The sequence below is a fragment of the Lytechinus variegatus genome, chromosome 2, assembly GCF_018143015.1.
Source record: "Lytechinus variegatus isolate NC3 chromosome 2, Lvar_3.0, whole genome shotgun sequence".
In the NCBI taxonomy this organism is placed as follows: domain Eukaryota; kingdom Metazoa; phylum Echinodermata; class Echinoidea; order Temnopleuroida; family Toxopneustidae; genus Lytechinus; species Lytechinus variegatus.
Window position 1 is genome coordinate 20,149,586 of NC_054741.1, and position 71,895 is coordinate 20,221,480.

The following is a 71,895-nucleotide window of genomic DNA, read 5'->3' on the forward strand; positions in this document are numbered from 1 at the left end:
AATTCGAATAATATTAAAAGTTAATTATCTCAGATTCACGCAAGAACACGCATAAATTACTGTACAAATTATGTTCATCATTATTTACATCTTTCATATTGAGTGAGCACTAAAATGGCGCAAATTGTCAGAAGATGCTGATATTAGTCAATTCTATAAGTATAGTTTTTAAGGCTTATGGGATATCAAACCAACGTGGAGTGCTTTGTCAGTGATTAGAATGCCTTTGTATTCCGATATATTTTCAAATGCATTGTGTCTGAGTTTCCTATCCTTTTTAACACACTGTCAGATCTTGGGACTGAAATTCCCAGTCTGGTAATAGATTTGGTTCTGCTTGAAACGAAAGTAGTTACCATTTGCAATAATCACACAATCATTCAATATCTATATGTAACATAAATTTAATTCAGAGCGACCAGCTCTATAAATGTACATATAGTTAAAGAAATTGAATAATCAGAATTAAATCATGAATCACATGCATATCAACATAACATCAAACTGTATTCAGCAGTTAACATCAGCATGAATTAACCTATACTGAATATGTTGCATTATTATTCATACAGACAATTTTAGAGCCCAAATACAAGTGTTATTTTGTTGGTGCACTCGACCCACTTAAAAAGTTTGTTGAACTCGCCTAATATTTTTTCCGAGGTGACACAATATTGAAAATATTGGACGACTAGAAGGGGAATTCCCGAAGTGTACGCACCACTCATCGCGCGCGCATGCAGTTTTCAATGGCAATGAGCACTGTGTGTGGAACTGTGACTGCAGAGTGATGAACAATTCCTATTAAATTTTTTCTACAGAGGCTGCAGTAAATCTCTAAATGCAGAGAAAACCAACAACTGTTAGGAAGTTTGGAGTTATATTCGCTTTAATTTCATTTTATCCTATAATAATTTGAATATATTTTAGAAATTGAGGCACAGGAAATACTATTTTTTTGCATGATAAATCGAGTGCGTAGCTTTAGGACCCCTTCTACATCGGGCGGCGAAATTAAGAGGTTTTCGAAAAACACGACGGGATTTTCGTATTAGTGAGTTTTGTGATATTTTCTACTTGGTTAATGATCTTTAGAATGTTTGCCACAAATTAGTGAAATATAATTTGTTGAAATATTAAAATTGGGACAGTTTTTTATTGTTTGAAAACAAAGTGCGTAGCTTTAGGTCCCCCCATCATACAGCAGAGTCAGAGTCTCAGGGCGGGAGGGTAAGTTAAAAATTATTTGCTAAAATTCTCTGTATGAATAATAATCATAATACTGGATGTCCCATTTTTCGGTCAATACAAGGAAATATAGGACTCGCTTTGCAAAATATTGGACTCGTCTTCGACTCGTCCAATATTTATGCAAAGCTCGTCCAATATTTCCTTGTATTAACCTCAAGGCCATCCAATATTATATAAATATGTATCTAATGAGAGTGATTTATTTATATTTATTAATCAAGGCCTAATAATTTGGCATCCAAACGTGACAATATTTTTGGTTATTAATTCCACCAATTAAGTTTCATCAAAAGAGGGTTTATACTTGGATGAATACCTACACTGGACCGTAGTATATCTAATCTGGTTATAATTTAAATAGTTCAGAATAAGGACCCCTTCGACATCATCAATGACTATCGTTGGTCCGATGAATATAGTCGTCTAAGAGCGAACTGCGGTGGCTTCGACGACGCGAAGTAAAGCGAGCGAACTCTCGACGAAAAGCCAGTCCAGATTCGCGGACGAAATGATGGGGGCTGAGAGCCACAAGATTGCTACGATGAATCACAAGTCACGAACTCTGAGTTCGAGGATGAAGTACGAGCCCAGCTCGTCCCTAAAGAGAGTAAATAAATAACCATCTCCTAATAGACAAGGTCCAGTAATAACACTATAACTCTTCACAAGTCAGTTACGATATACTAGCTTGAATTCACTGAGCTACTTACGGAAAATAATGTAAAAACAAACTACGGTATCTTTTATCCCTAAATAGCAAAAGGAAATCTCTCTTCTCATAGAAGTATACTTCTCAGTTCAATGAATATTTACATCAACTATATCATATACAACATCAATAAACTGATCCTGGCTATTACTCTTGTTCAGTTCACAAGCCATATATCACATAACTATCAGTTTAAAATATATGGGAATCGTCATTGTCATTGAGCGTATAAACCAACAATTCTTCCATAATAAAATGTCTCATTTAGTAACATTTAATTACTTCATCTTTATATCATTACTTCATGTTTAGTTGGTTTCACAAAGTTTTCATTTATGAAATATGATTTACTATACAATACAACAAAGCATTTAATATTCTTTGCACTTTAGTGTTCAATACTCCAACATTAATCATAAGCAAAATAATTACTGAATTTCTGTTTTCTTTGAAAACACTAAGTTTTGCTTTTAATTACAATAATTAATTATACCAATAAAATAGTGAACTTACAGTTCTTTGGAACAGTCGTGCCTGGTGAGATGAGGGCAGATGTGGTGGCTTTACCTGGCCTGTGCTGCCTGGATCCAGCCTGCCAACGATGGGGATTAAGACTCCGCTGTGCCTGCACTACACAGCCTGCAACATACACCCAAAGTAATGGCCTACGAGAACCACACCCTCACACTCCAAGTTAAGACCAAATGTGGAAGGGTCTTCCTCTCCCGAGAATCAAACGATTTCTGATTTGCTTTTACTCAAACACCACTCCATCTTGACTCTCACAAAGACAAAGTCATTAACATTCTCAATATTCCTCTGCTTTACTCTTCCACGCTGAACATATCCAATTAAAACTACTTAACTATCCAAGCTTTAATTTCACCTATTCAAAACTCCCATCTCAAACATTCTCAACAGTCTTTTCCTCTCATACATAAAAAACAAACATCTATAGAATTTTAGAGCCCCATTGAACTTAACTAAATATATCAAGTTAAATGACCCAATGCTCATGACCTAAGATTGTCAAGAAGTCAAAGTAAAATTCTAATCCTTACACCCCAGCGGGTTTGATCACTTACTTAAAGATACAGTTGATTGACTCTGGGACTATGACAAGAGTCAACCACCCAAATTCCTTTTATTATATACAAGCTGAATGGTTACTAGGGGTTAACACTAAATAGACTTACAGTCGCATTGTGACACACACCCCTGCATAAACTAAGAAACCAAATGCAAGGAGAGAATCAATCTTATCAGAAGGAATGCAATGAGAGGAGCAATATAATACTCGTTTCACCAAAATCGGTTCATAGAATAATTAATGAAAGTTTGAAAAGTCCCGTTGTGCTTTCTATGGGGATCCTCGATTAGGCAAATATGCTTTGAAATGGGCTTATTTTGTGGACAACTCTCCATTTGTTTTGTACACATATTTTCAGATTTCCCCCTTTATTTTACATATTTCACATTATATCCTCCTGACTTTGACATTATCTGTGAATTATAATACGTTATGGTCAGGAGGAGGCATGCTGCAATTTGAAAGATAACGGTGAAAATCTGAAAATTTGTGTACAAAACAAATTGAGAGTTGTCCACCAAATCTGCCATTCTGAAGCATGTTGGCCAGTTTGAGCAAGGCGATATCACCTTTGGTATCTCCTTAATTTGAGGATCCCCATAGCCGGGACCCACAGATAGTACAAGACTTTTTAAACGTCAATAACTTGCTTATTTCATACCCGAATTGATGAAACTTGTTTTAAATTGTTCCTCTCATTTTACTCTTTCAAATAGGATTTCTTCTTTTCTTAAGTTGTGGTTTCCTTTAACACCTAACCACATTTTAAAGACCCATGTTCGAGGAAGGAAAAATACATCAAGACAACCCGGATCCTTTCACACCGGGGGAGCTTTTCATGGGGTGTCTGGTCTGTGGTGCTCAATTACGAATTTACTCCCAGCCAATCAGAAGCGAGCATTCTAGTAACTTGTGAAAGTTGTCGATGAACAGGCACTGGCAAGGAATGCTCCTTGTCCTTCTACACGCAGGATGTATTTTACAGACGTGGGAATTTTATACCATTGAGCATACACGTTGCGTGGATGGTGCATGTGTGCATGAACGAGTGTAAAGTTACTTTTTATAATAATTGGATCAAGAAAATAAATATGGTCAAGGGTGAATATATCAATAAGGTAAGACTGCTTATCTTGTAATTATCCATTTGTTGTTTGGTATATCATTTTAGCTTAAACTGATAACAGTCATGAATCTTGCCATGTGAAAATAACATCACGCGGCATCAACGCGGCCGAGGCTCTACGGTATTGTTTTGAACTGTATAATAATAATTTTAGATAAATACGTATTCCTTTTCATTATCTGGTCGCATAGGTATCTTAAAATCCTCTGCTAATCTAACGACTGCATAATGGTGCATGTATATTATATTCCTTCGTAGTTAATTGTATAGGGCCAAGCATCGACATCCTTAACCTCAGATTTTTTATCAATATTACCACATGGATTGATCTGGAATCTAATTTACTTTTAGGCCTATACAATCTATACATAGGCTTAATATCATGTATATGATTAAGTATAATATTCACTGTATATTTCCCGCTTCAGAAAACAACATGCTTCCAATATTACAGCAAACATGATTATCCATTTCCCAAAGTCCATGGCAATTGTTTCCCTCGTCATTTTTTTTCAGAACTCATTACACCCCCCTCTCTCTCTCTCTCTCACACACACACACACACACACCCACGAAAAAAAGTAATGAACATCGCATTTATATACATGCGACTTTTTATAAATAGGAAAGGATGGAAGTGCAAACCATGGAGAAATAAGATTGACCATTCTCCATTTTGCTGGTATTGTGTATTCGAGAAATAAAACTATGACGTTGTTGTTGAGCTTGACCCCTGACCCGCACACGGTCTACAGAAATCAGCCATTTATTGTTAATCGGAACTTCATTCTTATTTTGACCACACACGCACTCTCACTAATTCGACTCGATTCTCATTTTGTTTTTCTTCTGTAATACATTTTCATTTACTTATTGATATTGTTTGCTCTGTATACTGTTGACAGGAGTGTAATTTGCTGCCTATTTGCACTGTTTTTCGGGAGGTTTTTTTTTTTAAATCATATTGAGGTTTGAACGCGTAAGCCTAAACTTGGCTTTGCGCCAGTTCATTCAGCGATCGCACAAATGTCATCCAATCAGGTGTGAGTATTTCATACACACCCCCAGGCGAGCCCACATACAACACACACACATTCCGGGAGTGCAGTGGTTTTAAAGGACATTTTCACGTTATAATAATACGCAATATAATATAAACGTAATGATAATAACTGAGCTTCAGTGCACTTTGATAGAATGGAACCTTTGATACTCATTATCCCATAAATGCAGTTGATGGCATAAATTCATTTTGATTAAAGATATACTTTGGAGTGTTTGTGACAGCGCTTACAATGAACTTTGAATAGTAATTGTCATAATGATATAAAAATAATCATTTTATTAATGATTGATTTCACCAGTTAACTGCAAGGCAGACTGTATACCTTGTAGAGTAAATTTACCACTTGACTGATAATGGGGTAGCCGGGGTTTAACTTAGGGAAGTTGCCCCCTGAAACCCTTTAAAATAATTTCTTCATTAAAAGTGATCAATACGCCTATAACAAATTGGAAATAAGCCATCTCGGCTTTCATGGGCAATCCTGTCAAGGTATACACTTCTGTTCATACTTTCTTGTACTTGTTCATAGTTACCAGACAAATAAAATCAATCAATCAATCAATACTCCCAAGTCAAAAGGGGTAGAAGGAAGTTAAAACGTTCTCAACCAACTACTTTTAAACATTATCGTCAATATCCGCATTCCATTCTTTTAAAACAAATTTATTGTCAATTGTTTGTCAAGTATTATACTCAAATACTAATATACCAAATTTATCCCCCCCCCCCCCCTTTCAATAGTTTTGCTCATACCACAAGGATTTTTCAAGAGCGTTTGGTTAGCGTCGCTCTCACTGCACAGAGTCCATAAAAATTTTGTTTCGGTGAGCCAAATAATGCGGCGCCCTTTTTCTTTTCGATCAATAAAATACTAATTGTTCCTCGCATCGCAAGGATGAATGCATTGAACAAACTCGCGACATCGGTCTTCTATTGTTAAAACCCTCTCCCGGTTTTTTTCATAAACCCTATGCTGTATATATTGCACCGGGCCACCGAGATATGTGCGAGTTGGAATAATGTTTTCAGCATCAACTTCTGAATTTTTAAACAGTCTGACAGGATTTCATAGTTTACTTGTGTGACAGCGGACCCGACAATAAGTGGTATTATTAGGAAGATTTTTAAGGATGGTCGATCTGTTCATTCATCAGTAGGAACATAAGCTGACGAATTGAGAACCTTAATTTGTGTGTTTTAGATAAGCGAAAGTTTTGTGCAATGGCAACTGCAGAAACGAGTTCCTTTACAGCGGTAAGATACGCCTAACTGCAAAAGCAAGATTGTTTTTTAAAAGGCCCTTGTATGAGCTATATACACTTTTATATGCTTATTTATGTTTGTTATGTTTGCAGGTATATTCAATGTTTTCTGTAATTATGAAGTATATATGTTTTCTTAATATTAAATAGTGTATGGATCTCGATCTGTTCATCCCAATTGTTGTTTTTTTTTCATACCGATAATTATCCTATTACTGTGACCTGCGGATCGAAGCCTTTTCCGATTTCATTTTTAACTGTGATTCTATTCCATGCCATAAACTCATATGAACCTCGTATCCTCTCTACCCCGCCCCCTGAGCCTCGCACCTTATGATCTTGTGATTATGCCTACTACAATTAAGAACCAGGGGCCGATTGCACGAAAGGGTCTTTCCAAGGACCGTCTTTCGTGTCGCCCATCTTTTATGATACGCTATAAGTGGGGTGTTTCTGAAATTTATGATAAAGAATAAAATTCGTTAGCTTGCTTTTAAATCAAATTTTATACAATTTCATGATATATCACATCATTTTATAAACAAATATTTTGTTAATTTTAACGGACGAATGAAATATGTTTGCAGGTGATTTATTTAAAATGCGTTTCACATGGCGCATCATAAAAGATGGGCGACACGAAAGACGGTCCTTGCAAAGACCCTTTCGTGCAATCGGCCCCATGAATCTACAAAGGCCTCACCCCCACACAAAATAGATCTATACAAAATACAATAAAGTATGCTTCGGTGCCCTAAACCCCTATAAAAAAATTCGTATTGGTACTACAATATAACGAATATAAAATATACCTGAGAAATGTCCAGGCGTATCAAAAATCAAATTATCGGTGAACAATTCTACCGCCCTTTCACACGGTATATAAAATCGTAATTTGAATGATGATTCCAGTGAAAATAAGGCTAATTACGAATATTTAGCATGTGTCAAACCAAACTTGAACATGATTGGAATCACGAACGCTAATCACAGTCACGATTACAATCGCAGTCATTATTACGATGATTCAAGATTCACGTGTGAATAGGCCCTTAGACATAATTGGATCCCTTTTGCCACCGTCTATAGGAATCGTTAATTAATCAAATTATGTAAATATTTGTCATTTTATTCTGACCCCTTACAGTCTGGTCCAAACAACAATAACGTTGATGATATCACTCAGTTTTCAATGAAGGAGGTGGCTCTACATTCAGATCGTGGTTCGTGTTGGCTTGTCATTAAAGATTTTGTCTATGATGTGACGTCATTTATTTCAGAGGTGGGTTTCACATTACAATAGCCCATTTAACACTTGTGATAATATGTCATTGCCTTTCACAAAATATTTTTAATAACTTTTTTTCAGGCAATATTCCCCTGCACCTTGGTAAGCAAAACTTGAAAATCCATTAACTTTATCAGATTCTGATGAAATTTTCAGCATTTCGTGTGGTGAATTCTATTACATCTATTTAGATGAAATTATTTTCAGCCCGGAGTACCCCTCATGTTAAAAATTAATATTTTGTACAGCAGATTATTTCATGACAATTTACATACGTAGCTGACCTTTCTTCTTGGCTATTCTGTTTTATTTTTCAGCATCCTGGCGGATGGGAAATCATTATGGAGAGGGCAGGTAGGCTATATAGGTTTTATTTTTTATATCACCCACCCCCGTGCACTTTCTGCTTCTGTTAGGTTGCGTGGGTGTCTCTGCCCCCCCCCACCCTCCCTCCCTCCATCTTACTCTCCCCACTTCACTTTCCATCAATATTGGTAAAATTCCCTCTTCTACAAAGAATTCTTCCATTGCTACCTATTATCGTATTTACCATAAATTTTGATGCAAATGTTATATCAGTCACGACTATAATATGGTTTATAAAATAGTTTGTCCATGGGATCAAAATGCCCATAAATCTATTACCTGCAAGTTTGTTATGAAGTTATTCGGCTATCAAGAATCGATCTGATATATATACATAGTATATCCTTTGCGAATGCAACTCTCTTTATCAAAAGGTACTGACGCAACTTATGCCTTCGAGGGGAAGGGTCATTCAGATGACGCAAAGAAGCTGCTAGCTGGCTTTATGATCGGTCAATTGAATACGGTAAGATTTTTTTTTACCTATTGATTCACAGAAATTATTTTGAAGAGAGAGAGAGGCAAACAAAACGGTCCGCATCCAAAGACACGTTGATTCACTACAAGGTACAGTACTACTTCCCTGTGTAACAAAAAAAAAGGAAACTAATTTGAAATATCGGTTGTGGATCCAGGGGGGGCATGAAAATGGAAAAAAGACATTTGGAAAATTGTTTACAAGAATAAATGTCCCAACCCCCACACCTCCTCTGCTGGCGTCATGGGACGTGAGTGGTTGAAATTAATGACTTTATTTAAATCATATAATTTTTGCTTGTCCCTTGTAAAAAATAAATAACGGGGAAGATGCAAATATCTTTGAGCTCTATATCTTCTCTCTTTTGCTTTTCAGAAAATGTTTGAAGAAAAGGTGACCCTTTTGGGGGACACATCCATGATATTTTATTCGTCCACTTCGTTCGCTTGTAATAATAATTTCTGCCTCTTTCCCTTAAAATGGTAGGCTCATTACTCCAGGCTGAACATGGAAAAATTAATTTAAATATGAAATACCATTGTAGGTCAAGCATGTACAACTCCATAATGTTAAAAAACAAATGTGACAGGATTTATATCGACGTGATTTATGCGTCTCCATCTCAGTGTTGGTGCGCCCCCCCCCCCCCCTCCCCATTACAATAATTTCAATTGATTCAAACAATGTGGTTAAGAGGCTGTAAATATACGCATGGTTTTGGTAATATTTTTAGTAGACTTTTTAATGTTTACCTATTTTCTGCACCCCCTCTTCTCCTGCTCTAATTCCTCCTTCCTCTTCTCATTCCTCCTCTTCTTCCTCTTTTCTTCTTTTTCATCTTCCTCTTCTTCTTCTCCCCCTCCTTCATCTCCCCCTCCTTCTTCATCTCCTCCTCCTTCTTCTCCTCCTCCTTCTTTTTCTTCTTCACCTCCTTTTTTTTCTTCTTCCTCTTCTTCTTCTTCTCCTCCTCCTTTTTTTTCCTCCTTCTCCTCCTTCCACATCCCTCCCTCCTCTCATTGCCTACCGTTTCTCTGTATATTCCTTCCAAATGTTTTATCTGTATACAGAACGAGCGTCTGGAGAAAGGTTGACGACTTCTATATAGTCCTTGCTTTTATAATAAGTTAAATGGTAAATCTAACATAAATATGCAATATCACGGTGTCTTCTTGTCTTAAGAGAAAAGAACTGAGAAATATGGAGTCCATTTTTTAAATAAAGTGTATAGTATATACATGTATGTGTAATTCGTGATTTGGAGGCAGCTTTGCTATTATATGAGTCACTTTTATTCAATTAAAATTTGTAGCAGTTGAATTTTAATCGCAATTTTTTTTTTCTGATATATATTCTAATGTGCAGATATGAATCAAGAATATGAATCCTTGATTTTATTTTGCACCTGGGTTTGTGTGGTTGCGATTGCTTATAGAAGAAATAAGGTATTTATTATAGTTTTTGTGAATAATACTGGTATATTCTTCTATACTGTCTTTCACTTTTATATATCTTGTCATGATAATGCTGCAACAAGTAAATATAGACCATATGGCAAAATATATATTTTATAGATTTTAATGAATTGTTTATTGTAGCCTGCGCCAGCTGTATGCAAACTACAAGATAGTCCTAGGGGCTTCCTGGGCCTTTATGAGAATACTAGGAAACTGGTACATAATGAAAACATATGATTTATGTTATCAGGCATAGATCATAAGTATTATAGTGATAACAACATATCACAAGGGTAATTCTTGATTGATTTTTATCATATTTATTACATAAACTTAGTATGTATTCATTTGCTTGTATACTATGTATTTGTTTACCTTTATAATATAAGATTATGCTAAAGTACTGGAGTGGATCATAGATTTCATTAAAGTGGGGACATGTTATGCACATTTAGGTAAATTGTACATTTTGGTAAATTACCAAACGGCACATATTGGTAAATTTGCACATTTGGGTAATTTACCCAAAACGTGCAATTTACCAAAATGTGCCGTAACAGGGTGCACTATTCTTTATAAAAAAATGTTCTGAGATTCAAATATTACTATGAATCCTCCAACAAGCAAACATCACCCCCCCCCAAAAAAAAAAAGAAATGTGTATTTTAGCAGTATTTTCTTTAAATTAATACGAGCGTTATCACTTCAGATAAGTCCCCCACCCCCCCCAAAAAAAAAAAAAAATCGATAGCGCTGCAGCCAGTTAGCTCCTATCGATCCTAGAGGTCACTCTCTACATCTTCTGCTGCTAAGCACAGGCGTCCAGAAAAGAAAAAAACAAACATTAAACAGGGTCTCATGGCGGTATGGTTGCCTTTCCCGCACCATTCGTAGGTACATGCATCAAATTACGGATTTCCATAACTTTTCACTTGTTCTGCCATTTAGGGCTGCAAATTTACTATTGCGCCAGTTAGGATGCACTTTTGAGGTTTGTTGGACATGGGTGGGGATAGCAGGCCATAAGGAGAGTGACCCATGGGTTACAGATTTATTATATACCTCTTTATATACCTCAGTACTTCTGAATGGGCCCCGTCTAACAAAGAGTTACGATTGATCCGATCAATCACAGCTATGGACAGCCAGCAACGTCAACATCTATTATGCATGTTTGTTCAAAATATCTTCTAGGTTTGATGTATATTCATGCATCCATTGTTTTCTTGAAAATTAACTGCGCTTCTCTTTGCATACCAAGGACACTGCAAATATTTCGTAGAAAACAAATATGACACTGATGGATTTCCACAGAGTTACAATTGATCGGATCAATCATAAATCTTTGTTAGACTGGGGCCCTGTACTTTGATAATGCTGAAATTAATTAAAACTATGGTGATATGAGAGCAAAGTCTGTCTCCCTGTTGTGTTTTTCTTGGCGGTTCAAGTTGAGGAAGACAGAGTCGATGCCTTGGTATATTCTGATATATCTATAGGCCCTGGTCTCCATTTATCTTGTCCAGGGTCCGTGACACAAAGGTTAGCAATTAACTGTACACTAAATTTTCACGACTGATTGCACATTGTAGTCGATGGAATCAGTCGTAGACAAATGTTCTACGATCATTGCTAAGCTTTGTGTTACGGGCTTCAGGTACTACATCAGAGATTGCAAAAAAAAATGTTCTACGATGAATAATAAGGGGTGGATTTGGAGACTTAAAAATAAAGAATATAAAGGCAACTTTGTGAGGATTGTTAATCACTATTTGAGATAAATCACTAGTGTTAAAAAATCAGTCAACTGAAAAATACATAAACACATCCTCTATATGCAAATCATATATATATATATATATATGTATATATTTGTTTGAAAGACATTCAAGAAATTATCTTAGAAAATTACTATAGCAATGCAAATTAATATTCCAGGCCTGCATATTTACATAGTATACATTCATAGAAGTAAAATAAAACTAAAATACCCTTCTCTTATTTACAGACATTCTTAGCAGGGTACACGGAAATTCACAGTATACAACCAAATTTCAGTAAAGAGACCCATGTTAAACCGGTGTGTTGGCTCAGTTGGTAAGAGTGTCCATCTCACAACCGGGAGGTCAGGAGTTCAAAGCCCCGGCCACGTGAGACCAAAAGATATTAAAGATGGTAACTCCTGCTACCCTGTTTGGCGTTCAACAGTTAAAGGGATGGAGCTATGTCGATCTGGCACTGCACGGTGGCTGCCAGGCCCACGATCAATTGGGCAAAAAAAATTGAGTATTTCTATTTTCATATTGCATTTAAAACAATAAAAATGAATAAAATATTAATTTTAATTTTTTTTTCATGTTGACATACAATGGAATTACAATATCATTAAATTGTATACATTATATGGAAAAGAATTGAGGTAGCTAGAGGCTGACAAATGTGAACAAGAAATAAAACTTGACTAGGAACAAATAATCTTTCAATGAAATGATTAAGAAAGCTCCTTAACATATAGAGCTTATGCAAATATAATGAAGCTAGAAAAAAAGGAATGTACTATGTTATCAAGAATGTAACAAATCCTCTTTTCCTGTATATTTTTCTTCAAATTCATTATTTTTAGACTTTTAGATTTTTTAGACTCAAATAATTATGATTAACTTCACACCAATAAAAGCAATCTTGTGAAATTGACAAACTCTATTCAAATTTCTTATATTTTCACTATCATTTAGGCAAACACAACATTTCATCAAGTGGGTTCAATATGGACTGTACAACACACACCCAAAATAATGCCTTGAAGTATTGAAAAAGGCTTAGCCAGTGTGCCAAGCATTGTATTTTTATTGTGATCTTTTCACATGTGATAATATAAAATAGCTCACTTATATAAAACCAAATAAAAATAATCAGTTATTTATCATTACTACCTACTGAAATGGACTTTTACGAGGAAGTCTGGCTATATCTGATATGACCCCTTTCACATCCATCTCAACATTTTGGCTGGCTAAAAGATCATAATTAGCCACTCCAAATCTACTCGACACAAGCCGTTCACACTACTGATGAGTTTAGAGTACCAGGTACTAACATGACAAGTCCCACCTGTGATATAGTACACAAATAATTAATGTTATGAGTGCAATGAACAGAATAACTTCATGAGGTGAAAGATGAAATGATCCATTCAACGAGGCGTAGCCGAGTTAAATGGATCATTCATTTTATCTTTCACAGAATTAAGTATTCTGTCCACTGCACGAATGATAACATTCCTTATTTGGTTTATATGAGTATGACACTGACGAATAGATTCTTTTTCATGTGAAATTCATGAATTTTGATGCAAAATATGCTCGGTCTGTAATTGTGCGTACCTACAACATGTGCGCATGCAATGGACAAAATCGTATGGATCCAAAATTACACGGTTGATGACGTCATTGTAAAATGGGCTGAATGATCGATATCAAACAACCAATCAAATGACAAGGATCTATCAAGGTGTCATATAACAGTAAATGTTTGCACAGTGCATAATGAACATGATGGGGATTTAGAGGAAAGGGGAGCAATGGTGGGAGTGATGTGAAGTTGATGGACAGGAAGAAGACTGAGGAGTGGATGCAAACGTTGGGTTTGAAAGAAGAAGCAGTGGACCAGTCTAGTGTTGTAGGTTTCACGGTTCACCATGTATCTTTCTTGGGCAAGCGTTGGTCCTGAAAAGGACAAGTGTGTTCTTTTCATCCTCATTCTCCTATGGACAAAAAGAACACACTTGTCGAAACGTCAAGATTGGGTGGTCCTTTTAAGGACCAACACTTGCCCAAGGAAGATACATGGTGTACCGTGAAACCTACTACACTATTCTTCACCATGGAAACCGTCAGAATTTACATCAGTGGACCAGTCGATGAAGGTGAATGGGGTACATTGGTATGGGCCTAGCTGAGGAGGGATGACAGGCATGTTTTTAGAAGGGCTTTTGAGTTCGGGTTGGGTGGGTCAAGGAGAGGACGGTCAAAGAAGACATGGATGAGGCAAGTGGAGGAAGGTAGGAGGGTTGGGTTGAGGGTGGAGGATTGGGTTGAGGGTGGAGGATGCACTGCATTGGGCGAGGTGGAGGGAGCAGGTAAGGGGGGTAATACTGGGAGTTTGAGGTTAAACTGGCCTGTCACCCCCGTTCATGGGGACAAACTGGATTTAAAACTTTGGATTGATGATAATGAAAATAAGCCAATAGGATTGAAGCCCATCGCAGATAGAGTTGCAATCAAATAGAATTTGATTAGCGACTACCGGTAATGGAATGCCCATGTTAGGGATCTGCACTCCATTTGTTCTGCAATCGGCCCTGATCAGATATTCAAAATCCTCTTGGTACAGATTAATGACTAACTGTTATGGAGATAGCATCAATAAAGGTCTGGAGGTTTCACAATCCACAACTAACACTGAATCTTAATTTTCCTATTCATAATGACCTCTACTGTATATGTGTTTGGCAAGGCCCAGGTTTGTAAAGTAAAACTAGGCTTTAGACACAAAGCAATGATGATTGATAAAATTCCAAATATACATGTGCTGCATATAAAATAAATTCACAAAATAAACAAATTCAATTTCAGATTAATGTTTTTAAAGACCCAGACCGGACCCAAAAATGAAATTGACAAATTATATACCAATCGAAAGCTTAGAAGCTACTAAATACAGCATTGTGAGCTTTATTCATTTTCACCCTTCCCAGCTGAGTATTTTGCTTAAGAATATTCCAATTATCGGGCTTCGAACCCGGCTTAGAAAATAGGCTTTATTGTGCTTTTCAAATGCCTCGAGACCGTGACGTCACGTTGTGTAAGAAGCGTCGCGATTCCATAGGTTTGTACACAGAAAAACTGGGTTATTTTTTTGCTTTCCAGATTACGCATTTCATTTTCTTCACTTCCATCACAGAGTGATATCACATATATTTTTTCCTATATGCTTAAATTATGAAATCTACAGTTTTGAACTAGTTTTTGCCATATTTTATTTCCTGCTTATTTGGCGTGGATTTCAAATCTATCTGCATTCAGATTATGTATCACAACTTTTCCTGACATAGCAATTTAGGCCCAATAAGAGCCAAACAAAGAAGTCACAAAAAAGGCAGTTAATAGTTGTAGGTTTCCATCAATTTCAACAGTGAATAATTGTGAGTGCCATTTTCATCTGAAAACAGAAAAAAAATTGGATTCATAATATAGAAATGGAAGAAAATACCCAATGCTTTTGTACACAAACCTATGGATTCGCAACCCTCCAGACACAACATGACGTCATCCTTTCCAGGCGACGTGGGGTGCTCAATCGAAGCGTACTTTGGAGGAGCAGTTTCTCTTATTTTTATCTAATATTTCTAAAAAATGGAAGGAGATGTATAGAATATTTTTGGTATATTTGTATTGTATGAATCATTGCCTTTCTTTTAATATATGATTGTTTTTACACCGGTCAGGGTCTTTAATGAATGGCTTTCTGTCAAATGATATTGCATTTATGACAATATTTCAAAATCAACTTAGTCAACTCTTCCATTGAATGTCCTTTTATATTCTCTTCTCTCTGTATTCTAGTCAATCAATATTTCTTAAAATCAAAATTGTTTTACAATCCCAGAAAATTTGACGAGCAAAAAGTTTAATTTATTTTCAGTGACATGATAGCTCTTCCTTGTAAGAGTAGAGTATAGAATAAACTGTGTCATTAGCAACTCAACATATTCTATGATTTCTACAAAGCTACAAAGTATAGTATAACTGAAATATATTCATATTGCACCATCAAATTTAAGACATTTTCATGGACGTGACATGGATTAATAATTGTGACATAGCATCATAGTACTTTCACATGTCTCCTCCATCGATGCTTGAATAGGATACAGACCAAATAATAAAGAAAGTATGTTACCATGACAACACCAGATACAGCGTAAAGTGTGATGATGAGAGATTCTTCTGGGAGGAAGCACTTGTTGATTGCGATGGAAGTAGGAGATATTGAAGCCTGGGAAGTAAAAAGATGGAGGATAAACAATGGTATTCTATTCCCCTAAAATGTGTTGGAATGTATTCATCCTGGTGCAATTTTGCTCTCAGTCTTAATACAAAAACATAGTCCATGCATTGGACTGAGAATTCTTTCCACAACCCATTGGGGTGGGGAAGGGGGAGGGGGGATGAGCTTACCGACAGCAGTAACCTGGGAGCGTTTCACAAAGATTTGAGTATGACTTGGAGTCGCACTTACATGCCTCGTTGCATGCAATATAAAAGGCATGATCGCCATTGGTCAGATCATGCGAAGTGGACGCGCCCTACTGCGTATTGATCAATAAGATTGCACGTAGCATATCTTGTACGCGTCGGTATTAAAGTGATTGGTTAACATCGGTTTGACTTTTAAAAAATCTGAGCTAGAAGGTCACACTTGTCACCTGTGTCTGTGATATGTTCCAAAAATGAAGCCCAGAAAAAATTGCGTTCGAAAATGATTATTTAGTGCTTCAAAAATTGAAATATAAAGTGACCGGAAACACCATCTTAATTTCATCCCATACACTTATGTGTACTATTTAGGTGTCTATAAGACGCCTATTTACAAAATAGGGGTTTGCCTTGTAGTTTTAGCTTTTCATTCTCAATAATGGTTGTTTTCAGGGTTTATTAGTTCTAATACATGCACTTGTACACATGTTTCATCTTGGTTTCAGAATTTTTTAAATCGGCTGCTCACAAAGTTAAACAATACCTTTAAGTGCGACCTAAGTCATACTTAAATCTTTGTGAAACACCCCCTGGATAGGATTGTGATGTCACATCCAAAATGCAATATGGAGGGCACACAGACAATAACAGAAAATGTGTTTTTTTTAACAATGAAACTCAGAATTAGTTTTACCTTTAGAAATACAATGGGAAGTTGCTGCACATTTGGGTGTGATGGAGCGTACACACTTGTGGACCTGTCACCTCTATATACGTGAATTAACATGAGCTGAAAATGGACCTGCTCTGATGTACTGGACAATTAACAGAGTATTTGTGAAGCTAGCAACCAAGGGGAGCTCACAGAACAAAAGAAGCCCTGCCCCAGCCACCCCCCCCCCAAAAAAAAAGGCGAATCAGAATAGAAGACTTGAAAATACCCTAGGGGAGCATTTCAAGAAAGTCTCATTTTATCTGACATTTACCATAGTTACAGTGCTTCTCAGCCAATCAGAATAAAGGAAAGATGTCATATCTGACAACTTGTCAGACAAATATGTTGATGAAACGTCCCCTATTCTTACAAAGACATCTGATACCTTTGTTTGAAGATCCGACCCAGTTTATACAATTCCTTTCACATGGGTAAGACATCATACCAAGTGACAGACTACCATCACCCCCCCTCCCCATCTCTAATTCAATGACCCCTCCCTTGTCTCTTCATCAACACTCCTATTAATCTCCCATTGTGTGGGTGCATCGTGGTCTAGTGGTTCTGACTCTTGCCTTTGAAACAGAGGGTTGTGGGATCGAATCGTAGCCATGGCATGTTTTCCTTCAACAAGAAATTTATCCACACTGTGGCGCATTCGAACAAGGTGAGGTGAATCGGTACCCGGCAAGAGTGACTCCTTGCACTGAGCGTTGGTGATGGTAGCTCAAGCTAAAGCCGGGGTAATAATAGCAGCGCTTTGTATCCTCTGGCAAAAAGCACTTCATAAATAAATCCAGCTATTATTATTATCATTATTAATCTCATACTCACGAGAGTAAGGCTTGGGTTCTTTCTGTTTCTCCAGCTGAAAGAAGGCACTGAGATTTCTGGAGTAACATTCTGATGAACGATGTAGCAGCCATGATGGGTGTGAGCACTAAGCACAAGACGAGGACGGATCCATGATAATAACTGGTAAAAAAAAAAGAAAATTGACAGATTACTTGAAGTTTTGGCTTCTGCAACCAAAAGAGCATTTGTATGAAAATGTAGAAATAAAAAATAAATGAAGCTAAAATCAACAAACAGAAGGAATTAAAATCATGCATTTCTTAAACCGAATTCATCTCCTGTTTTTGTTCTCCATATTTGCAGATGGGAGAGATGGTTTTCTAAAGCAAATAATTCAGACACCCTAATTCTTCATGTCATTTTTCAACTTTCATTTGAAACTTATTCCAAAAGTCATATCCAGATTTATGTAGGTGAAATGATTTAAGAGTCATTGAATAATGGTTTTTAGATTTATATAACTAATTTCTACAAAAGGCTATGTATTCAATTTAATGAATACAGGATTATGGAACAGAATAAGAGTTTTTTCCTCAATACAACTCTCAAATATACCTTGAGTCAAGAAAATACTCTTGATGGCACTCTTAAATTTCTAATTTCTAACATGATAGGGAATACTTCTTCATTTTGTAGCTTTATTTTTATATTGAAATCGCTACACAATGACACACAAAACAGCAAAATGTTGACTTCTACAGTTCATCAAGTCTTGCAGAAATAGCATTATTCTCAGGTTTAGTTACCGTATAAGTAGCTTCTTGAGAGAGAACTTCTCTTCTCTGTCCATGAGGAATATATTTCTCATCGAGCGGTGTTCCGTCGACACCTAAACACATCTCATCATTTGGACGGTACAAGGGAAAATGCTGGGAAGAAACAAAACGGGTTCATCCAGTATGATTCACATGCATACTTGATGCACTAAGGGGGTGTTGCAAGAAAATACTTGCAATCAATTGCAAGTATTCTGTTGCAATTTTACAATTAATAGATCAATTTTAGCTGTAGCAAGTCATATTGTAGTCCTTGTTTCAAGGAGCAGATTAGCAATCAATCACAAATTTACTATCAATTACAAGAGATATGATTGATTCAGGCACCAAAAATAGACTTGCAATTGATCGCAAGTTTCTTGCAATTCCCCAATAGACTTTATCTTACTCAACCTTTCCCCAAGTAAAAACAAAAAAAATTCAAACCAGAATATGCAAAACACATATTATTTACATGTTCTAATGTCAAACGGATTCATGCAGTCCCAAGAGTTTTAACTTTGGCAGATTAAGCTGTAATGAACTGCATCAAAAGCCTTTTTTGGAAAACCCAATGCAAACACCTCCAGAACTGTTTTTCCTTTACAGTTTAGACTCCATGGAAACATGCACCAGTGATAATTACTGGTAGTATGAATAGTCTGTATATCATGTTAGACCCCCACCTTAAACCTAATCTTAATTCAAACCTTAATTACAGTAGTATCTGTGATAATCCCAAAACTAAGAAACCCTAATCCAGAGATATTAAAACAGGATGGTATTTTGGGTCACCAAGTTGAAATATTACATATATGGCCAAAGTTATCGATGAGTATGTGCCTTGAAGACATTCCCTTAATCATAATTACCTGTAGGAGAATGGGAGGTGTTGTAGGTAACGGTCTGTAATGACTGCACCTTGACTTGACCTTCCCTCGCTGCTTGACTCCACCCTGGTGTCCAAACCTGGAGCAGTTAAGCCTCTCAGAAACACCTCGAAGCTTCGTCTGAGCAGGCAAACAGAGGTTACAACCATCGCCATGGAAGGCCATACTGTTCACCAACACAAAACTAGGGGTTACAAAAGAAAAAAAGAAATTTCCAACAGTTTGATGTCACTAAATAGAAGAGTGAAGTTATTAAGTTGACACATTATATGCTCTTGCAACATTTGCTACTGTCTTTATATCTCTGAGGGCGATTAAGGTTTTGGACCAGAATAATGTTAGATTAGGAATTTTAGGATTGATCGTGTTCAATAATTGTGTTCCATAGACTATAAGCCGAATAGTAATGATCCATAATAAGCCAATCAGTAACCAAAATAGATTGAAACTAAATGAAAATATTTTGTTGTCTTAGTCTTGTTTTCACAAAAAGTTAATTACCTATTCATATCCTGGAAAATTATGAAACCTATTAATTCCACATGAATTTGAAAAATACATCACACGCAGATTATATCAGTAGGCAATTACCTCACAACGTAACGTCTGTGAACCAAAAATAAAACAAACTAAAAACAGGGTAAAATCAGGTTGAAATTCGGTTACCTATTGTTTTTTAGAGTGACCACTTCAACACCAGACGAGTTGAAGGCATCAGAAAATCTCTCCAACTTGCTCTTACTCATGCTGTGGATAAAAATAAGTGAAATAAATAAATGGTCACTTTAATCGTAAAAAAAATGAAATAAACTCAAGTAAAGTTGTGTAGCCTCTCCATAGCTTGAGTCACAATTATTTGAATTCATTCTTTAAAGTTATTTATTTCTTTCATTTCATTTTATTCATTTGCTTTTTAAAGCATTATTAACTAATAGTTTTTTTCAGTTATTCACTCATTTTATTATTGCTGTTGTTTTAATTTATCATATCATCATAATTTTCTTATATTCTTATGTGAGGTGGGGGTCATAACATTAAATGCACGGATAGGTGTTGTTAACCTTCCTGAAAGCTATGTCTAAAAAAATTCTTTACACTAGCAAATCGACATTTTATCATGTGAAAAGCAGAAATGGCACCAAGGAAAAGGAGAAGGAGAAGGAGAAAGCACATCATTCTGATAACAGACATATCATGAATTTGATACTGATGAGATTTTTAGATTGAACATCATGCCTCATACATTTTTCTTTCCTATACATCATATATCGCATAATGAGAAGAATACTAACGAGCCATGAAATCCGACATCATGATTTCCAATGACAACCTTGAAATAAACCCCTCGTGAATGGCGGAACATCTTCCTGAAACGTTTGACTGTAGCTTCAAACTCCTGATGAGATAATAGAAAAAATTGGGAATTGAATTTTGAGATGGTTTAAAAAAGGACTTACACCACTCTATAGCCATTTGAGATTTTGGTACAAAAATAATCAGTAACACTGACAAACTCTGAAATCATTTTTTTTTTTTACAATTCATAAATCTCTCTGGAGCACACTTTTTACTTGCCCTAACTCTTAGCAAAGAATAGACACTTGAAAATGATTAAATACACTTTTGTTTGTGAACAATAAACATGCTTGTTTCATAATAATCTTCTGAAACATAGCTACACTGTATTTGCCTTTTTTCAATTTCAAATTGAATTTTGAATATCCAATAATCTTAAATATATGCTCATGAAGGAAATTCTTACCCATACCACACTTACTTTTGGTTCTTATCTTGAGACTGTTTAATGAGAATATCTCTAATGATCTTGTCCTCACCTTATTGTCTGCCCATTTTCCCTCATCAGTCAAATCACCAAGAACAAAAACTGCTTCAGGAGCAAACAAAGTCAGTGCTGTCTGGAAAGCTCTCTCCATCTGCCATTCCCTTGTTTAAAAACAAAAGCAAAAATAGTATATTGGATGGGAGAAATTAAGATCCAAGTATAGAAACTTTTAAAAATTAGATTTGTGAAACAGAAGCATGAACTATTTTTGCACACATGGCAAGGAATTGATTTGTTCTTCATTACAGTTTTCATATCAGTATTTAAAGGAATTTGACATCGGTAGAAAGGTCATGTTTAGCACCACCCCCCCCCCTCCCTCTCGAATAAAAAAATGATTGTTTGAAATTAATGTCAAAATGTTTCACCGATCATAGAACAATTCTTTTATATGTGGTCAAAGTCTCTATATTCCACATTTTTTATATCATTTCCCAAATAGAAAATATGATATGGAAGAAATTACTCAACTAATCGGGTTAAATACAATTTTTAAAAAAATAGTTATTGCCTGCAAGCTTTTGCTTAAATACTTATTCAGGCAATATGCAAGTAAAAGACTAGAAATATCAAGAAATGAATTTGGTGCCTTTTGCCCAATTACTTTCACAGGTAGGGAGACGTCCAAACCTTAATCACTATGTTTGTTGTTTTATTCCTTTAATCATACCAATGATATGTAAATATTGTGATTATGTTTGTGATTGCAAAACCAATAAAACACATTATTTAAAAATAAAATCCTTAAATTTTCAATAAATCATGTAGAATGTAGTGCTTCACATAAGAGTTATAATGTGTAATTTTCAAAGAGACTTACTTTCCTTTTCCTTGTCACTAACATGCAGGTATATTGCAAGATGAATTGCTAAAGTAATCTCTAATCATGGATGTATGTATGGGTGCATTATCCAGTGATCTTTCTCATTTACAAGTAATTTTGATATTTATGCATATCAAGAAACGTGTTGCAAATTCAGTCCTCTGGACTGTCTCCCTGAACCTTAACATTTCTTTCAAATCTTCAGTCACATTTCTTCATTTTCATTTATCGTAATGTATAACTGTGTTATGTGATGAAAGACATATCTCACATATTCAATAATATATCCATACCTAATCAATTCTCAATCAATACTTTACTACAGGAAGCATGACAGGAATTAATTTAAGAATTTCTCCAGAAAGTATTACTTGTTCTTCTCACTAAACTTCTGATGCAAACACATTCCTCCAGAATCCTCTTTCTCACTTAAAGGTCCACTCGGACTGCCCCAATGCAGGGTAAAAGTATGATATACAGTTGTACACTTGTTATGGACAAAATACCCATGGATAAACCACAGCTGTTTGGCTGTAGAAAGTCTTGACCAGAACATAACAAAGGGGATTCATTTCTGATCTCCAGTCAGTTTTGGAATACAGAGAGATTTGAGATCATCAGTTTTAGAGCTACAGTACATCAGTATGCAGTGTTTACATCTTCAGAGTACAGTCACCATCAGACTTACTCATGTTCCTGTATTATTTATCAATCATCAACTTATTTATGATCATCTTCAATAAATGTATAGTAATCGGTAAGATTACATGGTAGGGCAGGAGACCCTGCCCCTGATTACCCTGTTTCCCCCGATCAATAGCCCTTGCTGCCCAGTCAACCATAGGCCCGGCAGCCCCCGTATATAAAGAGCTGCCACGCCGGGCCACGGCAGAGACCATTTCAAGAGACCATTTACTGAGACCACTACAAGAGATTATACCAGAGATTTAGAGCTTGAAGGAACTTCGTCGTCGGATACCGGTGATGTCTCTCGTCTCTACAACCAAGGTAAGTAGGATTACCTTAAATGTATGAACTGTATCTCCTGCATTGGTTGAAAATAAAAGTGCAATAGATCCAACAGCTACATAACAATGGGAATCCGACAAATACATGTAATACTGAACAGTGATGACTATTAAGTATTATCAATTCAATCCATAAAGTAGATCTATATGATAGTCAGATTTGTAAGTTTTGTACTATTTAGAGAACAGACAAAATAACTAGGCCTAGACTTGAACTTCAGGCCTACCCTAGATTGCACAAAAGGGTCTTTGCAAGGAAAATCTGTCACCGAAATATGATGATGCGCCATATGAAACGCCTTTTTAAGGTACCTGCAAAAGTATTTTATTCATCCATTAATAAACGAACGAATGTCATTGCTTAAAAATGTAATATTTTAAGTATTTGTTTATGTAAAAATCAATTTTAAAGTGGGGTAAATAATTGTAGAATAGTTTATAATCAATTTGTAAAGGGAGCTGCAAACAACGCATCAAAACAAATGGGCGACACAAGGACCCTTTCATGTAATTGCCAATGCCCTGTGAATGTGTGATCCAGCCTCAAGGCAGTTATTTGAATTTTGAAGCATCCTGTCAATAGCGTCATTAAATCATTTCCAATATGAAATTTACCTTCTTAACTTGTCAAACCAATGACCGAGTCGACTTCCTAACAAATGGGTATCTGCTATGAAAATAACCCGCAAAGTCAAATCTTCATCATTTCGCCTCTGCTCAGCTAACGACGATCGAGTCTCAATGTTTATCAACCCCGGAGCTCTGGCATGGGAACCGAGTGGCTTCCCGTTGAAAACCCATGCAGAGTCGGCGATTTGACCATTATGATTATGGACGTTCTCAAAGCTTGTAGAAGGCCATGGACATTGGAACATAACAATGTAGTAAACTAGGTATTCACAAATAAATATGATCATGCCACTGTAAATGAAAAACCGCAGAATAGGCTTGAAGAATGTCAGGATTCCTGCCATTGCATTGCTGCGTAGCTGTACAGCATTCAAAACGTCTGCTATCTGACTGCGCGAACTCTGAACAAGAGAGGTCGGGATGTTGATCTTGGTGCCAAAGACAGATGCCGGGGACAGATACAGCTCAGTTGCTTCACTATTTTTTTTTGTCTGCGATTTTTTCAAATTTTATTTATTTCATTTACATTGCAAACTAATTTATCCCTTGAAATACATTTGCTAGAAGCAGGTTTTTTTAGAGCGAATGTATTTGGTTTCCATGAGATAAGGTAAAAAGTAGCCTCTGGGCTATTATCAAGCCTCCTATACAATAAGCTGAGGTAAAGTAAAATGCCAATGTTTCGGAAAAGTTAAAGGTCAAGTCCACCCCAGAAAAATTTTGATAGAGAAAAATAAAACTATCATAACGCTGAAAATTTCATCAAAATCGGATGTAAAATAATCGGAAAGTTGTGACACTTTTAGGTTTCGCTTATTTTTTACAAAACAGTCATAATATTATGCTCAACCCAGTAATATGCAAATGAAAGAGTTGATGTCCATCACTCATTATTTCTTTTGTATTTCATCATTTTGAATTGTTATTCATTTTTTAGATATTTGACAATACGGACCAACATATTAACAGGAAAGTATTAAAGTGATTGGTTAACTTAAAAAATCTGAGCTGGAAGGTCTCGCTTGTCACATGTGTCTGTGATATGTTACAAAAATGAAGCCCAGAAGAAATTGCGTTCGAAAATAATTATTTAGTGCTTCAAAAATTGAAATATAAAGTGACCGGAAACACCATCTTAATTTCATCCCATACACTTATGTGTACAATTTAGGCGTCTATAAGACACCTATTTACAAAATCGGGGTTTGCCTTGTAGTTTTAGCTTTTCATTAGTCAATAATGGTTGTTTTCAGGGTTTATTAGTTCTAATACATGCACTTGTACACATGTTTCATCTTGGTTTGATATCGGCTGCTCACAAAGTTATTAAGCTATCGCCCAGTAGGGGGTACAGGCCGCTATCTACGGTGAGCCACCGACAGTCACGTTAAATTGACAACACGTACAGGGAGGTATTAATCATTAATTGTTCACTTGACAATGGGGAGAAAATTTGAATATTTCATAATAGAATACAAAAGAAATAGTGACTTGATGACGTCATCAGTCTCCTCATTTGCATACCGACCAAGATGTGCATAAAAACTGTTATATGAAATTAAGCTAAATTTACATCCAATTTTGCATGAAATGGAGTCAGTGTTATGCTTGTTGGATGTTTCTCTTTATATTCAAATCAGTTTTTTGTTGGGATGGACTTGTCCTTTAGAATATACAATCAAGTTATTTTTATTTTCCTGCCACTATGCTCCATTATAAATCATTTATTATGCTGGTCTAATGTGTTTATCATAAATTTAGAACTAAATATAAGGGCGAGTTCAGTCCGCCCTAAAACAAAACTTTGAATTAAAAGAGAGCAAGCATTGAAATTTCATCAAAAATCAAAACCTAATGATTTTAAAGTTTCACTCATTGATTTTAAAAAATTCCTGGTCATGAACCAATGACGTCTCCAAATTACTATTTACAAAATATATTGTTTTTTCCTCAAGAGCATATAGGACTAAAACAAGGTCTGAGGTCTCCTCAGTTGCATTGTCATAGCTTTATGACCCCCGTCTTATTTGCATTTGCATGTAATCTTTTCAGTGTAATAATTGTTGTGTGAAAATAATCGAAATTTTGATTTTTCTCTTTTCGCAGTGTTTAGGCCTATGTCAGGGTGTTTAAATGATGCTAAAGAAAAAAAATAGATAGATGAGATTCATGTGGAGAGCTAAATTATTATTGCAGATCACGCAAGAGTTTGATATGCTCACATCTATATCCTTCATAATTATATAGTGCTTTGATATTGGAAATTAATGTTAACCATGCAGCCGTTGTATTTATAGGCCTACAGTTACTGAAAACATGATGTACACTTAAGCCATCCCTCTGATTTCCACTCAGATTTTGCTAAAAAATAAACGCGCAAAAACCCGTTGGTTTCGCACTTCAAAACGTTGTCGTTTTTTTAATATTGGGTCAGTATCAAAAAGTGAAGCAGATCTAGAAAATTTAGATTTTCAGCCATATCAAATATGTAAAATTTAAAATACCGTCATTTTAGACTTTGGCATTTTTCAAGTTTTGATAAAGAGATGGGCAAGAACACCTAAAGTTATTTTCTACTATTGAGCTCTGACCATTCACTTCTATACTCATCCTTCTTTAAATTCCTCCATTATTTTCTTTTCCCCCTCTTTTCCGGTCTTTCCTCTTTGTAAAATCAAAGGGCCCTGCCCTGATGAAATACGTGCCCCTCTGTAAAGGCCACCGCACACCCCATCCGACCCGACTAGCTCACGACTGAAAAGTACAGGTAAACTGCAAATTGAAGCAGAGTGGCGTTATGAGCCCAAGATATTGAGGGGTCAGATATGGCGTATCGGACAATAACTTTTTACAAAAATCTAATTTTGTGACAAGATTTTGACATAACATTTAGAAAATATTATCATAAACAAACTTTCTTTCCAAAACGCTTTCTTTTCTCTTTTGTGTTCTTGGTCGTGATTTTTTTTATTCATTTACTTTTGGGGGGCAAGCGCCCCAACCCCCCCCCCCCCCACCTCCCATCTGTACGCCAAGCCGACGCTAAGGATGCCACTGAACAGAACTGACAAACCGATATTCCATTTCATCGATTTTGATGTATATATAGGCCTAGATGAAATCAATTTCTGCATGTACGTATAGACCTGCGGTAGCGGTAAGTTTAGAGTGTGGTTTAGCGCCATCTCTTGTTTAAAACATTATAATCACAACCGAAATTATACTAGCTCGCGCTCAGCTAGCTTAGTGCTTTTTAGTCTGGGAGCGCGAGCTGGGCCGGGCGACGTCGCAGAAAACACTTGTTTGACGATAACAAAGTTGAGATAGCAAGCATGGACGAAACTTCAAGAGGGTCTGAAGGCACATTTTTGTATTATGGATATGGCAGTAATCTACTGAAAGAGAGAATTCACTTGAAAAATCCGTCTGCTGTTTTTGTTGACGTCGCAGAATTAAAGGTAAAACAATTTGATTTCGTCGGAACTCAACAGACAGTCCTCCCCGAGCGTTGGGCGTCAATTTAACGTGACTGTCGGTGGCTCACCGTAGTCTGTAGATAGCGGCCTGTACCGGGCGATAGGCTAATTAGGCCTACCTGTTAATATAAATAAAGCATTTTACTGATGAGAATTAATTTCCAATCTTGTCTTGGACTTGATTTCATTGTTTTGATTCATCATGCCAAGACAAGAAAGACTCATCTTACATTAATAATAAGGAAACGTTAAAAGTGCTTCATAGACATAGTATAATTATAAACTATAGGCCTAATTGGTGCATTTCTGTTCAATGGTGTGATCTTTCTTGTGGCTTGTCTTATTTTTTTACTTTTATTTCAGGATCACAAGCTATGTTTTGGAGGACAAAGCAAATGGATGAGTAATAGATGGCATGGTGGTGTCGCTACTGTTGAAGAAAGGAATGGGAGCTCTGTGTGGGGCATAGTGTGGAGATTGGAGGAAAAGGATCTCGCAAGTCTGGATTTGTAAGTTGATTCTATTGTTGTGTAGGTCTGGTTCCTCAAATTTATTTGTAGAAGTTAGGTAATATTCCGAAAACCTAATAGAGATTTTGTAATTGACAATCCTGCAACTTAAAGGGGAAGTTCACCCTGAAGAAAACTTTGTTGCAAAAATAGCAGAAAAAATAGTAAAAAATATTGGTGAAGGTTTGAGGAAAATCTGTCATAGAGTAAGAAAGTTATTAGAGTTCAAAGTTTTGGATTTGTGACGTCATAAACGAGCAGGTGCCCCATGTGTTATGTAATATAAAATGCATGAATTTCAAATTTTGCATGGTTCCTGATGACTTAATTTTGTTTTCTATTCATGATCGGGTGTGAAATAATTTGTCTATTGATATACTAAAGGTACAGTGAAAACCATTTTCAATTTTCTGAGAAAATGACATTTTATTGATTTTTTACCATTCGCTATGTAGGAATGCTGCTCGCATATGACGTCACAAATCCAATAATTGAAATTCTAATAACTTTTTAATTATTTGATGAATTTTTCTCAAACCTTCGGCAATATTTTTTATTATTTTTTCTGCTATTTTTACAATAAAGTTTTTGTCAGGGTGAACTTCCCCTTTAATAATAGAGATGTAGCAATGTACAATGATTTATTATACATAAAGTAATGTGGTATATAATTGTTTTTTTAACCTAAGAGTAGTTTATCCAGTTCATAAAATAAATATTACTTGTTGCTATGTGTGGCAAGCTGTTAGGTTGTCATCAACCTTTTTTTAAAGTATGGATAAACTGCAAGATGTCATTTAACTGACCTTATTTGCGACCTGAATTTAACATGCATAAAAAAGCTTAGAAAACCCAAGATTTCTAACAACTTGGATGATATTTCAACTCAAATTTAATTTCTTGGGAAAATAAGAGTAGGCGGTTGTTTTCAAGATTTCAAAATTTCTGTTGGCTTTCTTTAAATTCTGTGTTTGTGTAGTTTGTGACTGTACAGTATGTGTCATTCATTTGTGTAATATTTATACTTTTGCAAATATTTGAATGAATAATAAAACTCAATCAGAATATCAATGTGTGTCATTTCTTTAAAATGCTACATAGCTCCCTCTTACCTCTCCATTGTATTCTGTCTAACTCACTACAGACAAGAGGGTGAAGGCATTGTTTACAGACGAAAGGAAGTAATTGTGACATCACAAGATGGTACCCGTCATACATGTTGGACATATAGCATGATTGACTTTCAGGAGGGCACCCCTTCACCTCAGTACATGGATGTAATCAGGAAAGGGGCCGATCAAAACTCTCTCCCTCAGCATTACCTGGAATGGCTGAGATCGATTGAGGATAACGGTTACAGCGGACAGGTGGAAATCATGAATTTAATCGATTCCGAGTAAGAAATGTACAGATTAATTTACATTCAAATTACACTGATATAGATATTTATTACACATACTAGTAAATTGCATTTATAATTGATATTTAACGATTGACACTTAGATTCTTAAATGGTGATTAATTCACTCTGGACAATTTATTGGCTCTTGAATTTGTACCTTAATCTTTGTCACATGCGTATTAAAGTACAAACTCGTTCTTCTTGTAAACTTAGGTCATGAAACACAATTTGTTGTGAGATGGCAAGCTGTAACACTGCCCCCAAAGATTGTTAGTTTATCCATGTTAGTGTTTGGCACGACACTATGGGTGTCCTGTATGATGCCGTAGCCCATTGCGACAGTCAGCCTCTATTGGACGAGTAATTATACTGGACTGAGTTTGAACACAAAATTGAGTTCCATGGTATCCCAGTGACCTGTCCACAGAGGATTATTTATTGTTACTGGGTGCGCTGAGCATTGTCACAGCACCCCTTGTAACAATTGATAATCCTCCATGGACAGGTCCATGTGGTATCCCAGATGCATTCTGTACCAGATTCTGTATGAGATGTTAGTTTGAAATGCATATATTCCCTTGACTACAGAAATACATGTATCTAATTTTGTAATACCTATTTCGCACTGCCATGATTGAAACTATGGTCTAAATCATGGAGTAATCGCAATGATCATATCAGATCTTGAGATCAGCCGTGGCAATCATTTTGATTGTAGAAAGACTTTGGATGGCTCAAAAGCATTTGCGATCAGCTACAAAAGGCTGATCGTAATGGATTACACGACAGTGGGAACGAAGTATGATTCCTATCAGCGTCTTGAGAACTCTGTGAAGAGTAGATGAGATGCATTATTATTTCTATTATTTTTTTTTTCATTTATTATCAGGAGCAGTGATGATACCTTCCTCTACTTTGGGTATGGTAGCAACATGTTGAAAGCCAGGATTCATGTACACAATCCAACCGCACAGCTAGTTGGTCCAGCTAAACTTGAGGTACATTCTCACATTCATTTTTTGAGCCTGTAATTCCAGGGGACTTTCATAAAAGTGGACAATTTCAGTGAAATCATTGATTTTGATTTGCAGTACTGGGGCCCGTCGCAGAAAGAGTTGCGATCAAAAGCAACTCAAAAAATCTTGCGCAACTTGATTTTCAGCCAATGAAGCAACCGTATTCGGGACTTGCGCTTAATATTTTGGCTTGAGTTTTAATGCGACTCTTTCTGCAACAGGCCCCTGGTCTATGATGAACTCTGGTAACTGAGAATGATAATCTGTGACCAGCCACCCCAAAACCAAAGATTACGTCACCCAAAATTAATTTTGAGATTTTTATTGTTTGAAAAGGCACATCCTGAGCTTTAACCCTAAATCTCCCAGGGTATTTTGATTCTTGTCATTCCCAGGGGGAGGGGGGGGGGGCATTATGGCCCCCCTTCGGATCTCAGCCGAGGATCGCTTGATCAAAATTTGCATGATGGTAGAGAATGATGTAATCTACGCAGTTGCATTGGTAAATTTCACTGAATTCATATATTTTTATTTTATATGAATTGATTATGCTAATTTATTCATGAAATCATACTTTTTGCTCTGATTCACTAAATAAAGCTCCTAGAATGCTTTTTTTATTGGTGAAAATATTCTTTATAGCATTCCTAACAATTGTGAATGAAAAAAAATTCTGGTACCAAGACCAATTTCTTATGTATTTTATTGTTTTTTAATTTCTTATGTATTTCTTTGTTTCTTACTTTTTGTTTTTTATTGTTTTTTTCAATGGAAATTTTTCCAGACTTAATTTTGATCAGAAACAAGGCAAAATTTATCAAGTTTAATCAGTAGAAGTAGAAATAATGATACATTTATGAATTTTGGCTAAATACACAATTTGTACATGAAATCACATTCCTGAGCAATTTTGGGTATGACATGCACTTACATAATGTTGTAACCGCTTACCTGGGCATCAAAAATTGGTCTCAATATTTGTGCGAGACTTGAAAGTAAAAAGTCAGTGAGCGGTGAGGTCAAAAAATTTTGCGCAGCAGATATATTGCGAAAATTGTTGAGGGGGAGCCATTATGCCCCCCCCCCCCCCGGGAGAATTAGGGTTAAAATGGTATATCACTTGATCAACAATAACCCACACAAGTACTTATTTGAATGCAGAAAAAATTAAGTGAGAGCTTTAAAAAATAAGGAGAAAATTATAATTGAAGTTTGGGGTTCTCTCAAGTATGATATGTGTACACTGTGCAATGTCAGTAAAACTTCCAAGCAGTCTGCAAAAATTGTGTCAAAGAAACTGCTTGTGTCTCATTTTTTATTAAACTTTACAACTTCAAATTTTGACAGTATGATAAAGAATTTCTCTTTCAAACATTTTTTTTCCCTTTTAATAACAAAGTATTCTTTTGGGTATTTAGAGAGAACCTTCGTGTGTGACCTATTGTTTGTTTTGGCTGGCCACTTTTGTCAGTGCTGAAAGGCTTTATGAAATGATGCCCTAGGGGACTGTTTCATGATAAAGTTTTGTCAGTAGTTTTCACCAACTAACTAAGCTCTCAGCCAATTAGATGTGAAGATTTCAGTAGCTTTTATCACTGTCTGTGAAAATCACTATGGCTTTACATGTATATACATGTAGGTACCGAAGAAAAGTCTAAGCCATGTTTATCCTCCTGCGGGGGATTCCTTCATAGCACCTTCTAGTCCATTAGGGATTATTAATCATTAAACAAAGGTTATTCATGGCGGCCTGAATACTAGTCAGATGCTTTCCAAACATAGTAACATGTAGCGTTTTCAAACTGGATTCCATGTATCATAGTTTACTTTATTTACTATTTTAATATTCAGATTAATTGTTATACATGTAAGTCTACTCAAAGGGTACAGCAAGTCAGCAACACCTTTTTACTACTTGGTTCCCATGAAGGTATATGTTGTAAATTTTAATCACTTAATACTTGGGCCTGTCGCTGAACATTTTTTTTTTATCATAGTTTATTTACTATTTTAATATTCAGATTAATTGTTATACATGTAAGTCTACTCAAAGGGTACAGCAAGTCAGCAAGTCAGCAACACCTTTTTACTACTTGGTTCCCATGACCCATGAAGGTATATGTTGTAAATTTTAATCACTTAATACTTGGGCCTGTCGCTGAACTTTTTTTTTTCTCTTGTGTCACTTTTTACTCTTTATTAAGTCCATGGTCTGCCTATTAAAGTCAAATCTCTTGGAACCATAGGAAACTGATATGAATTGTAGAACAAGAGTTTGATAAATCTTTCATAATCTGGTATGAATAATAGTATTGACTGACATGGTTATTAGACATTCATTTTTGACTTAACAAGTTTTTTGTAATATCAATAATTAGAAATTGAATTTTCCCAACTGAATATCAATATAGCTACAGGTATTTATATTGTGCACATCCACCTTGTTAAGTGCTCAATGCGCTCCTGTATTACCAGCTTTTTGAGAATTTCCCGTTTGCTTCACCTCATCTCGTTCAAGTGCAGCACAGTGCGGATGAATTTCTTGCCGAAAGAAATAATATCGTACCTGGGATTTAATCAAGGTACATGCGGATAATTCGTTTTTCTGTTTCCGAAACGGAAAAAGCAAAAACAGAATATTGAGTGAAAACCGTTTCTATTTTCATTGTTACAAACAGAAAAACGGTCGTTTTTTGATAATTTGGGTCAGAAATGAAAATATAAAAATAAAAATATTGAGAAACAAACTGTTTTTTCATTTTACTGTTTTCTTAAAATTGTTTTTCCAGTTTTTTTCCTGCAAATTGAAAAAATAAGTAACTTTTATCAATTCAATTTATCGTTTTGTCATGTGAAAATTAAGAAATTAAATTAAACATTTTAAAATTTTGTTTTGTGTTTCACAAATTGAGAATTAAACACCTTTTCTGATTTCGTTTTTCCGTTTTATGTTTTGGAAATCGAAAATTGAATACGTTTTCTGATTTCGTTTTTCCGTGTTTGCTTATAAAAATTGAAAATTGAACAAGCTCTCTGATTTTGTTTTTCCGTTTTTGATTTTTTCTCTCTAGGCCCTGGAATGTCCTTTTTGTATTTTGCACCTAAATATTTTGCAATTGTTTAAGCCTAAAAAAGTTAGGAACTAGTGGCACGAGTACACACGCAATAAAACTGTATACATGTGGCTAGCACACCACCCCATCCCTGCCCGGCCGCGCCGGCCCGGCCCCGCTAGCTAGCTGTATGTGCCAACTATAGTATTGCTATGCATGGCATGGCTAGTGATGAGCGCTCAGCTCAAAGAAACCGCGCCTTTTTAAATGTTGAGGACATTCTTCAATTTTCTGATTTTCAATTGGCAAAAGCAAAAACGGAAAAACGAAATCAGAAAGCGCATTCAATTTTCAATTTGTGAAAGCGAAAACGAAAAAACTAAATCAGAAAATGTGTTCAATTTTCGATTTCCAAAGCATAAAACGGAAAAACGAATTCAGAAAAGGTGTTTAATTCTCAATTTGTGAAACACAAAACAAAATTTTAAAATGTTTAATTTAATTTCTTAATTTTCACATGACAAAACGATAAATTGAATTGATAAAAGTTACTTATTTTTTCAATTTGCAGGAAAAAAAACTGGAAAAACAATTTTAAGAAAACAGTAAAATGAAAAAACAGTTTGTTTCTCAATATTTTTATTTCTATATTTTCATTTCTGACCCAAATTATCAAAAAAATGACCGTTTTTCTGTTTGTAACAATGAAAATAGAAACGGTTTTCACTCAATATTCTGTTTTTGCTTTTTCCGTTTCGGAAACAGAAAAACGAATTATCCGCATGTACCTTGATTGAACCCAAACCCATGACCATCTGATTGAAAGTTGAGAGCAAGAACCACTAGATCACCACGCTCACACATATGGAGATGTATTTGATTCCCCACCTCCATCTTATTGCCCCACTAATTGTCTTTTATGTAGGGTTATAAGCTGTGTTTTCATGCCTATCCTGATTGGATAAGTTACTGGAAAGGTGCACCTGCTACTATCAAGAAAGCTCCCGGTGATCATCTATGGGGTGTAGTATGGAGACTACATATATCAGACCGAGATCACCTAGATAGGTGGGTTATCTATCTATTAAGCATTTTGGCCCATATTCTGAAGTCGGGTTTAACTTAAACTCAGGTTTAAAGTTGTGGTTTAAGTATGGACAGCCAATTGTTACATTAATCACTAACAGTAGAGATATCATAATTCAGCTGAATTGGCTCCCAAATCATTCATAATTGTCTAGGAAGTATAAATAGAGTGATCGTCTTCACCATCGATGAATCAGGAAAGAGCACAGTAAACATAAGAAACATACAACTTAATAAAAATTTTGAGACTTTTGGCTTCCCATAATTTTAGCACAGAGTTAGACCATGGTCTAAGTTAAACCTGACTTCAGAATACGGGCCTTTGTGTTTACTTTTATTATTTCATAGAGCTCTCTATTTAAATATAAAAAAATAATCCATAGTCGAGAGTCTGTGAGTGGCTCTGCTTGCCTGTATTTTCACCAGCATGACCATCATTCACAACACCATCATTAGACCTGTACATTATTTGTTTTATAAAACTAGACAATTTGATAAAACCCCTGAAAAAATTCACAGATAATGCAAATAGGCCCTATTCTGTTTTATAATTTGACATTAAAAGTTGAGTCAGTATGAAATGTGCCTGAGTTAGGGCATCAACAAAATCCAAAATTCTAGTCATGACTTTCTTTATTAATGAATTAGTGTGTCACATGGTTTATGAATTGGAGGTTTACCAATATCCAAATGCAGTGCTGTACAAAAAATGCATAGTTGGAGAGTTGTGTAGATAAGACGCAGGAACACATGAATAGTATATGCACCCATGGTTGGCTACATCATAGAACTCGGTTTCATAAAAATTAATTGATAATTTCGATAAAAATTTGAATAATACAAGCAAAATTTTTACTTTCAATCATTTTAATTGCAGTGGCTTTGATTGAAATACAAAGACTTTTATTGGCATTTTTAGTGTCATCCGCTTTATCCTTTTCCCTTGAGTAGATTTTATTATCAGCTCGGCTTCAGTAATGGAAAATATTGTCATTGAAGACAATTCTTCTTGTCACCCTTGAGTTTCAGTATTACGTTATTTTATCTAAATTTGACAGTTGAAGCAATGATGCCTGAATTATTGCATTTTGATTAAACCATTATTAAGCCAAATATTGGAATGATTTGCCTCTATTGATAAGATTATTAATTTATTTATTATCATTTATTATTATTATTGCATTTTGATTAAACCATTATTAAGCCAAATACTGGAATGATTTGCCTCTATTAATAAGATGGTCTCTATCTCTTTTGTAGTTTCATAGTTTTACCATTATATAATTTATTTTAAGTATTTTCATTGTAAGCGCTTTGGACCTCATGGGAAAAAGTGCCATATAAGTAATAAATATTATTAGGTGGTCACCGTGGTCTGTCTGTGACAGATCACCTATTAATTTCGTCAGAATTTTCTTTATTTTTATTCTTATTTCTTTTTAATGACTATATATATGTCGCCAAGATATCTCAAATATGACCATGTCAATTTCATTGAATTTCATGTCATCTATAGGAACTGTCATGGAAACGCCAAAATAAGCTTTTCAAGGTCATCATGTCATGATGACGTCATCTAGATGCCATTTTGTAAAATCACATTATCAATCATATCTCCATTATCAATTGTCAAAAATTAACAATATTTACATCACAATAACTTCAGGTCAAGGGTCAACTGTTCATGTCATCAAGGTCATCCAGAGCTTAATGTGCGCGCGTATGCGCGCGTAACGCCTTAACGCAACGCAGGAGCACCGTTTTTTTTTATATCATTGCATTGATGATATAATTCTGAGCAATTTGATACCTTGATCAACCTTATACGACCATTAATAACGAAATTAACACCTGTTAAAGTTTGCAGCACGTGTGCGTGCGAGCTCTCACTACAGGCTCTATATGGGCAAAAACATGCCTATTAAAAATTCACTGTAGCTCTTTAAATAGTCTGTTGACCCCTAATTTTTTTTCATATATCGATAGAGTATGAGTTGTAGATTTGATTTCATGTCAACATTGTCCCTCAATTTGATCATGACGTCATCAAAATTGCGCCTAAGCTGAAAATGTAATTTTTTCAAAAATGATGTCATCAAAATTATGCAAATTTGGCTCTAACTCCGTGAATATTGGTCAATTTTCGCCCAATTTTTGAAATGTAGCTTAGGTCATACTCTTTCTTTTTGATAAACGGATCATCCTAAAAATTTGCAAATAATATAGGCATGTCATTTTTACTCATTTTGCGTGTAATCTCTATGGGACATGACTTTTTCTCAAAACTAGATTCTACATTTCTCTATTTCATGAGCCATATCTCTATTTTTCTTGTCAGTTTTCCCTGAACTTTTAGTATGTTGTAGCTGAGATTCTAAGCTTTCGGAAATGTTCCTTCATTTTTGGATCAGATGCCGGAATCATGCCTGTTTTTCACTTGCAAAATTGGAATTGCAATTATCAAATTTGCTTACGTGTTATCTCTATGGGGAATATCGTAGCTGAATGGATAACGCACTTGACTTGCGTTCTGGGGGGCGCAGGTTCGAGTCCTGGGGTGAACAAGATGATTTTTTTTTTTTCATTTTTTTTCTTTTTACCACCTACATGATCCTTTATGACAATTAAAAGGTACAAAAGTTAAAATTTAGCAAGATAAAACAGATTATAATTACTTTTTTTCATATCGCATGTATTGTCATATATTAAAGAGACCTTTTTAACAGTGCTTTATCATCTCCCGTCTTACAAGTATTCCATCCATAATGAGCATTCCGTTGTCATCATGAACATTGTCATCCTATTGATCTGCGTGAACATTATGATTGTGATCATGATGGCGAGAATAAGGACAGACCACCTAATTCGTCCGCATGACGAATTAAAATCTAGTTACTATTATTATTATCAGATCACTTTAAAAAGATATTATTAGCTGAATGATAAGTTAACTGGTCATTTTTTGTTTACCTTGATTTTTACTTTATATCATCAATATCTTTTATTATTCTCTCATAATTTCAGTCAAGAAAGTGGATACAGCGTCCTGGATGTCACCGTGACAACACCAGAGGGCGGCAGTCATGTCTGTCGCACTTATCAACTTGATAACGACGTAGAGGAGATGGCTCCCTCACCGCATTACATGAAAGTTTTGATTGAGGGCGCCAAACAATCGCGAGTTCCTTCCTCTTATATTCAACGTCTTGAAGCGATACCTCACAACGGAGATAAGGATCCCCCTCCTATTATGGCCACTCTCTTCAAATCTACCACATCTCAGTCGTGACCTGGGCCAGAATAATGATATTACATAACTTTCTTTTATGATGCCTTACATTTCCATCTGCCCTATCAGTGTCCTTCAAAACATTGTAAGCAATTTCACCAATTTTAACCTGTTTATACACGATACACCATAGACCTACAATAGATATCAATATAAATTATAGGAATTATTTATTTAATTTCTAGGAAATTGGATTCTATTATAGAGAGTACTTTTCAAGAATGTAGCAGAATTTCATGGGTAAATCATATATGGTACTTTTTTATTTGTATTGTGAACTAATCAGTGATGTTATTTTTTGTTTGCTTAATATTTGAGTTAAAGAAAATGTACTTAGATGCCTTAGATGGACATTAGGGAATCTAGGTTAGTCTTTGCTATTCTTGTTTTCAATTTTTATTGGCATTCATGCCATATTTTTAAGAAGCATTCCAGTATTATGTAGGTACGGTTAGTCAATTTCATTTGCTGGTACATGGAGAAACAAAAATGTTTTGTAAAGATATGAACGAATTAGTTTTTAATGATCTATCATAATAAGTAATGCAGGTATCTGGCAGAGATATACTAGCATTCAGTAGTGATGTTCAGTTCATTGTAATAATTGATATGTTCCCACTCGCACAAAGATAAGCTTCTCCAAAATCCTTGCTGGATGGGAGTGTGCAGATTAAAATAAATTAAAAATGGAAGTAGGACTTAGTTGGCAATCCATTCTTTTTATGAAATCATTGCCTAAAAGAAAAATGAAATATCTGAAAAAAGGCATGATTAAAGTACAAAATTATGGACAAGTTACATGAAAATTGAGGACTTCTGAAAAATAAGCTCACTAAATCTGCAATTCTATACTTGGCTGTTGGGTAGGTCAACAAATGATAGGTGGATGTCTTCCATTTGTCATGTTTATTCATTGTACTTACATATAAGGTGGACCTACAGATCTTACATATGGCTTATTCTAGGGCCCGTCTTACAAGAGTTGCGATTGATCCGATCAATCACAACTATGGACGGCCAGCAATGTCAACATCTAAAATGCATAAATGTTCAAAATGTTTTTTTAGATATGACGTAAATTGCATTAATTCATTGTTTTCTTGACAATTTGGTGTGTTCCCCTTTGTTTAAAAAGGACATTTTGAAAATTGTTTGTAAAAAAAATTATGACACTGATAAATTTCAACAGAGTTACGATTGATTGGATCAATCGTAACTCTCTGAATGAATATTGTTTTTCTGTCACTTTTGACACTGAACTTACAAGTTTTAAAAACTTATTTATACATTGATCATTTTACAATCATGTCTCATTCTCTATTTGATACTTTAAATTGAGATATGCAACTATAATACAATTTCTTTACATGTGTGTGAGCTTATCTTCATTTGGCTTAAGGGCTATTGAACTCTATGAAGGATTCCCACTCACTACTGAATCACCTAATACAAACTTTTGTATTTTGAATTTTGTACCCCCAAATGGATTAAATCGCATAGATTAGAGTTACCCGTGAAAACCTTCAGGTTTTGAAATAGGAGTAGGCCCCGGGGGGGCCACTTACATTGACGAGTGGATACCATGCGCGACCAAAAAAACACGTAAAAAGGATGTCCTTTTCACGATAGGGCACGTTACGTACGTAACGTGATAAGGGTGTCAAAAACACAAAAATAATGAAAAAAGGGTATCTATTTCGCTAGGAAAATTACGTGTTTAGGGTCGAATTTGCGGGGATGATAAAACAAAATTAAAATGTTTTATAAAGGATGTCCTTTTGCCCCAATACTACGTGTTTAGAGTCCTATTTGCGCGAGGTGTAGAAGGTGAGGTCGTACTAAACCAAATAAGGTAAAGCCGACGACCGAAGGACCCGTAACAAAACATTCCTGTACTTGTTTAGGGGTTCATTTCAGGGAATATTTGCCAAGAGTATCGTTTTGTTTCCAATACTTGTTAAGGGTAGGGTTTCACACGCCAATACTTGTTAAGGGGTGCATTTTCAGAATATGGAAATTACATGTACGTGTTTAGGGTGCTTTTCGAGACCCCATGGTCGCGCATGGTATCCACTCGTGAATGGAAGTGGCCCCCCCGGGGAGTAGGCTAATAAAAGTGATTTGGCAGCCAGTCACTGAGAAAAGCAAGCTCAAAAAGACAGATTAATACAAACACAAGAACATTAGCCAAATCATGAGGATTGTTACTCTTGTTCTTGGATGCCAGCTTGATGCACAAGATACACATTTTTGTCCACTCCCTGAGGAGCAAACCGCACAAATTTGATTTGATGAAACCATCAGAATTCATTGTAAATCTTGTTTTTGAAAGATATTGATTGTATGATATTATATGTACAGTATACAAATGAAATTATATTGTATATAATGCATATATACTGTATGTGTATAATTTGTAATGATTTTGAATTAATTCTGCAACTAATACTGCATGGAATAATTGATATGATAAAGTGGATAAACATGTGATGTTTGGTTTATGTAATGTGATAATGAATGATTTATTAAAATTCATGTACTCTGTGTGACAAATGTTTAGCAAACATCCGTCCACAGCAGATGTTGATCATATGATTAATGTGTGGTGGTAAATTTACTATATTCTGTGTGTTTTGTCCAATTATAGATACTATTTGATATGTATTTGATGTTGACAGGTATTGGGGTATCTTTTCTAATGAGCAGATTGATAAGCAGATGGTAAAAGGCAATTATTATTCAAGTTATCATAGTAATGATAATAATGAATATTAATTGTAACCTACATTTATATTGTACAATTATGTCCCTACAATTATATTGTAGGGACATCCCTTTAATATTTGGAACAATTAACTAATTATGTTTTGTATTCTGTAAACCTAGAAATGTTGCTCTCATGGAGTGTCAAATCCTCCTCAATATATCATTATAATTGCATATTTTGTAATGTATGAATATCATGACAAAGAAGGCTTGTTACCTTGCCCTATACAGCGCGTCCCAAAAAAAACTATACAGTTTTGAAATGGCCGCCAAATAAAAAATCTAGCACTTTGGGGAAAAAGACTCTCATATATGGAAAGCCAATGAAGTCAACTTTTAAATGACACCAAAAATTTGGAAAAATATTAATGCTTGAGCGAGCACTGCCCACTGAAACAAAGGGTATGAAAATTAGGGTGGGCTGGAATTAGCCTTCCAATTTATTTCAGTTGTTGAGAGGCAAATCATTTCGAACTTGAAAAGTTAAGGGCGTTGTGATAAATGAATGATCAACCTTGATCAGTTTTGATAGCTTAAGCAAATTTTGTAAGTTATTAAATTGAACTTTTATGCATGAGTGAACACAAATTACACTTTGGGAGCAGCATTTCAGCTTTATTATTTGGATCTCTTTTGGGGCAGCATTTCAACTTCATTATGGCGATCTCAGCAATGTGTTCATGGGAGTCGGCCAGTCGGGAGAATAGGGGGTGAGATAGGGCTTAAGTGGGAGAAGTAGGTTGATGGAATAAGGGTCAACAGAACATTCAGCCCCGCCCCCTCCCTCTTTCCCACCCTCCCCTCCTGTTGAGAGACTGATGGCTATTCTTATGTACGCGTGAAGTCCAGAGCAGAATGTTGGTTTAATGATTAATTCTGAATTAGGGCATCAACTTTTTCCTATCAATCATTCAATCAAAAATTTATCAGTAAATTAACTCATTCAATGTGCAATGTGATCAATAAAACATTCATTTTTTTCAATAAATTATTTCATTAATCATCATAATGATTAATTTTTTTTGGTAATCATTCAAACTGACCATCAGCCACCGGTCACTTGGCAGTTAAGTTTTGAAAAGGCTACAATCCGGGATATGAGACAGAGAGAGGGGGGGGGCTGGAAAATGGAGGTGAAGAGGGGAGGGTACCTATGATTTTTAATTTGTAAAAGGACAAAAAGAAGAGGAATGCCCTTTTAACAAAGTCTTAGCATACCTCGCCCTCTTGCTTGTAACAGGTACATGTACCATCACATTACTCTGACTCTCATGAACACACTTCTGATGTCCACAAGATGAATATGCTACACTAAAATTGCATTCCTGTTCACTCATGCAGTACATTTCAATTGAGTAATTCATGAAATTTTCCTATTAAAACCAAAACTTATCTCACTCATGAATAGCAGAACACCCTTAGCTTTGTAAGTTCCAAAGGACTAACCTCTCAAAAAACTGTATGGCTAATTCCTGCCCAGCCTAGCCAAGCTTAGTCTCCCAGGAGGAGAGAAGTGGGGGGAGGGGGTAGAGATGGAGGGAGGGGTTGCTAAATGTTCTGTTGACCTTAAGCCCATCAACTTACTTCACCTACCTAAGTCATATTACCCCCTCTTCTCCTGACTGTCATGAACACATTGTTAAGATCCACATGATCCACATGATAAAGCTGCACTAAAAATTGCAATTCATGATCACTCATGCATTAAATTTCAATTTAATAACGTATGAAATTTTCACAAACAACAAACTGATAACATCTTATCTTTAACTCACCAAATAACCTTCAACTTTGCAAGTACCAAACAAAAAAATCTGAAAGAAATTGGAAGGCTAATTCCAGCCCACCCTAATTTGCATACCCTCTGTTTCAGTGGGCAGTGCTCGCTCAAGCATGAATAATTTTCCAACTTTTTGGTGTCATTTGAAAGTTGACTTTATTGGCTTTCCATATCTATAAGTTTTTTCCCCAAAAGTGCTACATTTTTTATTTGGCAGCCATTTCAAAAGTGTATAGTTTTTTTTGGGACGCACTGTATTAGGAAGTTCTTATCTGCATTTCTCATAATTGTGTAGGAAATGCATGTTGAAATTGAATAATTTTAACAATGGATATTATATATTCAGGAAATTTACTGTTTTATGACTTTGCAATAATAAGAAAATGCATGTGTAATATTTTCAAGGATGTACTTATTGAGATGTCTCCTTGCTGTGAAAATTACCGTCTGGGACGTAGATTGTGATTTCACTGAAATACTTAAAAAAGAAATTCCTGTTGCCATACACATGTTGAAAAGTGGTTGTGATTTTATATTACTAGTAATTTCTACACGTGCTGTGCATATATAGCTCAAATACCATTATTTATTTTGTGGTGTCAAGGTTATAATGAAATACAGTATGAGTTGAGCTTACTGAATATGGACATTGAAACATGGCCTAGCTTACATGTTAGTGTTGAAAGTTGAAACTGTAAAAATATTGATTTGGTTTCATGTCAAACGTGTGTGTACCTCTCTGTAACTTTGGATACTGGGAAATATAAATTTATATTACTGCATTGGTCAAACATGATTGTGTTGTCATTATCATTGATGATCGTTATCTCTCGTTTCAATGGGAGCTGAACGTGTGTCGGATGGTGGCAAAATGATGAGAGGGGGAGATAAAGGGAGAGAGGAAAGAGTGAGTGAATAAGTGAGTGAGGGAGGGAGGGAGGGAGGGAGGGAGGGAGGGAGAGAGTAAGTGAGGGAGGGAGAGAGGTATGTGTGTGAGAGAGAGGGGGTGGGTACATAATGAGAGAGGCCTACTGCAGAGATGGAGAAATAAAGAAAAGGCGGAAGGGATTGAATTAACAAAATACTATCAAGAAACTCAGATATTGAACGTTGAATTTGTCAATAAATCAAAATTTCGGTCATATTATGATAGAGGTTGAATAGTTTAAATAAAATGATAGATTTACATCTTATCTATTTTGAAAATCTAAAAAAAAGGAAATAGACAATTAGAGATTGAAGACGTAGTTTATTAAACGCAGTAACGAACTTGGATTGAGAGGTTTTCTCATGAAATCTGAAAGAAGGCTCCTCTCTCTTTGTTTAATGAATGATATCGCATGAAATTCAAGCCAGTTGTATGAAAAATGCTAATCTATGATTACATAAATGATATACAATAGGATTTAGTAATTTTACATTATACTCAGTTAAGGTGCCATTAACATGATTAACATGTTTGTGGGACCATGGGACACGCTGTACAATGCTTGGTATGATCATGGAGCTACTCCATGTTATGATAATCCACTTTAAAAACCGATGGTGTAGTTTTAACATTAATGTTTTCGAAAACAGCACGCAAACAAATAATTCTTGTTGTTGCCGAATGCTCATATGATTGACAACACTCAAAATCTGAAGAACAGAAAGTGGTTGTAAACAAAGTCCTAGATAATTGTGAAAACCAATTCAATTAAATCCACGTTTTATAAATATCAACAGTACAATGCACCCAAAATTCAAAAGTTCATAGCGAAACATTATATCATCATTGGTGTCTGAGCTTACAATCAGAGCAAAGAGTGTTCAGTTTTCCCTAGATTGAGAATTGCAATTAAGTAATTGCAGTATACACGGTAGAGCAAGGCTTTTTTCAGTTCAGCCCGGCGTATGATCAGTGTCAAGTGTACAGCATTTGTAATAGTTAAACAGCATTTTAAAAGATATATATATATATAGATATACTGTAACCTCTCCTTGTCATATTTACATCAGCACCCCCAGTCAAGAAATCGATCCCAGGGCCCGGGGGGGGGGGGGCAGGGGCAGTTGCGGCCAGAAATTTTGTTACTCGGTTTAAATATGTACTTATACATGTAAATGTGTTTATAATGTACGGTATATTCAATTTTACCTTCAAAATGTCCACCCGATAAATTATGCATGTCCCCTTTCGGATAACATACCATGATATATCTTCCATCTTACTTAAAAATTCTTTAAGATTTGTGACATTAGGACGATTGACATATATTCGATAGATAAATGCATTTAAATCGAAGAATCGAAGTTGTAAAATAAATTCGAATTATTGATAGTTTCACAAACTTGTATTTTGAGTATTAAAATGACGATTTTATGTTTTATGGTGCCATTATGTGTGTGTAATATTCCAATTTGAATTGTATATTTATTAGTCTTATAATTTGAAACTCCAAATAAGAATGATCGTATATCAAAGGTAGTCAAACTTTAACATATTCCGTCAAAATATCCAAATGCATTCTTTCAGACTTTACGCTAAAAATGACATTTTCACGCAAAAGTGCGCTTGGCATCCGGCCGTACGCTAATTTTGGGTATTTTTGCAAGACTTTTAGCTGGGATGCCAAGCATTAGCAAGCATTAACAATTTTTGCCGTCCAAAGTATAAAAATCGTTTTGGCCGGTCTACTATTACTCCCAGGGCTCAATGAATATCAACATTGGACCTTCATCCCAGGCGCGTACGCAAGGGGGGTTCGGGGGTTCAACCCCCCCCCCCTTTTCGTTTCCTTTTTTTTTTTTTTTTTTTTTTTTTGCTTGTCTCCCCAGAGGTCGGTCTGGTCAAGGAGTTATCGGGCAAGAGCCTGATAACTCCTTGGTCTGGTTACGGACAGTTCCCCTACCCAATAATGTATATGACAGCAATAATGAACAGAATCTCATGTTTCCGACGAAAAACACTGAAAAAATTTCCGCTCGCTTCGCTCGCTCCATTTTATTATATCTTTTATTTCCGCATGTCGCCGACATGATCACGGTATCGCCATTAACAAGGCCATACATGATTATCATGATGTATACTTATGAATACAAGTGAACCAAGACAAAGACATACGTTTTCTTACAAAATATGTTTAACCAATATGAAAACCAAAATGACGGAAAACGCTAAAATGTCGGTTAGCTCGCTCCGCTCGCTCGTAATAATTTATGAAATTCCATAAGTATCTAGTCTCCTGTTCAAGGCCGTATTATGAGTGTTACGAATAGAAGGACGTGTAGCATCGACTAATACTTGATTTACTAACAAACTATTGACAAGAAATGTATGTTTTGACGGGAAAACGCGAAAATTTCGGCTCGCTCACTCCGCTCGCTCGTAATCATTTATGAAATTTCTTAAGTTTCTAGTCTCTTGATCAAGGCCGTATCATGAGACTTACGAGCAAAAGGACATGTATCATCAACTAATATGTAATCATTACCAACAAGCTATTGAGAAGAATTGTATGTTTTGACGGAAAAACGCAAACATTTCGGCTCACTCCGCTCGCTCGTAATTATTCATGACATTTCTCAAGTTTCTAGTGTTCTGATCAAGGCCATATCCAGGCGCGTAGCCAGGGGGGGCGGTCGCCCCCCCAAAAAAACGTCCCCAAAAAGAAAAAAAAAAGGGAAAAAAGAGAGGAGAAAAGGAAAAGGGAAGGAAGGAAAGGGAAGAAAGGTAGCTTTGTGTTTTTTCTATTTATTCTTTATTTTTTTCTCAAAAGAGAAACTCCTTCACTCTTCTTGCTTTAAATTCATATATGAATTTTGCTTCCGCGCTGCGCGCGGTTAAATGACAATATTGAAGTTCTCCATTGTTCCCCCACCTTTTCTCTAACCCTGTTTTTCCACCTCAGCTATGTGCTTCTTGCCAGTTAAAGTTAAAATTGTATACATTAGGGCATGAATTTGAGTAAGGTTAGGCCGAAGTAAATGTATGAAATTATCTTTTTTTTTTCAATTGATCGCGCAACTTCTGGTCTGGTCGGCTCCGAGCGGGTAAAATCTTTATATCAGTTTCTGCTGTCACCTCCATAAAGTCAGCTTCTCCCGCTTTTCAGCTCATTACTATAAACAACCATAATTTGGGGGCAAACAGGTTCCTAATTTAAAAAGAGGAAGGTATGGAATTAGTGTCGTATTAAATAAAAAAGTACAATATTTTTTTTTATCAAATTGTATTAAACTTCATGTCATTTCCCTGTATACATTCATCTCCTGTCCTGTTTTGCGCCCTCAGTTTGAAATTTTGAATGACACTTAAGTTTCTTTATATTCAAAATGAAGCGCTTCAGGATAAGTCAAAAAAATAATCATCCTTTATTATATAGATAGATAATTTCAATAAATCACAGAAGTTTCAACTTTATGCGCACTATTTTCCTTGTAATGAAGTTCAATAATCTTAGAAAATCAATTGAATTAGAGACGATTGGGTATTAGAGATATCTACATTTGATGAAACGTCCGCCCTTTGAAATTTCAGAGTTTCATTGCTCATCGCGGGGAGAAATATCTTTCTCTACCAATATTCTCCTCTGTTTTGCGAGTTAAAAATATGCACTGATGCTAAATTGTTTGTAATCAAATCTGATCTTTCCAAAGAAAGTTTCAATATATCTTTGAGAATACCCTTTTCTCGGGACCCTTTTTATGGCAAGAAAAATTGATAAATCACTTTAGCTTCCGCGCTTCGCGCGGAGTTATTATCATTTTAATTTCCTCCATTGTATACCTCTTTTGTGCGTTTACAATCACTTTTGAACCTTGTTTTGAAAACAAGGTTCAAAATCGCAATATAGTCAACCGAATTGGAGGTACTAGAGACAAGAGAAACGGCTCCTTTTCATTTTAATTTATGAAACACTAAAAGCTTCGCGCGGGAGGGGGAAACTCCCCCTCCCTGCACCCACCCCCTAGGGAGCGCGCTTTGCGCGCTCTGTAAGTGTTGGCACGCTTTGCGTGCATTTACCGCCATATCATGAGTGCTACGATCCGAAGGACATGTAGCATCGACTATGATACCAACAAACTATTGACAAAAAGGTTATGTTTTCAACGCAAAAACGAGAACATTTCTGCTCGCTCGCGGGTCATGACCGCACTGTTACATACCCATCCCCACTTAAATGTTATTGTCTTATTTGCAGCGCTGAAAAAAAAAGAAAAAAAGAATCATCACCTCCCCCCCCCGCTCATCACTTTTTAGAGACTGGGCGGGAGATTTAAAAAAAAAATCAGCTCGAACCCCCTCCCCTTTCAAAAATCCTGCGTACGCGCCTGCTTCATCCTGTCCAGTTATTTTGAGTGGTTGACGTAAGACTTAGAAACATCATTGACTAAATAAATGATTCTAATATAAGTATTAAATCTACCGATTTTTAAATCGATTTCAATTAATACAAAAATGCAGCTAACATCCAACGAACAAAGGCGGATCTTGTAGTTCTACGACCCAGTTTCTCTTTCAAATGCTTATATTCTTCTCTTTCTTTGATTTCACCTGTACCCCATCTATTTTATTTTCATTTTATTATTTTTTATCACACCAAAAAATCAAATGGGACGGTCGCCCCCTGCCCCATCCCTATATACCCGTCAGTGACGCCGCATTGTAAAAAGACCGAAAAAACATTGTGGGGGAAAATAAAAATATTGATAACTGAAACTGTTTTGAGACCGTATAGATCCTCGGTGTGTGGCACGCTGGTGTAATGACCCAAACAGTCTGAGGGGGCTCAAAACGTCGCATTGAGACAAGATTAAAGTCGCGAGAAAGCAAGGGAAAAAATAAGACCTTTTTAGAAGAAAATCTATCTTGTGATAGATTTTAACATTTATTCAAACAATAATGACATATTTCCTCTCCTTATCCGTTTATCTTCATTTATTGTTTGTTTATTTGGTCATGGAACTTTTTAGGAGGCATGTGCCCCAAGTCTGCCTATATGTAATATATCAAAGGGGGTTGATAATGCCTAAAACTGTCCAAATTCGACTAGCGATCGGCTCTTGAATAAATTAAAGTTAGGATTGGGGTAAATGACACTGACCAAAAATCAAACAAAGTTGACGGATAAGACGCCCAAAACACCCATGATCATGCCCCCACGATCCTCGAGTGTGATCTGAAATAATAACAGTCACCCCCTTTTTTAGGCAGTACTAAATTCACTTATCTTTATTTTTCATCAGCTCAAGACCAAAGGTTGGTTCCGTTATGCTACCATTCGCACTATATTAAGACGTTTGGTATCTATTCAAGAAATTGATTTCCCTTTCTGATGATATACTTTAGAGGAGCATATTGTTTAGAATAACATGGACAGTGGTGCACTGAGGTAAGTTTAAATTTAACTGATTCCTTGGTGATTATCAGTTTGATTACAAATAACATGTAGAATCATGTAACATCGCCATTATACACCTTTCCTTTCTGTCATTTTGGCCTTACCATTGATATTAATGTATGCTCATTATAATACCTCGGATTAAATACACAAAATAATGTGTCTTTCAATCCTTTTGATTGTGTTCTTTTTCTATTTTTATCTGATTAGTAATGATGGGGATTCATTTCTGTATTTTGGGTTTGCCAGCAACCTGCTGAGAGCCCGTATACACATTGGTACCCCAACCGCGAAGCTTGTTGTGCCAGCTAAACTGGAGGTAATAACATTATACATAATACCATTCATAAGTTTACAAAAGGGTTGTTATTTACTAGGACCGCTATTCATTTTTTTTTAAAACAAGTGCACACCTAGTAACCAATAATGCATATAGCATTTCCATTCATTTGAAAGCAATATAAAAGACAATTGTAGATTAAATGCTTTGCTCAAGGGCATAGGTGCCGCAGCCGGGGATCGAACCCCGGACTTTCCATGTATAGCCAGGCGCCTTAGACCACTCGGCCACGGCACCTCACCTATATATTCATGATTATAAAACTGTCACAATAATTTGCTATCGATTGTGCTATCGACTTGATACACCAATGCCAGTCTGGTTTTGGCCATAATTAAGGATCGACGCCGTTTTACAGGGTGTACGTAGCAAGGATTATGTTTGAATAACAATTTGAATTTTAGCTGCTTGTCAAACATAATTACCTGATGTTGGCATTACCTTATGTATATTTTTCAACGATATTTTAGGGTTACAGACTTTGTTTTCAAGTGTACCCCGGATGGAGTGTAGAAGAAAGTCTGTGGAACGGAGCCCCTGCCTCTATTATAGAGAGTCCTGAAGGTCATGTCTGGGGAGCAGTATGGCGTCTCCAAAAATCAGATCTGGCTAATCTAGATCCGTAAGCACACTTCAATTTGGCTTATGTCAGGTCACGGAAAAAATACACAGGAAACGGGCCATGTTTTACTGATGTGATAATTCTTAATGTTACAAGACATTTTCAGTTCCCGACTTACTGTGATATAATGGATTTGAAAATAGTGGAGAGAAAGATTAAAGAAAGAACAATTTTCACAACTATTCAGTAACGTTCGGGAGACGTCTATGGTTCATCCGGAATTGCATTACCAAATATTAATAGGCCCTAAAGATAATAATAGTGTAAATTTGCAGAGCATATACACTGTCCATGGAGTCTCCTGGCGCCAACACTGCAACAGATCTCTAATTTATACAATTGAAGAAAATAATTATTTGATTTCCATTGCTTTGTGTGATTATTTTTCAAAGGCCAGAATCTAGTTACAAAGCATTTGACGTCACGGTGACGTCACCAGAGGGTATGGAATACGTTTGTCGCACCTATCAGATGATGAATGGCCAAGAGGAAGAACTTCCATCGCCATACTACATGAAGGTCATCACAGAGGGCGCCGTAGAGTCTGGCCTTCCAGAAACCTACGTCGAGTTCTTAAGGTCAATCAAGCACAATGGACAGACCAACCCACCGGATATCATGAATAAAATATTCAAATGATCAATTTCCTTAATTCTATCTATTCTATTAAAAAATCGAGGATAGTGAACTGAAAGCCCCGAATTTGTGACCCGGGTCTGCAACATATCAGTTTCTCCATATTGTATATATTGTAAAACTATATGTACTTAAGAAAACAATGTTTGATGCATGAAGGTCATCTGTATCAACGAATGCAAAAACTTAGTTGCGAAATTTTACTCCGATCCCATTGACCAGTTGTTTTAGATCAAGGTGAAAGCACACTATTAGAAATGACCCCAAAAAATCCACACAAAAAATGTGTGCTTCGAAAAAGCTATAGATTTATGTATATTCATGCCGGTCCATTAATCCATTTCAATATCATTCTATTCAGTACAGAAATTATCAAGCAGATTGTAACAATAAATTTGGCCATCTGGATCCATGATTCTCAAGCAAGACATAAAGTGTTTACCCTCCAATGAACTTGGATGCTTCTTCAAAGTGTCCTCTATAATGTTCTTGGAAGAACAAATATAAATCGTACGTGAAAAGTTCCTTTGTGTGTTTCAAAATCGTCCAGATGACCAGACATAATTTCAGAGTATAATTAAGTATTGTCGTGGATGAATTATAATTTACAATATTTTACAGAAAACTAGATGATCATGTTGAATCCATTCAAATTGTGTCCTTTTCAAACAAGAAGTAAAATAAATATGTGATAAAGGCTATCATGTAATACTCATTCTGACTAATTGAGATAAACAATATATCACTAACTATATTCTTTATAGGTATGCAATACGGATTAGATTTATTTTGCGAAAGGTTATTTTATGTAAGCCGATTTTTATCAAAGAAATTTAGTAGTGGCTTCATTGCTTTTCTTTATCACATTTCCAAATAAATTCTATGTATATGAATTAAATATTATATTTGAGACACAAAAAGCCTTTTTCTATTTTGGTATTACTGTGTTTTCTGTAGTTGATACTAGACTGACCTTAACAACATTGTCGCTTCTATTACATGAAACGATTTTTCTTGAACAGAAGAGATATAGCAAGGGAGTATAGGCAGGGGTCTATGGCTAGGGGTGCACTGGGTGCACGTGCACCCTCCCGCTGTGGAAGAGGAGTTCCGACACATGGCAAGCGAAACGAAATTCTTGTACCCCTTCTTCTGCTTTCAATAGCTGATTTTCCCAAATTTAGTTCCATCTCTCCCAAGATGTGCACCTCCATACCACTTTAGTTCCACCTCCCCAGGATTTGCACCTACCAGCAGGCCTACACCCTTATATAGGTACTATCTATGACAGATTTGTTTAATACCCTGTCCTACCACGGGTACGAAGGATAGATTGATATATCGTACTTTGAACTTGGATGTGTCCCACAAAGAAGAGGTACCTGTTAAAGGAGGGTTATGAAAGTTCACGCCGACCTATAGCTTAATAACTGCGTTTCAACTGTAAGACACTAGCTGTGTCTGCCTGTCTCGGGTAAGAAGGGGGTTGCTGCATGATGGGGGGGGGGGGGTTGAAGCTAAAGGGACATTGTCTAGTGCTTCGTACTGTTGAAATAACACAATGATAATATCAGAATAACTTCCATTTTGTACTTGATGACTTGATATAATATAACCACACAGCACTAATGGTAATACCAATGATAATACGCTCACCACGAACCACGCCCACTTGTGCCACACCCCCTTTGTATTGTCATCGCGGGGTTTCGTCCTGGGAGTTTCCCCTTGGTGACAATATATTTTGGGGGTATTATCGGTGATGATGTAAACTGGTGATAACTTAAATTTCGATGAGACTCGATTCGCCATAATGTATGTGCTTATATACACCCCACCCTTTATAGTCACGGGATATACGACAACCATGGGAAATATAGACCTACATAGTTGTTTGTTCCAACTTAAGTCAAGGCTCTAAGTACTGCCCTCCAATAAATCCATTTTACATCCACGGGACAAACCAGCCTTTCAAATGTATACAAACATAGGCCGGTCTAGCAATCATAAAGTAATATTGGAGACTCGTGTGTTCATAGCTACAGATATATGGTTGAGTCAACAACTTGAACAGAACTCGAAGTGGACACCACAAGAGTGCAGGTGAGTATACATGTATAAAATGTGGATAGCCTTTATCAGTCGGTGTGCTAATAAGCAGTTAAAGCAATGTAAGTATCATAACAGCCTGTCTAGTAGCTCCATGATAATAGTAGATGAATAGTACTATGGTATTAGATACGCATATATATCATTTCTTTGCTAATTGTCATAAAGCCGCTATGAATGCCACATCGAAAATCAATTTGAATATAAAGTTATAGTAGGTCCATGGTCATGATGGTTATTAGCCCCTGTAATAGCCCTTCTCCACTGAGGACCTTTAATGTGATTCAGGTCAATTACAGATATATCCATGACTCAATTTGAAACAAACAAAATGTATTGGAGTCGGGAAAGAAAACCGGTAGAGGGGATTTAAAGGAGAGAAAATCGACCGGGGCAAACGGACGAATGACAGAAATGCGGGGGTGGTGAAAAGGGGACTCCTATTTGACTGGCTTGAGGTGGAAGTATATGGCGGGAGGATGATGGGGAGGGATAGCGAAGATAAAAAAAAGGGAGGGGGCTGAGCCCCGAGTTGAAATAAGTGCCTGTGAATTATGCCTGTACCTTTCAGCTTTTACAGTTTTTAGCAAAATAAAAATCACGATTTCAGCAATTATAGGCCTATTTGTAATTTTGTGATTTCTATCTACCACAGATCTCAAACATAGATGTTAATCAAACAGAAAGTTTCTGAGTACAGGAATTGGGTCACCAACACGGGCAACCAACACCAGACGAGTGAAAATAAATAGTTTCAACCATGAGTGTGCAAAAGTAAGCTCTAATGATGTACTAGCGTTTTACCTAACATTAACTCGTAAGAATGGCGAAGACAGGTTTTCAGAGATATATTTTCAAAATCAAATTCAATTCCAATTTAACCCCCTTCCCAGTATGATATATCATAATCAACAAGATTGTGTGTATGACGGGATTGCACACGGGATTGCACTGAAGAAATTAGTAGGTTAAACGCATTGAGGATTCCTCAAAAGAAAACAAAAAACGCTTATTGGTTTTCCTGTTTTCTTTTTTTTTTTTTGGTGTGGGTGTGGGGAGGGGGGTGATATGTGTATGAGACTGTTCTGACTGTACAACCTGTTATTATTGATCAAACAATATGCTATGTGCTACTTCGAAATTATCTCATAAACTCTTTGTTTCTTTAATTTAATTACTTTCTTCATATTACAGGGCTCCGAATGATAAATTCTTCTATTTTTGCTACGCTAGCAATCTATTGAAGTCGAGGTTTCATCTTTATGTGCCATCAGCCGAATTTGTAAGCCCAGCGAGACTTGAGGTATGGCTGCTATATTATTGTTTGGCTTTTTGTGCAATGATTTTTTTTCTTCTTCTTCTTTTCATCGATGACCAAACTTATAGTTGTATAACATTTTGCCGATTTTTTTATTCCATTGTATTTTCTCATATTATTAAACAAAGAGAAAGTTTTCAACCAGTCACAAACAATATACCCTAAACACCAATATGCCAAATGGGAAAGAGAAAGATAAAAGGATTAAAAAGAGAGAGGGGTAGTGAAAGAGAGACAGAGAAAGAAACAGACAGAAAGAGAGACGGAGGGGGTGGGGTATAGAAACGTCAAACGGAATTCAATATGTGCGAAAATAGATCGCCATAGCACACAAATTTCATGATATTTTTTCTTCTCTAACCTAACACCCTTCGCTTATAGGGTTATAGATTGAATTTCCGCAGCTACCCTGGATGGACCCTCGAAACGAGTCAATGGAGAGGGTCGTTATGTTCCATTGAAGAGGATCAACAGGCTCATGTATGGGGAGCAATATGGAGTCTGGATAAATCAGATGTCCAAGGACTGTATCCGTAAGGATAAAGATATATACTGGGATGCTACCCTATCTCTCACTTTCATAACCCCCCCCCCCTCCTTCTCTCGATCTGTTCTTTGCCATTCTATTTATCTTTCTTTACATGCGTGATCTTCTTCTGTTCTCTTTTACACTTCTCCACCAGCTTGCACTTTATTTCTACATCTCTGGGAACCAGATTTCTTTCTCTCGCTCTTTTTCAAAAAATCTATTATCTCTTTTGTCTATTTTGCTCTTGTTATTTTACTCCCTTTCTTTTATTTCACATGTCACTTGCAGTTTATTATCCAGTGGTGTTCCAAGTAATGTGCATACTTTGATGAAATCATTGTGTAAAATCAAGCAGAGATTAGATGGAAAAGAGATCGAGAAAGATGGGGTACAACTACCAACATTTTTTATTTTTATTTCAGACTTACTAAATTCCCCTTTTCATCCTAGGACTCTCTACCGATACTCTTCACCGGAAATCACAGTAACAACCCCAGAGGGCCACGCCTACTTATGCCACACCTACCACATGGCACCAGACTTAGAGGGGGCCATTGAGGAGCCCCCATCACCCCACTACATGAAGGTCATGATCGAGGGCGCAATAGAATCAAACCTACCTTCGTCTTACGTTGACCACCTTAAAACGATCAAGGACAATGGCGATACAAATCCTCCACCTGTCATGGCTCAAATATATAAGAAATAGGGTGTGGTCGTGAAAGTTATGTGAAACCTGCATAAATACTGAAATTAAGAGGATCAAGAACACTCCAAAATATTAAAATCATAGTTTCCTTTTGTATGGCATTTTATTTGGAGGGAAGGTAGAAACGCAATTGACTGCTATTACAGATTCTTTTTTTTTAATCAAATGCTTTGATACTGTAAGAATGCACATGGAAAAAAAATATTCAAATTCATACATTTAAAACAGTTTTATTAAATAGAATGTGAAATATATTTGCACATTATATACATATAATAACAATATAATGGATAATACATGCTGGATTACAAACATTAGGACGGTTTCATATATAGATACAGATTTTTCAGGAAAGCCCAGAGGTCTTTTTGGACAGAATTCTGGAATTGTTTGTTACAATAACTCTTTAGTTTATAGCGTGACAATTCTTGATACTTGTATGGCCTACAATAACTTTGTTTTTATTGTTGTACATATACTTCAGTAAGTTTTCTTGTCTAATCTCTTAATTGCAAACACAACATGTTCTTTCACGAATATAAGCATTTCAATCCATGTTCTTTCACGAATATAAGCATTTCAATTCCCTCAACACAGAACAACAAACAACATCAGCATTAAAGACAGAATTTGATCTGATTTGTTTGATTTTCATCTTGTTCCCTGACCATTTCATTCCCCTATTCTTTTTTTTTTCTGGTTGCACCTAATGACATGTTTTTGTTTGATCTGTTAAGAAATACAAATTTCTATTGAAACATGATTCATCCACATGTAAAATTATTCAACTTTTCACTATCTGCAAGACTAATCAAAATGTATACCGTGTAAGTGATAGTGATACATAATTATCAAAACCTGAAAAAAAGATAAGTATCAAAATTAATATTTGGTCAGAAACACTGATATAAATGTGGTTAAAGGTTCAAAAACACACTTCAATTTAGAGTCTGGGCAATTCAGTAAAATCATCAACCTTTTTGTACGTCTGGCCCCCATTTTCTCTACTTTTTTCTCCATTTCATGAATGACTGAAGCCTGAATGTGAGTTTATTACAAAGTTTTCATTCGAACTAGAAAACAGAGAAGAATAAATTTTTAAAAAGGCACCAGATATAGTGGGTCAGGCATACATATGGCATTGAATTGCCTGTCAATGATTATAAAGGGCTTACAATGCTAAGAGTTCACTTAGAATGAAACAGCACATATACAGTATATATGATACATATTCTATTGGTATATTCTTTAAGTATTGATTATGAACATGTACAAGAAAATGTAGATCAAAAGTCCTATCGAAACTTGTTGGCAATGTCCGATAAAACACTTCAAGAAATGACTCAATTAATAGTGCTCATACTTAAGTTTTCCATCCTCTGTTACTTCATCTGTTACTACATCAATTTAGGAATAAAATCATATTTTAAAGCCAAGATATGTTACATGTTGCCTCTGTAGCCTTTGTTTGATTGGTGTATATCATTCATGTATGAATCCCGTCCTGAATAGTTGAAGTCAAGGTAATTGATATGTACTTTAAAAATCACTCAATGAATTCCCTTTGATGATTGAGAGTTCTATGTAAGCTCAGAACTGTTCAGCTTCCCGATCCTCCTGGCCGTACTCTTCTGTAGTCTCCTCACGATGACATCAAGCGTCGTCGGTTGCGCTGTGGTGATCTGATCCTGGGGGACGTCAAACGCACGGCACACATACTGCACCATGTGAGGGCGGTCTATCTCTGCATCGACCACGTTGATGGCCATTTGAAGTTCTCGCCATGGAATCTCCCTGGTGAATCAAGCAAAATAAAATCCAGTTTGTCAAAAATAGTTCATGTTATCAATATTTTGTTTTGCCCAGTATGCTTGCTTTTTAGTCAAATATCATGCTGAGACAGTGCTCTATCAACCTGTGGTTTGCAGCCCATCAAAAAAATGATAAAATTAAAAAAAATGTACAGTATGTAAATATGTTATGTGTCACATCTTGAGTTAAGCTTGACTTATAAATCATATTTCATCAAATTGGCATAAATTCCTTTTTTAGATTATTGCCACTGTAATGTTATAATGAGAAATAACATATTTGTTAGAAAATGGGAAGCTCCACAGTATTCTATTTTCTTAGTTCAAATAACACAATATAATTGATTCTATTTCATTTTTTTTTACATTTTGATATGACTGTCTTGTTTCTTGTTAATGTTGTGTGAAAGTGGCACCCCCACCCCCATTAATCATTTACTTTTGAAAGATTGATATTGGCCAAAGTAGTCCAACAAGGTAAAAACAAAGTTAAGAAACACTGTGCTAAGAGACAAGTATGGCAAGACATCACAGTCTTACGTTGATGGTAGTTTAATAAATTTATTTCAGTGACAGATGAAAGGGATATTTTGATCTCTCACAGGAAACATAATTTCCGTCAGTAGTTTCCTATTAGGAAATAATGGGCATTGCTAACCATTGTACTGGATTTGTAATAAAAATTCTGGTGATAGTATGAAGTGCTTGATCTATTCTTTCACATGTGCTATCAATGCTTAACATTTCAGAATAGTAATAACGTGTGAGCTTAGTCACATGTCTTGCAATTGAAACAAAGTCACATTTGTTCACTTTTTGTAGAGCAAGTCCTGGATGAAATTAAATTTACATCAGTTTGTAAACAGGAGGTACTAATAGGTATTCAATGCACTGTGCACAGCAATAACTTTGCAAACATGCTCTATAGCCATAACTTGTTATCCAAAAAGTGAAACATGGCTAACAATGTGCATGAGCAATAATTCTGCAGAGTTTTATTCAATAGTGAATCAACAAAATATATTTGAAAAATGAAAAGAAATTATATACTGCAACAAATAGTAAATCTGATGTGCAAATGTGTCATCCAAGTACAAAAGATAGAGTTCTACATGAATTGACTCCTCCAAAAATTCATTAGAATTTCCCTCAATATAGAATTGAATGAAGGTGATATACAATGATTGCAGCCCAAATCAAAAGCAAATGCAAATTTTGCCATAACGCCAAAATAAAAAAAATAAAAAAAGGGCAAATCTCGCTACTAATGATCCACAAATCATTGCACCATCGTAAAGGTCATTTAAAGGGCAATAGATAGAAAGAATGAATAAAAGAAGAAAATCAAACTGAAAGCCAATGTACAGTACCAGAGAACATTTAGCTGGCCATGACAAAATCACACCAATGCCCAAGACCGATGAAAGCTAGTGAGTAAATTTTAATTGGAGTTGGTCAGTGCGACTACCACATAACACTGTGTAAATGCATCTTGTGCTTATAAAGCAATACTTTATAGCCCCATTACACAGAAAGCCTATCAGGCCAATAACACACACCAACATCATGATATTCTTACCTCATATTACATATATCATAGATGGACTTAGCTGTTAGGTATTATTAACAGATTATTGATGATAAAAATGATAGAAAGATAAGGGAACAAATTATGTTTAGATAGTAAAATAAATTGCAGAGTGTGCTGGAAATATATTTGAACACAGAATAGTTAGTTACTTGTGTTAATAAGTATAGTTGTTCAAGACCGATCTAATGTCTGTAGTTCAAATCATAAAAACATGTTGGCAGATCTTATGAAACCGAATATTAATGCTTTATACTTGATATGAAGTAAGAAGTGATATTTACTCAATGTTAATCAGTAGTGTAGTTGTTCAATACTGATCTAATGTCAGTAGTTCATATCATAAAAACATATTGACAGATCTTATGAAACAGAGCATCAATGTTTTATACTCGATATTAAAGTTAGTAACCAAATGTTAATCAGTCCAGCTGTTCTTCAATGTTAATCTATTGTCAGTAAAAAAAACATGATCTTATGAAACAAGACAAGATCTTATGAAACAAGATCTTATGAAACAGAGCATCAAATATTTTATGCGCGATATGAATTCAGCAGTTAAATTAAAACTTACTCTTTCCCTTCCAGTTCTTTCCTGATGTCATCTACATACTGTAGCTTTTCTTCTTGTTCTTGAGATCTGAGAAGTGAGATAAATGGTCCAACAGTACCGTCCTCCTCCTGAAAAAGAGATGAAAATAAGACAGTTTGAGCATTTTGGCATGCACCCGTAATCCAATTGCCAAAGGAAATTATGGATTTTGAGATCTGTGGTTCAAGCCCCGGGTCATGTTTTTGGATGGTGACATCAGAGATAACTCCCCAAATGTAAATATATGATTATCACACATCTTTGAAATCTAATCTACACACAATACAGGACAATTACATCTGTTGCTGGAAGTAATCAGTCACAGGAGGAATTCAAGACGGAGAAATCTGGGTCCAAACGGTACAAAGATTTTCATTGAAAGATTTTTTCTAATTGGTTGATAACAGGAATGTTGAATGATTGTGATTAGTTATCGCCACTTTGCAAGTGATGGCAAATCTTTGTGCTAAGGGTCCCTCAATCTAACAATGTTATTAGTTATTACATGGAAATTAAAGTTTTTGTACAGTGAACTTCAATGAAGCATGAATATATTGACATGAAGATTTTTGTTACAAATTACAAATAAAATCTTGGAGGCAAGTGTTCTGATATGTCAGTAAAAAATGGATATTAACACACCTCTGTGAAGAGATCTTCATAGAGAAGTTTAGTCTCATCTTCAGGCTGAAGTTCTTGAACAGCAGCATCAACCAGGGCTTGGATGCTATCATCATCTTTAATGGTGAAGAACTCTCGTAAGGCTAGCTCTAGGATATCTTTGTTGAAACTCCCCTGGAAAAAAGATGAAATATTTTTCATATACATGAAAAGCAATTTGAAACAGAAATTTAATCAACTACCACCACTATAACATAATCTCCAGCACCACTCCCACCACCCCCATCCCATCACCACCACCACCATCCCATCACCACCACCACCATCATCACCACCAGCACCACCACTATCATCATCATCATCATCAACAACATCATCACCATCATCACTATTGTCATCATCATTGTCATCATTATCATCATTATCTCCATCTTCATCATCTTGTTCATGGTTACTTACCTGTCCCCCTTCCTCTTCATCAGCCTTCTTGAATGCAGCCATGAGCTCTGATAAGACCTCTAACTGATTATGATAAACATCTTCATCCATCTGAAAGAAATAAAAAAGAAAAATCAAAAATGAATATTCGGTAGGAGTACTAAACAATATAAGAGAACAAAAATACATGCCAAAGCATAAAATGACAGCATTTCACTACGAAATTACAAAGTACTAGACTTGAATAAAATAAGTTATCTAATGGCTATTTCCAAATGTTTGTTGACTACTAATTAGGAAGGTTATTACGCCCTCCCTGTCAAAAGTCATGATAAAGCAGTGTAATGAATGATCAATACCACATAAAGAACAGAATTTAGAATTTCTCACCTAATATCTTATCAATCTTAACAGTATTTCAAACTGCCTAAAGACCAATACATCTATTTAACCCATCACCACACCAAGATGCATGAGTAAAACAAAATGAAGCGTCATATCAACTCTCACCTCTCCGATGAGTGTCTTGTAAAAGAGCATAAGATGGTTATCCTTCTCGTTCTCTTCTAGTATACTAAGCAGCATGTACGTCCACTCAAAGGCAAGTTTCTCCTCCGGATACTTCTGTCTCATGAACGAGGCAAGGAAGATATCCATAGGCTCTGGACCTGCTTCTCCTCTCTAGAAGATATAAAAGAATACTTTATATCAATTTTTATTCAATCAAACATAACACAATAAAACATACCATTACATGATATAATGCCTCAGTCACCTTTGATCTACGGTGGCCATACGGCAAGTCATAAACAACGGTTTAAACATTTTTGTAATAGCTACATACAGGTGGTTTGAATAAAACTGCTATTTTTTACTCGCCATATGGCTGCTGTAGGGGAAATGTAACTGCAGCATTAGGGAACCACTACAGTATGGAAGCCTTGCAACTTTTAAGATTAAACCAGGACAAACGATTTGAATTAAGCATTGTATTTTAAAGCTAAAATGAGATTTATGAGTTACAAAATACTAGGATATATAATTGATTTGTGGTTTGTTATAAGCAAGCATCCTACTGATGAAAATTATACTTCTTTTTCAATCTACTCCCCCCCCCCCTTTTCCATTTTTGTTTTTGATGTTGGGGTCACAATTCGATCCAAAAACTCTGGTCCATATTGACAACTCTTTGAGAGCCAAGTGTGACATATCTCTATAGAGTTATCTTCTTCAAGTTTTACTGACATCCTTGTCTCATTCTCAGTTTTCACACAAAAAATGACTGTTCTTACCATTCCCAGACAATTTGAAAAGGTTCAAGGACAAAACTGCTGACAAAATAAACATAAAAAAACATCTCTGTAAAATTTGGCTATCCTAGAAACTTCTGAATACTATTTGGGATTGAAGGATACAGATGACTGGCTGACGAAGGCAAATCGATAAATTGGTATGGGAACATCAGGAGGAGGGATGATATTGATTGCCAGTTTCTTGCAAAGCTTCCTCAGACTTCTGTTAATGTGAGTTGACATAACTTACCTCTTGATTTTGTTTTGTTTTCTCCCTCCATATTTCTTTGATGAGGACACCAGCATCATTTTCATCCATCTTTCTCTTCCTCAGCTTGCCTTCATATCGCATGTACACAGGTACATCATCACCAAGACCCTGGGTGGTGGGTTAGAAAGAATTGGAAATGAGTAAACACCTTAGATATCTTGGCAGTAATTTGATTCAAGAAAAATTTATTAAATTTTATCTCTTGTATCCTATGTCATAGTGATTTCTTCCTGCAAGGGGGGGGGTGTTTCACAAACATTTAACTGTGAAGTAAAATCATGCTTAGTGCTGACGCTTACATGAAACTCACATCAGAACAATTACAACTTGACACGTACATCTCTTTTACAAAACATGGGCCCTTGTCCTCAAAAGAACTGCAAATGATAAAATCGATCTCAACCCCTAAAATTAATCTCAAAGTTACAGTCAAGTTTCGCCACTTGCAATTCTTTATGAGTCACAGGTATTGTTTGCATATACTATCACCATAACAATACCAAGTATAACCTCAATAGTTGTTCATCTAAAACCAAGGTTCATGGCTAACTAATGGTAAACAAAAACTATTTACTCCACCATTACATAAATATAGCTTATAACCATGGCATCCCAACATTTTCACTGTGACCACCGCACTGTTGACTTCCATTGCCATGGCAACCGCATCACTCACCTTTGGTTCAAAGTACTCGTAGCCTTCCCCGTCTCCCATGATCTCTTTAAGGAGTAACGTGACAAGTTGATCGCTCTTCTTGCCTTGTGATATTTGAACCCATCTCTCTTCGCCTCCTTCCAGCACCTCAGCGCAGCGGTCCCAGTCAGGTCTGTGAAGAATACCAAAGAACATTTTTAACAGTATTTATATATGAAAAGAATTTATAAAAATGTTTGATAATGTATTGTCCATGAGGTACTACTTTCAATTAAACATTAATTGATTTCATCCAATCACAATACTTATCATGAAGATGTGAAGTGATGGGAACATTTCTGTGTGTGTGTGTGTGTGTGGGTGTATGTGGACAAAAGAAAGGGAAATCAATAAACATTTGAACATCAAACTCTATGTTTGTCGCATTTTCATTCTTCGTATGAATCCCAAAATATATTCCAAATACATCATCTAATATAATTCAACATCTAATATGCACTCTACAAAGACACATCACCAGAATCAATATCAATTTCACAGCTGATAGCCATAAGTTGCCTTGTCAGTCAGTGAGGGAAATCAGATGTTATTCAGATGTTAATGCAAGGATTACAATGGAATGGTGGGGGGGCAGAAGAGTATTGGAGAGTTGCAATAAGTGAGAGACAGGAGACAGTCAGAGAAGTGGGACCAGGATGTTATCTGAGATAATTTGCCCATCATACATACCTAGGTGTTGCTGTTCTCTTGAGGTTTTCAAGCTCTTGGTAGAAGTCATCTCTCTGTGCAATGATCTGCTTATTCACATCCAACAGAGCCCTGTTACATACACAAAGGAAAGGAAAAAAAAACAGTTTTAACAAGCTGTAAATAACATTTCATGAAGTTTTCATGCACATGTGCGATTCTTGTCAGCGCATGAGGGTGTTTTGTGTAATAAAAGAAGTCTCAGAGACTAAAGGTAATTTTTATGAATTATTGTCTCTATTTCCATTTTTTCTGTTTATATTGTTGATGGAGTTGTTGTGATAGTCATATCAGGAGGGCATTTTCTGAAGCTTACCCCCCCCCCCTCCCTGATATGACATATGGGGGCTTGTTTGGGAGTCGAACCCGGGAACTCTTGCATCCCAAGCAAGAATCATATGACAAAGTAAATTGAAAATAGTTGACTCAAATGCAAGAGAATCAACCAATTAATGCATTTGCTAATATAGACCAATCCCATTTCAGAGCAATGTTACTTATGGCAGCCAATGTAAACATTTTATGCATACCGTGGATTCTTAAAATAATTTCAGTCAGTGTTGATGAATCTTTCCCACCCTCCAATGAATTCTTATGAAATGAAAATGTCAATGATTAAAGTGAATAGAAAATAAGAATAAGAAGCTAGGCTAGTTGATAAAAGAAATAAAACTCACTCATGCTCTGCTCTCAGCTGATTGTAGTCACCATTCAAAGTCTCATGTTCTTCTAGCAATTTCTGTAAATAAAACCATGTCATAATGATGTTTAAAAAAAGGTTGACTTTATATAATTTTGGATCATTGATGTTATCATTGACAGCTTGAATTCAAACAAAGATAAATAAAAAAAAAACGCTAACGATTACTTTGAAACAAACCCACATTTAGCCTGAATAAGCCTGAGTCGAATCGATTTTAAAATCGGTGTTCGATCGATGTCATCGAACACCGGTGCAGATTTTGCAAAATCGGTGCATCGAAAAAAAAAAAAAATACGTCGGCCGGCCGATTCGTTTGGTTTACACAATCAATCATCAAAATATCAGTAATGTCCAACTTTACTACTACTTACTTGATTTCTATTGCCCCCAAAATGAAACCGAATGAGTAATTATGATGCTATTCACCATTAATTTGAAGTTTATTTCGATCATAGTTCGAGTCTTACTCGTCTGCTCGTGCCGAGATAATTTATGCACGATGAATTCATGAATGGAAGTCATGGCCATCGATCGTGCATGCGCAGTACTGTTCTTTAATCAAACCAGAAAATGGCCGGAAATTGACGCGATCAACGTAAAATAAATCTTGCTTTCATGAACAATATTAAAATCATGACCATAGAACATTATTTAATCGTAATATCTAACAATAATTTGCATATGATAATCATTAATATGAATTTAGAGCTTGATGTGAAACGTTTGTATTTCGTTTCAATTTTCAATGGCGGACATCTCATGACGATCGACTTGACTTCTTGAGTCGAGCTAGTGCACTTGTCTAAAAAAAATAATCATCACATCAGGATTGATTCTCGAACATTGTCTACATGCAAAAACTCTGTTCAAGTTCGTAATATCACCATATAATATCATTTTACATGACAAAACAGAGAAAATTGCGTTTGATATTTTTTCCCATCAATTTGAAGCTAGTTTGTGCCCAACTTTGGGCTCTGATTTCATGAATGGGAAAATATGTCATACGTCATCAAACACGCATGCGCATTGTGCTTATTTTCTCGGAGCTTGGAGGAGACGTCCAGAGATGGAACAATAGAATTATTTCTTCCATATGAACATAACATACTTTGCTGACATCGTCAATATTCTTAGTATGACCATAAAATCTTGTTAAATCGTAATAATTTAGATGAATTTAGGGCTCGATTCGAAACATTCGTATTTATTTTGATCGCATGCTCAATTGCGTCTAAAAAACTGGATTGTCATTATCAGGATTAATTCTCGAACATCGTCATAACTCATTCCACAATCTTTCCTCACAATCGTTATATCAGCATTGAATAGCAATTCAAATGACCATCCAGAGAAAATTACGTATTTATTCCCATAAATTTATTTGGAGCTCATTTTGGATCCAACTACACAATCTCAGGCAAGTTACAGCGCTCTCCGTTGATTGCAATTGTTTGCTGGCGCTGACGTCAAGCACGCCTGTCGTTTCGGGAGAGTGAGTGTACGGAGCTGCGGACGGGGCTGGTGAATGGACTGCGAATGCTAGTTGACCGAAAATCATTCGGATCGACTCTGCGTGATTCATGTCTTTATTATTGTTTCATTTTAAACTTATATGTTGTCATCTGCAAATATCATTGTTGAAGATATTTTGGGAAGAATTCTGCTTTGGTCCCCGGCCTTTTTTGTGTGTTTGGTGATCATGGAAAATACAAACGAACTTTGCTCTGTCATCTGCTTGTGCAACGCTCACCCGGCCAACGCCAGCGCATACCGTCAGTGCGTAGTGCATATGCAAAGCGCATCGCATCGACGCAAAAACAAAAGACTAAATTTTCCCCGCCTTCAATATTCGATGCATCGATGTTCGATCGAATTAGAGCTGTCGAACACCGGTTTTCAAAATAATCGATATGACTCAGGCTTAAGCCTGAAATTAGTTCCACTTCAGATAAAAAGATAAAACCATACTTGAAATGAAAAATACACATTCATATTTTGTTTCTTATCATTTATTTACTAAGTGGAGCTCTGTGATTAGAATAGAATGGAAACAGCTCTGTCTTTTAAAGAGTATTTCATCACTGAGATTGATACTTTTTGTTCATCAATCTCAAAGTGTTATTGTTGATCTGAATCAAGTACTCTTTCACAGGATGGGGACTTGGGTTTATTTTCATTTGGTCTAATGCCAATTTGTCTACTTTCATTTGGTCTACCATCAGTTTGTTCAATATCCACATGGTCTAATTGCCATTTAGACCACTCCCCATTTTGTAAAATAACGAGTTGGTCCAATACTAGTAGCTATTTACTTCATATACCATTTGGTCTTATTAGACTAAGTGTTTAATCGGCAAAATGAAAGAAATTAAAACAAATTTTAGACTGGTTATGAGACGAAATGGTCATAGACAAACTGGTGATTAGACAAAGTGATGATTGGACCAAATGGTCGCTAGACAAAATGTTGGACGGAATGACATAGGACTAAATAAAGGTAGACCAAGTGGTGAGTGGACGAGTTGGCAGTAGAAATAGGACCTGGGGGTGTACCAGTCTTGCTGTTTCCTGTATTAGGTTCCTTGTCAAAAGAGTGGCATCTTTAGCACAAAAAGGTCCAAAAGCAGCTATTTGATTACCAATCCTCACATTTCATCACGGACAAAGAAGTGGGGAATGTTGGAAAACTACTATGAAAAGACACACAGTGCTCTTAAAGCAGGATTCCCGCTAAATTACACAGCAGGCTTTTGAAAAGTTGCGCTACAAGTTATTTGATTGTTTTAATTAAAACCAACATACCTTATGTTCCGCAGTCAGTAATTCAAAATCTCTTCTCGGAACCACATCACCATAGTTGGCTATCATTTCATTCAATCTCTGAGTTGCATCTGTTAGATCCTCCCGTGCTTTCCTAAAAGAGCAATCAATTTGATTTATTTCATGATTTCATTGGAAACAATGTTGTTTAGACCATGATTATAGAAAAATATATTCTCTAGTACAGATATCATTAAAGCATTATTTACATCCTCATCCTATCGTAAAGAAACAAAACAATCTATTGAATTGAATGTATATATATATAGGAGTGAGTGTACTACGAGCTTACAAGGTGTTAAGCATGTATATTTTTGCTATAATTTGCAATTTGAAGTCAATTTTTACCAGTGTAAACTACATAAAGCAGTCAAGAAAACAAATTTAAGAATTTTGGAAACATGAAGATGAAAGTCCATAATCTGAGTCAAGGCTTTTCATTGCTCCAGTATCTTAGTATGTGTTGTCAATTATACTACAAATATCAGTATACATGTTTGACTTACATGCAAATTTTAAACTGTTTTAGGATTTAAACTAGGAAGACTCAGTTGGAATAAATGAATGCATCAACAAACGCAAACAAACTTTTACCACACATTCTGCTCGATAGCAAGTCCATAGCTAAAGTTTACTGCAGAATAACAAATAACATTTACATTGAAATTTTGTGTTGCATCCATCTGAGGGGAGAGTTGCTAAAGATAAATTCCAGTTGTGGTAAAGATTTCAAAATGAGTTTGTACAGAATCCAATGAAATGACCACCAAAGTGTCTGTTTGTATAAACAAATATGCACCAAAGATTCTGGAAAAAAATTGTGTAATTGCTGAGAAATTAGCAAATAAGCACCGGATTCGGGTCAAGCGTCAGGCTGACATTCAGAGCAATAACAATACACTGTCCCACGTGTGCTTATCTGTGTCGGTGATCTTCAGTGTAGATTTCAAGATTTCACAGAGTTCAGTTTATGTTACTGTACCAGATCTACATCCTCGATGATATAGTGACAATTAAGCTTGGTTTCACACACTTTCTTGTGTAATCAGTGTTTACTGCAACTATTTTCATTTATCTTTAAAGTGTGACAGCACACATCGTTATCACAGGAGGATCTCCATATAGAATTAGCATTCTCCATACGCTCACCTCTTTCTTATTGTATACCGGTACCTAATATGTTCTCAAACTTTCATTGCTCTTTTTCTTTGATTTTTTTATGTCTTCACACAAGCTAACTTGTTCCAGGGTTTCATTTCCCTTCAACCCTTACCTGAGAGCAATCTTCATCTTGACGGGGTCTTCCTTAGCTTCAGCAGGGACCTCTTGGTTACCCTGGGCCTTCTGATAATCCTCCTGCTGGTAACGAAGGTCGTTGATATCTGAGACGAGCAACTTACGAGCGTCACACTCATCACGATACATCTGATACTGTTCAGCTATCTTCTCTTGGAGCTGTGATGGGGTTCACAGAGAAAGAGAATCACATGAATTATCATGACACCGAGGATTAATAATGGAAGACATGCAACACAGTCGGCATTCATGTGGGATAAACACTCTAGGGTCCATATTCTGAACTAGGGTTTAATTCAAATGGTTTAAAATTGTGGTTTAAATATGGATGGTCAACTAAGACACCAATCTCTAACAGAACAAGTTGAATTTATCAGTTTTACATATGACAAACAAATTATTAATAATTATCAGGGAATAATGGTTTGAAATGTTTTCTCCACCATAAAAACATGAAGAAAGAGCAAGGTAAGCAAAAGAAACAATAAAAAACAAACTTCTGACATTTTTTACTTCCCATAATTTTTAGCACAGAGTTCGACCATAGTCCAAGTGCAAACCAGTCTTCAGAATGAGGGCATAGCTCTCTTGTGACTCAATATCAACAAGGCAATTTCTTGAGTGCACATATCTATTCTGCAGAGCAATTGAGGCACAAGTTGTCATATCACCTGTCTTTAGCCCGTACCCATCCAGGCGTACAAGTATTTCAAATAATTAAATTCCTACAAACTGCCCATTTACTACTCCCAAATCAAGTTCTGCCTGATATGGATGAAGTTCTTGCAAAATAAAATATACATAATGGGTCGGACTTGAAAAATGATCCTCTGGTTGGAAGGCGAAGGTCAGAACCATTGAACCATGATGATTCCACAATAGTGACACATCAAGAATGACTAGAAGTTCTTTATTTCCAAAAGTCTATTTCTTTGTCATGATCACCTTTGCGTAAGACCAACCCTAAACTATTGTTTTCATTGTATTTTTACCTTCCATATTCACAAGATCTCAATTTCAAACACTGTTTACATGAAAAATTGTATATTTTCATTATAATTGCTCATGGCAATACAAACTAGCTGCTTTCACACAAATTTTATTCTTAAAGTCTTTCAAATAATTATATATCCAAGAGATTCCATATTGAAAAACAAATGAAAATCAAATAAACTTTGTTAACCTCAATAACTTGTTCAGATTTCCATAGATACTAAGAGTCTGTTAGGTCATGTCCTGGATAGTTGTCCAATGGTATTTTCCTTCGTTTGGTGATTTTTTTTTGTCCTATATGTCCACTACCAAGAGGTTAGGAAGGATATTTGAATTGTAGTCATCTATTATTACCTTTTCAATCTGCATCTGTAATGAAAACTGTTCCTCCTTCATCCCACCGATACGGTCAAGGAGAGCTTGTTTCTCGTTCTTCAGGTCTTTCATCTCCTGTCTCTCGTCTTCTCGTAGAGCCATGATCTTCTGATCACACTGCTCGGATACCGTCACCAGCATGGACTGTGTCAGAGAGAGGGTGAAATTTATATATATATAATTGATTTAAAATCTGGATTTGATTTCAGTGTGATCATTAATCAAGTCAAGCTTTGATCACACTCCTCTGAAACTGTCACTGGTACGGACGAGTTGGGATAAAAGGGGGATTACATATTTGATGTCAAATATGTATTTTATTTGAGTGCAATCCTGCACCAGGCAGGGATTATGATAATCTGAACCAATCTAAATGTGACTTCAATTACAGGTAGTTGCCTATTGAGAAAAGTAAATTTCACAAGGTTTAAAACTTACTTATTTCTTTTGTAATCCTGAAATATTGGAAAGCTGTCTGTAAAGGACCTAGAGTAAATTTTAATGGTTTTGTGCTTTGTTTTTCTTTTGTTTTACAAATATTACGGTAGTTTATTATCATTATCATTAATATCAGCCCAAATCATTTTCGAAACCTTACATAATGATTCAAGTAAGAGAGTCAAAAGGGGCCTAAGCTTTCAATCCTAGCAGAATCTTCTTCGGAGGCAAAATGACAAACACATAAGGTGGAACAACCTTCAAATATGATAGATGCTGTTTGGAATCAACCAGAAAGCATCAAACACCTGGGACATTAATCTTTTAGAATAATTATGCATTTTGTGAAACTTCCAGGTTATACTGCATGTAATGTATGTTACCTTAAGAGGTTCAAGTTCTCTGATCTTTTCTCTTTGATGTGATAACATGACTTCATATTCATTCTTGATGGCAGAGAAGATTGGTTTATAGGCCTTGAAATCTTCAATCAGGTACTCAAATACTTCCCGATATGCCTGATAAAAACAGGTAATAAAACAAAAGCAAGAATATATATTTCAAAACAAAGTCATTCAACTTAGACAATAAAACATTAGGTTTATGAATTCAACAGGAGGGAAATTCAACCAGCTAATTCTTTCAAGGTGTTATGAAAGTAACATTTCAATACTACAAATATTGATTTCAGACACGGACAATGATGTTATGCTACTTTTCCTGTCTATTGAACCCATTCTAGTTTCACATCCCGAATTTATATCCATTTCTTCAAGCTTTTCCTCTCCCCTTTCCTTTCCAATCTCAAATTCTACTTTTCCTGTATTAGCATTTGATTAGTATTGTTGCTATTAATACAACCAGGATAAAACACACTCACTCTCACAGGTGCAATTTGATATAAGGGCTACCTTCTCAAAATCTGTATTTTCTCGGATAACCCAAAAAGTGTGTGTTGAAAATTTTATTTTTTGTGAAATGACCCACAAAATAAGATCAATGATGGTTTTGTGAAACACTCCCCTGAATGACTATCATTTGGGACAATCAATGACAATTTTTTTTAATGATGCTCACCTGTAATCTTGTGTCACTTGGACCTGCCCTTCCTCCGTCCACATTTCTGAGTTCTTTTTTGAGAAAGACTTCCAACTGCTCCAGGAACTTTGGTTTTGGTACCATCGACTGATGCGGACCTCCGCCTTCCCCAGTGCTTTGTCCTCTGCCATATCCATCAGCACTGGAACCCCTTGGCCTCTGGGAGGATGGCAGGGAGGGGCGGGCTGCAGCCTGAGCTGTGGCATGGGCTGGCCATGTATCCAAGTTTCCTGCCTTTGTATCTACAAACGGCTGTTAGTTGAAATGAAGGAAGGCAATATCATTGACAAAGAAGTTAATGCTGCTAAGATGTTATTGGATCAATGGGGATGACATTGGCCAAAGTTCACCCCCCAAAAAATTAAATCATTGCCGCCCAGGTTTTCAGCACACTTAAAGAAATGTACATAAGAGCATATTGTCCATGCACCCACTTTAATAGGAACCTTATTACTAAAGGTAAGAGGCACGTCTTTCATGCAGGAATCCTACATTCATTCATCAACATTTATCAGAAATATAACAAAGGGGAATCAGTAAAATCTGCTGTGAAAGACACATAGCATCTTTATACTACAAAATTCTTGCTAGATTGAAAGCTTCAGTCTCTGTTCATCACTTTTTCCATTGAACTACGGAGGAGAAGTAAAAAAATCCCTCTTTTTTTATACTCCTCTAAACACAGATTTCAGCTGCCTTAATTCTTGATAGATCATTCACAACTGGATCAGATTCTGTGTACACATGTGCAAAATATAGGCCTACATTTAAATATTTGTAACAAGCAGAAGTGGGTGTCAACAACCTTCTTTAGGCTGAAAATATTATGACATGAACAAAGAAAATCAAACTAACATTGAAAATTTCATCAAAATCAATTTAAATATTTGCATTATTTCAGTGAAACAGGTAGATATATGAATTCATGAATATTCAATGAGCAAACTGATAATATAAAATCCCAACTTGTTCTTTTCTATTTTATTTAATGAAACTATGTTTATTAAAACTTTGTCCTCCAAGAACGAGAAAAAAAGAGGAATGATAACTGATTTTAGATTTTCATCACTGCATATTTTATTATAAGGGAGACATATCAACCTCATATGAATGAATATATATAATAATTATAATTTCATGTAATAACATAAGGGAAAATGGGGATGTGACATAATTACCCTTCCTAATGAATACTCATGATGTGCATATCATTGTGTTTTTACTGATTATTGCAAAACTTTTAAA

The 71,895-nt window shown here is 35.8% G+C and overlaps 6 protein-coding genes across 8 annotated transcripts in view; 4 read left to right on the forward strand and 2 right to left on the reverse strand.

The window, feature by feature from the left end:
* Nucleotides 1–4,073: 4,073 nt before the first annotated feature.
* On the forward strand, nt 4,074–9,814 carry LOC121407522 (cytochrome b5-like). Of its 2 annotated transcripts, none has more exons than XM_041598649.1 (5): nt 4,074–4,168; nt 7,652–7,786; nt 8,110–8,146; nt 8,533–8,624; nt 9,704–9,814. In XM_041598649.1, the coding sequence occupies exons 1-5, from the start codon at nt 4,076–4,078 to the stop codon at nt 9,725–9,727; spliced, it is 381 nt and encodes a 126-aa protein (XP_041454583.1). In that variant the 5' UTR covers nt 4,074–4,075; the 3' UTR covers nt 9,728–9,814. The 2 variants fall into 2 exon arrangements, with proteins under 2 accessions (XP_041454583.1, XP_041454584.1); XM_041598650.1 differs by lacking the exon at nt 4,074–4,168 and adding an exon at nt 6,069–6,496.
* A 5,729-nt stretch (nt 9,815–15,543) lies between these two features.
* Nucleotides 15,544–24,230, reverse strand: LOC121409402 (metallophosphoesterase 1-like). Its single transcript, XM_041601339.1, has 8 exons — nt 23,872–24,230; nt 21,398–21,506; nt 20,855–20,958; nt 20,229–20,309; nt 19,545–19,746; nt 18,664–18,786; nt 17,897–18,037; nt 15,544–16,147 (listed from the first exon to the last, which is right to left on the reverse strand). Exons 1-8 carry the CDS (start codon nt 24,228–24,230, stop codon nt 15,977–15,979), a joined length of 1,290 nt encoding a protein of 429 aa, XP_041457273.1. The 3' UTR covers nt 15,544–15,976.
* A 2,930-nt stretch (nt 24,231–27,160) lies between these two features.
* Nucleotides 27,161–38,642, forward strand: LOC121407523. Its single transcript, XM_041598651.1, has 6 exons — nt 27,161–27,344; nt 27,726–27,871; nt 29,016–29,267; nt 30,163–30,271; nt 34,268–34,410; nt 37,453–38,642. Exons 1-6 carry the CDS (start codon nt 27,219–27,221, stop codon nt 37,715–37,717), a joined length of 1,041 nt encoding a protein of 346 aa, XP_041454585.1. The 5' UTR covers nt 27,161–27,218; the 3' UTR covers nt 37,718–38,642.
* A 9,897-nt stretch (nt 38,643–48,539) lies between these two features.
* LOC121409403 (gamma-glutamylcyclotransferase-like) lies at nt 48,540–51,048 on the forward strand. Its single transcript, XM_041601340.1, has 4 exons — nt 48,540–48,637; nt 48,857–48,965; nt 49,457–49,608; nt 50,001–51,048. Exons 1-4 carry the CDS (start codon nt 48,618–48,620, stop codon nt 50,245–50,247), a joined length of 528 nt encoding a protein of 175 aa, XP_041457274.1. The 5' UTR covers nt 48,540–48,617; the 3' UTR covers nt 50,248–51,048.
* A 1,088-nt stretch (nt 51,049–52,136) lies between these two features.
* On the forward strand, nt 52,137–55,465 carry LOC121407524 (gamma-glutamylcyclotransferase-like). Its single transcript, XM_041598652.1, has 5 exons — nt 52,137–52,347; nt 53,009–53,127; nt 53,548–53,656; nt 54,053–54,204; nt 54,651–55,465. Exons 2-5 carry the CDS (start codon nt 53,114–53,116, stop codon nt 54,907–54,909), a joined length of 534 nt encoding a protein of 177 aa, XP_041454586.1. The 5' UTR covers nt 52,137–52,347; nt 53,009–53,113; the 3' UTR covers nt 54,910–55,465.
* An 851-nt stretch (nt 55,466–56,316) lies between these two features.
* LOC121407525 (translin-associated factor X-interacting protein 1-like) overlaps nt 56,317–71,895 on the reverse strand; it is an 18,126-nt gene continuing 2,547 nt past the window's right edge. Inside the window, exons 3-17 of one of the 2 annotated variants that reach the window (XM_041598654.1) lie at nt 70,630–70,902; nt 69,936–70,070; nt 69,094–69,258; nt 67,724–67,905; nt 66,433–66,544; nt 63,602–63,663; nt 62,907–62,996; nt 62,199–62,349; nt 61,502–61,630; nt 60,470–60,640; nt 59,981–60,070; nt 59,543–59,695; nt 58,883–58,989; nt 58,300–58,330; nt 56,617–56,703 (exon numbers count right to left, since the gene is read on the reverse strand). In XM_041598654.1, coding sequence (XP_041454588.1) covers nt 58,327–58,330; nt 58,883–58,989; nt 59,543–59,695; nt 59,981–60,070; nt 60,470–60,640; nt 61,502–61,630; nt 62,199–62,349; nt 62,907–62,996; nt 63,602–63,663; nt 66,433–66,544; nt 67,724–67,905; nt 69,094–69,258; nt 69,936–70,070; nt 70,630–70,902 — 1,824 coding nt within the window. In that variant the 3' untranslated portion in view covers nt 56,617–56,703; nt 58,300–58,326. Of the gene's footprint in view, nt 56,704–58,299; nt 58,331–58,882; nt 58,990–59,542; nt 59,696–59,980; nt 60,071–60,469; nt 60,641–61,501; nt 61,631–62,198; nt 62,350–62,906; nt 62,997–63,601; nt 63,664–66,432; nt 66,545–67,723; nt 67,906–69,093; nt 69,259–69,935; nt 70,071–70,629; nt 70,903–71,895 lie in introns of both variants that reach the window. The other variant, XM_041598653.1, reaches the window with a different exon arrangement.

Excerpts from the sequence above, each read along its gene's own strand:
- LOC121407522 (XM_041598649.1), top strand. The coding sequence starts at position 4,076 with ATGGTGCATGTGTGCATGAACGAGTGTAAAGTTACTTTTTATAATAAT. Across the intron at positions 7,787-8,109 it reads TGACGTCATTTATTTCAGAG|CATCCTGGCGGATGGGAAAT; the intron begins GTGGGTTTCACA and ends TTTATTTTTCAG. Across the intron at positions 8,147-8,532 it reads AATCATTATGGAGAGGGCAG|GTACTGACGCAACTTATGCC; the intron begins GTAGGCTATATA and ends CTTTATCAAAAG.
- LOC121409402 (XM_041601339.1), bottom strand. The coding sequence starts at position 24,230 with ATGGCAGGAATCCTGACATTCTTCAAGCCTATTCTGCGGTTTTTCATT. Across the intron at positions 21,507-23,871 it reads TGGTTTGACAAGTTAAGAAG|GGAATGGCAGATGGAGAGAG; the intron begins GTAAATTTCATA and ends TTTTTAAACAAG. Across the intron at positions 18,787-19,544 it reads CACCTCCCATTCTCCTACAG|CATTTTCCCTTGTACCGTCC; the intron begins GTAATTATGATT and ends GTTTCTTCCCAG.
- LOC121407523 (XM_041598651.1), top strand. The coding sequence starts at position 27,219 with ATGGACGAAACTTCAAGAGGGTCTGAAGGCACATTTTTGTATTATGGA. Across the intron at positions 29,268-30,162 it reads ATGAATTTAATCGATTCCGA|GAGCAGTGATGATACCTTCC; the intron begins GTAAGAAATGTA and ends ATTTATTATCAG. Across the intron at positions 30,272-34,267 it reads TTGGTCCAGCTAAACTTGAG|GGTTATAAGCTGTGTTTTCA; the intron begins GTACATTCTCAC and ends TCTTTTATGTAG.
- LOC121409403 (XM_041601340.1), top strand. The coding sequence starts at position 48,618 with ATGGACAGTGGTGCACTGAG. Across the intron at positions 48,638-48,856 it reads ATGGACAGTGGTGCACTGAG|TAATGATGGGGATTCATTTC; the intron begins GTAAGTTTAAAT and ends TTATCTGATTAG. Across the intron at positions 48,966-49,456 it reads TTGTGCCAGCTAAACTGGAG|GGTTACAGACTTTGTTTTCA; the intron begins GTAATAACATTA and ends ACGATATTTTAG.
- LOC121407524 (XM_041598652.1), top strand. Across the intron at positions 53,657-54,052 it reads TAAGCCCAGCGAGACTTGAG|GGTTATAGATTGAATTTCCG; the intron begins GTATGGCTGCTA and ends CTTCGCTTATAG. Across the intron at positions 54,205-54,650 it reads GATGTCCAAGGACTGTATCC|GACTCTCTACCGATACTCTT; the intron begins GTAAGGATAAAG and ends TTTTCATCCTAG.